Below are 72089 nucleotides of genomic sequence, written 5' to 3'. Positions count from 1 at the left end.
CTTTGGGATTCTTTGACAACATCTAATTAGGCTATAATTTGTCTTAACATGTCCATAATCATATTATCTATATTTCCTCTACCTCAAACCATCTTGACAACAAGTTCCTGCAAGATCATAACCCTTTGCAATTTATAGGTCAAAACTCAAATATTCCACTCATTAGGGTTCTCCATGACTATAAACTATACAAAAACTAAACCTTTTCTCTAATACCACCTAATGCAAGGTATAATGATAAATAGGGCTAAAGGCTTACCCAATTACCATGCAACCTCACTAAGTTAACATAACATAAGAAAAGTAACCAAGAGACAACACTAGAAGGAGAGAAATAATCATATCTTTATTGGCTCAGTAATTCTCTTCATACATGTTAGGATGTATGACCTTCTTGGTTGTGGCCAATACAATCAATTATAGAATGATTTCCTCATACATAATGTTTGATATGTGTCTTTCAAACTACCTAATTCTAACCTCTATATTGACACCTAAACCTAAGACTTGACTCATTATTTATACTTGCTAAAATGACTTACATAAGATTCTAGATATGCATTGGACAAATAAATGACCCAAATAGGTTTACACACTTCCCAATGATCAATCTCATACATTAAATCCATCTCATAAATTAATGCATAGGCTAGCACTCAAAGAAGAACCAAACAAATAATTCAATGATCAAAGGAACCAAGCATCATTGAAAAGACTCAAACAAGCCATCAAACACACTTGATAAAAGAAGAAAATAAATAACTTTTTGAATGAAGAAAAGATTAATCGGTGAACATGTGTACCAATCCAAGTGAAGCCAATTCAGTGGAAGAAGATAGAATAAATCCAATGAGCCAATTGTAACAACCACTGAGCAAGTTCAAGGAAGTAATCGAGCACCCTCACATAATCAAGAGGGATAACCAAAACAACCTAGGATTCTCCTACATTACTCTCTATTTGATTAATTTTCATTTTACACTTCCTTTCTTTTTACCTTTATTGCAATTGTTGGATCACTCTTTTATAACTTTCAAGTCTCAATCACCTTTTTTCTTCTTTCTTATTGTGTTCATCAATATTCTCTTATTCACTAACCTTTATCTTCTTTCATTCTTGTCTCTATCTCTCATCATTGTTCTCTTATCTAATCATGGATTTAATAACCTTCCTCTTTTGCCTCTTATATTGACATTTAGTGCAAGAGAACCTTGGATCTTTGAGAAAACTTGCATCCACAAAAAATATTTCCATATTTCTATATTAATTTTTTGTTCATGAATTATTCGTTGATACTTTTGTTTTCATGTTATGCATAGTTGTCATCATATCAAGGACCATTCCTAGATCCTTTTCATAAGTGCACAAATTATTATGTTCTATATTTCTTGAGTTATATTCCATTCTTTGTGCTCTTGTTTTCTTGTTGTTTCCACCTTGTGTAGCATATTGTTCTAATTAGCACAATTTTCATTAATTATGTGGCATCTTGTGCAATTAGGAGCCAACTCCTAATACATGTGTGGACCTACCATTGAGTGCACATCACTTCATATGACTGTTTGTGCAAGTTTTTATTTAGTCTTCCAAAAATGGACCTAAATTATAAATAAATGCTTGACTTGCTCACTTGTGGCTTAGCTGGCTATAAAATCAACTTGGTTAGATGAAGGAAAGTAGCATTTTTAGAGAGTAGAAGATATAAGATACGAGATAAGGCTCTGAGATTGAAGAATTGTTATTTTTTATAAGGTCACAACCAAGAAGGCCTCACAATTGGGCATGTCATGGTTCCTCTTTATGTGAAGTTAAATAATTACACCTACATACATGTTGCATCTGGCCTTGTGTTCTTTGTGGTTATTTAATCAAAATGTAGCTTCCCTATGTAACTCTGAGCAAGGAGCTCTGAATGTATAAACTTGAGTCTATTCCACATGTTGCTATAGAATTTTCCCTATATCTCCCTAGATTAGGTGGTATCAGATCAATTTCTTTATTGAGGCTTGGGTCATGAAGAATCTGGTTGAATTTGGTTGTAGGGTGGTAGATCTAAAATATGATCTATAACTTGTAGAAGGTGATGATCTTGAGAGAACTATTCTCAATATGGTCCATGTTAGAGGAAATACTGATAATTCTAGTAAGGTTATATTGAGCTAGATTACATTGAGACTTAAAGTTATCGAGATACTGTAGAGAAGAGGTGTACATCATTAAGATTTTAGAGATGATGAAAAGGTAACACTAAATCCTAACCCTGAACCTGAGGTTGAACAAGATGAGGAAAGGCTTCTAAGAGTTTTTTCTAGGATGAATGCTAGACCTATTCTTGAAGTTTCTTACTATGATGGAAGACTTGAAACTAATGTTGTGTTAGATTGGATTGTTGAGATGGATGAAAACTTTAAGTATGAAGGTACTCCTGATAATAAGAAAGCTAAGATAGTAGTCACAAAGTTGAAGGATCATGCTTCACTTTGGTGGGATGATTTGCAAATTGAGAGATAGAAAAGGGGAAAAGACAAGATCAAGACATGGGTAAAGATGATTAGAAAGATGAAGAACAAGTTTCTTCCTTCTGATTATCAAGTTAACATGTTGAGAAAGATCCAAAATTTGAGACAAAAGGACATGAGTCTAAAGGAATATATTGAGGAATTCTACAAATTGGATATCAGATCTAGGCATGTAGATGATGAAATTGAGAAGGTTGAAGAAGCATATTAGTATGCTTTGAAGGATGAAAAAGGATTGGAAAAGAAACATGATCAAAGACAGAGATGAAGAGGTACTAGAATATTTCAAAGAAGTAGAGGTAGAACATATGGATAAGGTAGTAGATCTAATAGCACAATTCAAGATAAGAGAAAATCAAAATGGAAGGAAGAACATGCTAGCAGAAGAGGTAGCTACACTAGAGGTAGCTATGTTGGTTACGCTAAGAATATTAATGGTATAAAACGAGAAAGAATATCTTGGTTTAAAGGTACTTGTTATAAATGCAAAGAAGGAGGACATAGGGCTTTTGAATGTACCAACTCTAGGAAGAGGATTGGAGGTAATAGTATGAGCATTTTTTCTTGTGGAGAATTTACTGAAATGCCTAATGAACATAAGAATGGTGAGAACCTAATATTAAGAAGGATCTTGTGGAATGAAGAAATTTATGGAGAGCCTAGTTTAACAAGAAGTTTGTTCAAAACCATATGTAAAATAGCTATAAAATGTTGCAAGCCAATAATTGATAGTGGAAGTTCTAAGAATTTTACATTTGAGGATATGGTTAACAAGTTATAGTTGTAGAGACTGAGACATCCCAAGTCTTATTATGTTTCTTGGATCTAGGAACATAAATTACTTGTAAGTGAACAATGACTTGTTAAATTCAAAATAGGAAATTATCATGATGAAGTCTTGTGTGATATTATGCCTATAGATTGTTGTCATATTCTTTTGGGTAGACCTTGGTAGTATGATAGACAAGCTTTGCATGATGGTAGATTTAATGAGTATACTATTTGGGTAGATGGAAAGAAACAAATATTGTTACCCTTGGTAGAGAAACCTAAGGAGAATCATTATACCACAGTCAGAGTATGTTTAGTTGAAGGTAATAAATTTGCTAGAGATATGAAGGAACACCATGTTTGTTTGTTTTTTATTCCTAGAAATGCTGAGAAATCAAATGAGTTAGAGAATGCACCTAGGATTGAATCATTGTTAGCAAAATTACAAGAAATAATTTATGATAATGTACTTGATGGTTTACCACCTATGAGAAGTATAAGTCATTGTTTGGATTTGATACCTGGAGCTAGTTTTCTAAAAAAGCACCGCAGAGATTGACACCTGATAAAAAGGATGAAATGAATAGGCAAGTGCAAGAATTCCTTGAGAAGGGTTTGATTAGAGAAATTTTGAGTCCTTGTGATGTACCTATTGTGTTAGTACCTAAGAAGAATGGGGAATGGAGAATGTACATTGATTCTAGCGCCATAAATAAGATAATGTTGGAAACTACAATTGAGATAATTGTTATGTTATCATTGATGTCAAACATTATTGGTAAGATAGTTTTCTATCTAATTTGAGTGCCATATCAAGATGATTGATGAAGAGGGTTTGAGAAGATGGAAGTAACACAAGTAAAGATAATAGTTTTACTAAATCCTAGAAGAAGTGATCAAATATTGACTAAAATCATTGGCTTGACTGAGCAAAAGAGCAGAAGATTAAGGAACTTGAAGTTTATGCCAAGTGATGCTAGTGTTGATTGAGTGCTAGTATAATCCAAGAAAATATAGTGTCAAACAAGCATTAGTATCGACTGAGTGATATTATATATGCCAAATGAGAAAATTTAGTAGCGACCAAGTAATTATGTGATTACCGAATTTCAGAACATAGTGTTTCCTGAGGGACAACATTTGGTAGGACATGAGGAAATTATGATGTTGGGGAGCTTCTAACTCTTAGAGATTTTTTTCTCTACCAAGGCTATTTACTAGCATTCCTAGGGTATCTTCTCTAACCCTAACCTATAGGATTCTCTCCTAATTTCCTTTACACCAAGAAACTCTCTGATCAATTCAAATTGCACTCCTCTAACTCCAAAACCCCAACTATGCACCTTTTGGCCTATCAAGCCAAAACCTCACCAAATGATTCCAATAAGGAAAAACAAAGTTTAGACATTCCTCGTGATATTCCTAATACATTTAAAATCATTCTACACCATATTGTTAGGTTTGACACTCCCAAAACCCATTCTTTCTTTGTTTGTCCTTGTAGCTCTATGACCCCCTATTAGCCCTCCTAGAAACAAGGATTCTTCAAAATATTGAAAAACCTCTTAACAAGAAATGTGGATTTTTATTAGAAATTGTTCCATATTGACCTAATATCAAGGATTTTTAAGGTCTTAATCCTTCAATGTATTCGTAAAGTGCTCTTCGAGAGAACCCTACTTTTTGAGGGTTTCTAGGGCAATGACAGCAACTTCACTTATAAGGTAATTAAATCTATACTCCAGAATTCCTCATCTAGTTTAAGGACACTAGATACTCCCCTCCATAATTTACCAACCTTGATTTGAACACACCAATCCAATTCACCATTCATATCTCCCTTGCAAGCATATATGTGTCTTGCCAAGCTTCTACTAGCTTACCTAGGGCTTGCTTGCAAAAATAGAAAATAGTCTCTCCCAATCTCCAACCTTCATATTTACATAATGTACATATGATTTTACTTGAATCCAAAAGGCCATAGAATTTCAACTGTGGGAACTCAAGTTCCAACCATTTTTGTGCAACCTTGCCAAATCTGATCAACAGGGACAACAGAACTAAAGAATTTTGAAAACTTGCTCAAATGAATGCAAATGACCACAAAAAGATTGTGCATAGTAACTAAATGTCCAAAAGCATCTAATCTAGTACAAAAAGTGAGCAAAACATTCAATATCTTCAATCACCACTCCAAAAACCACGTTTTCCTGTCAGCAACAACTCTTCATTCTATCAACTGCCCGTACAATAGCATAACCAACCCCTTCCAAGGAGTTGTCTTGTGTTTAAATAACCTTCCCTAACTAATATTATCTTTATATTTAATGCTAGGTTCACCTTATGCCTCCTACACAAAAGTTCCAAAAAGTTGTCATTTCAACTTTGCAAAAATGCAAAGTTGTTAATGAGCAACTTTGACAATTTTTGGCAAGTTGGCATTTGAGCCCTCCAAACTTGTCCATTTTGGTTTCAATCCATCTAGTATCATCCTAGAACACCTAAGGACACTTCCTAAACACTCCTTTCTCCCTTCAAGGAATTTTTCCACATTTTTCCCTTTTGGAGCAACTTTTGCAAGTCTAGGCTTTATTAGGACTTAACTACCAAAATCATGACTTAAACCTAGTTTCTAACTATTCACACCTCCTAAAGACACCATGGGACTTCATCATTAGTCCTTATTCATAAAATATTTGGATAGAACAATTTACAATCCAAAATTAATTTATGGTTTTTGCCCTTCCCCAAGGTGCTCCTCCACCACATGATTTCTAGTCGATACAATTGGTTTCTTGGAATATGTAAAGTGTGTGGAAGATAAGGATGGATGACTTGGAGCATTTAATTCAAGGTAAACTATGTTTGAGAATTTATATGAAATAATTCAAGGCTAAGTTTGGAGAAGTTTCTAGAAGAGAAAATAGGAGACAAAATATTGGAAGGATTTGATGAATTTAACCAAACCCTAATATATAAGGTTAATAGAGCTAGTGAAGACCCAAAAAGTTTGGAGTTATTGTTGATGTTATTGATTGGAAAACTTGAGAAGAAGTATGAGAAGAGTTGTGAAGATCTGAAGTGTGATTTCTTGAAGGAGTGCCAAGCATATCAAAGACTGAGATGACAAAGGAGGTCAGTTAGTGGATCAACATGTGAACTAAATTGTGAAGAGTTGAAGTGTGATTTCTTGAAGGAGTGCCAAGTATATCAGAGACTAAGATGACAATGGAGGTCAGTTAGTGGATCAACATGTGAACTAAATTGTGATATGTATTTGCAAAGTGAGTTGTATTTTTTAGATCAAACCTATTGTTACTTTCTAACCCTTGTATCAGTATTGAAATCCTTTAATCAAGATTGACCTAACAGTCATATGTAAATCCTTTAATCAAGGTGGCATTCTAATGGAATGTTCTAAATTCTTCTAACAAGGCCACACCTAACAAGGTGATTAAATCCTTTAATAGGGTCACACCAAAGGGTTTTTGTGGTTGGAAGTTTATTGGAAAATAGAGATACTAAGAGGGGGTGGTGGGTGAATCAAGATCTATAAATCTTTTATCCTTCAAAAAAACTTTACTGCATTCACCATATTAACCATCTCATATCTATTTTATGCATAACATAACTTGAAATATCAAATGCTAAAATAAATCTAACTACACATCACATCCATGAAATGTAAACATGTAAAAAAGATTTTGGTAACCCAAAAACCCTCCAAGGTGAAGGTAAAACTAGGGTGGGGATGACACCCACAAATGTTCACTACTGTAGTAACAAAGTTAGCCTATTAGGACTACAAATTTGATCACTTATGATGATCTCCCCTGCGAGGGGTCCTCTATTAAAAGCTATATAAGACTATTAGGTCTACCTTGATTAAAGGATTTAACACTTATAATGAAGTAAGGACTCTGTTAGGAGATTTAAAAAGGTCTATTAAAACCGCTCCATTAAGAGATTTTCCTTGATTCAATATGTCAAAATTGATTCAATACTTGATCCTTTGGTCTACACTTACAATTTTTGATTGTCGACCTCCTCATTCTAATCTCTAATCTGATCTACAATTTGATATGTCTTTACTTTGTCCTTCACTACTTCAATAGGTCGCTAACTCTATTCTTCACAATTTTCACATGCAGCCTCAAAAACTCCTTGACATAATACTTTTCTTCCTTCGCACACTTTGCATTATCATCCACTATATTGAAATAGGGTTTGGGTCTTCCCTTTTAAAAACATTTGTAGAGTCTTCTAGAAACTTCTCTTTTTTCCTCTTCATTTGATCGATTTCCCTCTCTGCATAGATATCGGTCATCTACCTCAAAATGCATAATAAAAATCATAACAAACTCTATGATCATTAAATATTATTTGTACATGTTAGTTCAAAATTGGTTTACTTCAAAGTTTGTACCATTTCAAACATTTATGTTCTCTCTGTGTTACTTGACACATATTGTCTTTGCTACTTGGTCATAATTTGTCTTCTTATTGTTACTTACACTTAAATGACTCGGCTCCTATATAACTTGGCATCTATGTGCATCGTCTTCTCAAAATTCACTGAACTCGACTTGTATGGAACTACATGGTGACCAAAGATTTTCTCAGCTCCTAAAGAGCTCGGCTTGTACATGATTATTTACAAGTCTTTATGTGACTTGGCCTATATAGAGTAACTCGGTCACAATGATGACCGACTGACTCTACCTTATATATGACTAAGTGTTTGACACTAATAGACAACAAAATTTAGAGATACCAAAAATTCCCTCCTTTGACATTAGTGTAAAAAACACTTTGTCATGATTACATCTTTACACTACAAAAATAATAGTACTCCCCTAATGCCTATGACCTGGTTCTTATCATTTTTTATGTTTCGACTTTCTCGTTTAAATTTTTTGCACATTGCAATTTTTTGAGTTGATTGTAGGAGCACTTTGTAGTAGATATTTTTGAATGATTTGAGCAATACAAATCCACAAAGCCTGAAGAATACCTGCATGTAAAAACCTGTCACAAAGAAGAAAAAGACAAGAGGAGGCAAGGGTTTTTCTCTAATAATATGCAAATTGTATTCTCAGAAATGAAAAAGATGTAAGATAATTACAAAAAATCTATCCTTATAGAAGGAGATAGAAACACAAAAGGGGTAACCTAAAAGGTAAATGTTATTCAATAATTACTAATTAATTATTAAATGAGAATGCAAAAGGTGCATAAAGTGAAATCTTAAGAAGGGATTAAAGTGCATTTAATAAATGAAATTAAATTAACACTTTACTCTAACACTCCCCCCCCTTTAAGATGAGAAACAATGTGGATAAAGAAAGGAAACTACAATATAGTGCTAAAAGAAAACTTGGGTCCCAGCAGCAAGGCCTAATGAGGTACCCAATCACAACCAAATCTCTATGAAATAGAGAAATAGAGAAAACCCAGTAGGAAAAACTCTACTCCAAAAAGAGATAGCATGAAAAACAAGGAAGAAAGGACTCATCATTGAGATGCCCCAAGGACAACTTCCTTCACCTCAAGCATAGAACGCAGTTCAAGATACTGCGAGGAGGCAAAAAATTTAGTGAAGGTGTCAGCAACCTACTAAGCAGTAGGAATGTACTCCAAGCTCAAAGCGCCATCTTGAATCAGGTGTCTGATGAAGTGCATGTGAAGTTTGATGTGCTTGGTCGGTTGATGCTCAACTGGGTTGCATGAAATGTGTATAGCACTCTGATTGTCACACAAAAGAAAGGTGGGACTATCAACAGAAAATCCAAACTTTGTCATCAACTATCAAAGCCACAAAGTCTTTTGACTAGCCAATACAACCACCCTGTATTCTACCTCTATAGATGATAATGTGTGAGCATGCTTCTTGCAATACCATATGATAGGACCAGAACCAAGACATAATACAAAACCAGAAGTAGACTTGTGATCATCAATATCACTAGCCCAATCTGAGTCTGTGAAACCAACAATGTGAGGATTATTTGATGTGTCGTGAGTGTCATAACATGTTGTACCTCTAATAAACCTCAAGATACATTTGGAATCTTTCCAAGGAATCTTATGAGGATCATGCAAGAATCGAGAGACCAGTCCAACCGCAAAAGAAATATCAAGATGTGTGTGTTAGGTACAACAAACTACCCACAAGCTATCTGTATAAAGTGGAATCCACTATAGGAGTAGAGTAAGTAGTAGATAAAACAATTCCTGACTAAAAAGGTGTGGGAGTAGGCTTACAATCAAGCATGTCGAATCTCTGAAGCATATCAAGAGCATACTTCTACTGAAGTATAGTTATCCCATCCAAAGACTAAACAACCTATAGGCCCAAAAAATAGTGTAGAAGTCCAAGATCTGTCATCTCAAAATGCTCTATCAATGCTTTTTGAACACCCTATATCATGGAGACTAAGCTTCTTGTGATGATGAGGTCATTAACATAAAGCACAAGTACCAATAAGTCATCCTCATGAGGTTAAATGTAAATTGTAGGATCGAAATGACACTGAGTGAACTCTGAAGCAAGCAAGAAGGAATCCATCTTCTCATACCAAGCCTTAGGGGCCTATTTGAGACCATATAAAGACCTCTAAAGTTGACATACCAATGAAGAGTCCTACACAAAACCATGAGGTTGCTCCATATAGATCTCCTCATGAAGGTCTCCATGCAAAAAAGTACTCTTTATGCCCATCTGAAAAATTGTCCATCCCTATGAAGCTGCAAGAAAGAGTACAAGGCAAACAGAATTCATCTTGGCAACAGGGGCAAAGGTCTTGGAGTAATCAATAACCTCAACCTATGAAAAAACCTTGCAACAAGACGTGCCTTGTACCTATCAATAGAACCATCTATAACATACTTGGTACAGTACACCCACCGACACCGAACCAACTTTCTTCCTTTTGGAAGAGGAAAAAGATCCCATGTGTGGTTCTTCATCAAAGAAGAGTACTCCTCATCCATATCCCTGTCCCACTCTGAGTGTCTTGTTACCTATGAAAAAATCTGTGGATCATCTGAAATGGCATGACTCAAGAGGCCACTACGTGCAATTTGAGCACAAGTGCAAAAAGCATCAGTAGGATCACCTGCCAAAGGTCTTCCTACATCAACAATATCACAAGCCCACTTGGGAACTTGTGGAACATCTAGTGGAGGTGGTGAAGGGGGATCAATATCTAGATCTTCCTCAAAGGATGTGTAATCCTATAGAGGAGTAGAGGAAGTATTGGGTAATGAAGAAGAATTTGGAGATGGAGGACCCATCAGAGGATAGCGCTCATCAAACTGAACATCTTACTGAAATAAGAAATCTCTAGAATCAAGATCAAACAACTTTTATGCCTTCACATCCTCACAATAGCCAACAAAAATGAGTGGTTGACTCTTCTTCTCCATAGCTTTCTACTGAGCATCTGGAATAAATGCCCAAGCCTCACTACCAAAAATATGAAAAGTACAAACATTGGGCTTGACATGAGTCCAAGCCTCCTTAAGAGTCATGTGTCACTATACCTTGTGAGGCATCTAATTTAGAATATAGTTGACACAATTGACAACTTCAGCCCAAAATGAAGAACACATAGATCTAGACTGAATCATACGATTGGCCATCTCTTGTAATGTCTTGTTCTTTCTATTTGCAACCCCATTCTGCTGAGGTGTATAGAGAATGGAGAACTAATGTTGTAAACCAGCTCAAATGCAAAAATATCTAAAAGATTGATTCACATACTCCCCCCACTGTCAGTGTGTATACACCTGATAGAAAGACCAGACTGCTTCTCCACAAATGTCTTAAAGATTTGAAAGGAATCAAAGACATCAGACTTGTACTTCAAAAAGTGCATCTAGAGAATTCATCAATGAAGGTGAGCACATATCGAGCACCTAAAAAAGATGGAGTGGGAAACGACATAAGATCATTGTGTATCAACTCAAATGGTGCCTTAGCACATGTGGATCTACCTATCAGAAAAGGATCTTTGTGATGTTTTCCAAGTGCACAACCTTGACACACACCATCAGTACAAGAGATCTAAGGAAAACCAATCACTAGCTCATGTGTACCCATCTATTATAGATATCTCTAGTTGACATGGCCAAAATGCTCATTCCAAAGCTTGCTCATTGTATCTGCATGAGAAATGAGAGAAACACTTCTAGAATCAGAGCTCTCAAAGCCATCAAATTGATAGATCAATACTCCCTGTGGTAATAACCAAGTCAAGATCATGGAGGTCTCGAATAACCACATCATGTGGTGAGAACTCAACTATCTTTCTAGAGCCTGAATGAGAAATCTGAAAGACAGACAAGAGGTTCGTACAAATGATTAGAAACAAGAGAACATCTTGTAGTGAACCACCTTCTAAAGAGATATTTCCTAAACTTGTGATTGAAAGCTGAGAAGAATCACCAACTACAATCTATGTAGTAACACTCTGAGCAAGTGAGGTAACCAAATTTGGTAAGTGTGTCATATGATGGGAAGCTCTGGAATCAAGAATCCAAGAAGTTGTAGAAGACAATGCTCATGCAAAAAGAGCATATCCTTTCCCTGTAGGAGGAGGTGGAGGCTTCGGAGAGGCAATACTAGAATGTTGCATGGCCTCCTCTAATGCCTTAAGACATTTCCAACAATTGGGAACTGGATGTCCTTCCTTACCACAAAAACTGCAAGGATCACCTATGTACTTCTTAGTCTTGGAGGAAGACTCACAAGACTTAGAAGAATTACCCTTGTAAGAGGGCTTCCGAGCATCTGATTTGGGAGTAGGCTTGGAGGGACTCTCATTGTCAACTGAATTTGACTTATTCTTTGGTTTTTGCTTTGACTTTTGTATGGATGTCTGAGCTACCAATGCCTTTGTCTTAGAACTAGTCATAGTATCCAACTATGTAAGCTTTGACTTCTCTCTAGTCAAGCGATCACAAAAGACCTCAAAATTAGGCATAGAAAATCTATTCCCCAAAGTATCTTTGGTAGAATAGAAGGTGGAAGAAGAAATCTAAAAATTCTCGCAAATCTTAGAGAAAATCAGATAGATGCACTCAACATCAATCTTTGTCTTTCCACAACCCTGCAACATGGATCTCTATTGATTAAACTTCATCAAGAAGTCATCAATAGTCAGAAAGGAATCCAGTACAAGAGAGGTAAGCTCTTCCTCTTTCTAAAGTGTCCTAAACTCATTCACAGTACCAAACAAGCCATGAAGCTTGGTCCACATAGCTAAAGGAGTATTGTACCAGTCCAAATGAAACTATAGACTATCTAATACATGTAATGCAATCAATCATATTACCTCATCCATCTTGTTTCAGTGTTGCATGATCTCATATGGCCTATGAAAAATAGGTTGCATAGCATCTAAACATGACCACAACCCTTTTAACCAAAGAAGCCAAGTCATTGAGGTCTTCCAAGTGTGGTAGTTGTGAGGGATCAGAATTCCTAAACAAGAAGAGGTCTCGACCATTGTTTTAGAAGGGATTTTTGATGTTTTCTAATATGCTAATATAATAACATAAATTAATATAAAAACACCCCCCACAATGCAAATAACCAAACCCCAGCTTAGAAAAAGAATGTGTAAATAAGTAAAGAGCAAAAAAAGCTTTAGAAATGAATCAAAAATACTTGGTACAAAATACTAGGGAAATGACATAGAATATGGAAAGTGCTTAAGAAGAGCTTTCCAGCACTTTTTTCAGATCAGAAAAAGGAGCTATAACAAAGAAGTTATGCCATCCTAGAAGATAGAAATCATCAACAGATTTCAAGTGTAATAACAGGTACCAAACTGGAAAAAAAATCCCAAAAATACATGTTCCATTGTCTTTGTCTTGGAACCAACTTTCTAACACTTCTTTCAAAATGAAAAAAAACCCCTATATGCTCAAGATATCGCCAAAAAACTACAAGGCCCCTACAAATGCAATAAAAATGAATTTATTTATTTTATTTTTTAAAATTTAAAAAAAAAACCACTGCTTAGCTGAGTGGTGGTGGGGGCAGAGTGGTGGAAGACGGCAATGCCTCTAGTGACGGGGCTGCAGTGGTTGAGCGAAGCCTGGCGACGATAGGACAATGAGTCCAACAGTGGAGGCGGCGTTCGGTAGCGGCAGGCTGGAGAAGGAGAAGTGGAGATGAAGTTTTGAATGTCAGCAATCAGATTTCCCTACAGTGCTGAAGTTTTGAATGTTGGCAATTGGATTTCGCTGTGGTGCTGGATTTTCCTTTTGCAATGTCAGAAACAAGTTCGGAGGTCAGAAAATGGCCTGCAACTCATATTTTCGAACTTTATATGAAAATGGGAGTTTCGACACCTCTTGAATCCAACCGTGAGGTCTGTTTGGCTTCAAAGTGCTCCAAAAATCAAAGACCCCCCTGTTTTCACAAGAAATACTCGAAAAACTCTAGATTTGTTCTATCAAACCCTCGTTCTCCTTTATCTCCAAATACCGAACAAGCTACAGCAGATCTAGCTCTTATATCATGAAGGATTTGAGCAATACAAATCCACAAAGCCCAAAGAATACCTGCATGTAAAAGCCTGTCACAAAGAAGAAAAAGATAAAAGGATGCAAGGGTTTTGCTATGAAAATATGCAAATTGTATTCTTAGAAATGAAAAAGATGTAAGATAATTACAAACGATCTATCCTTATAGAAGGAGATCGAAACCCGAAAAGGGTAACCTTAAAGGTAAATGTTGTTGAATAATTACTAATTAATTATTAAAAAAGTATGCAAAAGGTGCATAAAGTGAAATCTTAAGAAGGGAGTAAAGTGCATTTAATAAATAAAATAAAATTAACGCTTTAACAATTTTTGCAGCATTGATTATATAGATTCAGCGGTTGCTTCTCATTGATTCTTGTTTGCAATATTGTGGGTTCTTTGCTTTTATGTTGTGTTCATCCTTCATTCAAACTATATTCCTTATTGCATGTTAGAATCTCGATACTTGTAATTACAAGTCTTTGTTTGTGTCATTCTTTTTTGTAGAAAATTGGTAAAGCCTTGGTTTTCCTTTCAAAGAAAAAGTTTATGGGTCCTTGCATAGAAATATTTTTGTAATTGCACGTTTGTCTAGGTATTGTGAATCATTCATATTGTGGGTAATTTGTGTTGATTTAATTAAAGTTGCATACAAATCATTGGTGTATCACCTCACTTAGGTTTAGTATTCATTATTTTCATTCACTTCTCATCCCTTTTCCCGTATACAATTAAGTTTTTTAGGTGATCACCATATAGGAAACGACCTAGCTCCCAGCGATTCATCTCTCATTTTAGGACAACCCACCACTTGAGAGAGTTTCCATGTTTCAACAATCCAACTAAACATTTAATCTTGCTAAAGGTACAATCCTGATTGACAACATTTTTTTGGCATGCTTGGTGGGACACGAACGAATTCTTAGTTCATTTGAATTACATAATTTTACTAGTTTTTGGTGTGAAGATCAGTATTACATCCTTTGGAGGTAGAATTTACACACCTGGCGACTCGAAAAAGGAAGAATTCACTAGTTTCAAGAGATCAATTCCTGGTATTTTCAAACTATTTTTTATTCATATTTCTAGCTTGCTATATGAGCAGATATGTCCAATTATTGTGGTCAGTCAACATACTTATCTCCATATTATGACAAAAATGTATATCAATATCCTTATCAATCATATACACATAGTCAAAATGATGGTTTTACTCCTACAACAACAATTTATCAGAATAATCAAGATTTTTATCAAGCTCAAGATTCTGAGATTCAATGTGAAATCCAAGAGTTTAAAGAGATTAGAAAACAACATGAAAAATTAAGAGATATGTTACAGGATTTTAACGGCCAGATAAATGAGCTTAAGAGGCGGCAAGACTTTCAAGTACAACTGGATGAGTGTTCTTATCAAGTATATCTTCATGAGCAAGATGAGTTAGCTCATCAAGAACATTTCCATGAACAAGAAATGAAAGAAACTTGTTATAAAAAGAATGAAATTTATGGTAATCAAATGGCTGAAGAAAGGAGACAATATGAAGAGATTCTTACTGAAAAAGAATGTCAGTATGAGGTGCAAAAGTGGAAGTATAAGGAAAATTTTCAAAGAAATTTGAGAGCACATGAAGAATTCCATGAGAAGGAGCTACAAGATCAAAAGATTATAATCAGAAGGTTGGTTGCCTCATATATAAAAATAAAAGAATCTCAAACAAGTAATGGTGTTTCAAATCAGCATAAAGAAAGACAAAGCACATCCCCAAATGATCAACCAATCTAAAATAATACATCTACTCAAGAGGAGGCTCAATCACCTTTAATTCCAATTCATATTTTTTATCAGCAATATGAAGTACAAAAAATAGAATTTGAAAAGAATCTTGATGATCAAATTGCATAACATAAGGCAAAAATACTAGTAAAACTTGCTGAGCAGCAGTCTTCCAAGATTATAATTCCAAGTTTTGTGCAAGATCCCTTAAAGCAAGAGACTCATACTCAGGATTCAATTTACCCATGCTTCATCAAGCCTAATCAAGAAGAAGAACCAATACTTCAGCAAATACTGCCATATGAAATAATCATTCTAGAAGCTAAATTAGTTCTAGATGTTCAAAATCAACATATGAAGGAAGTTTGTAATTTTGAATTTTTAAGTTTTAATGATGTCCTTCCTAAACAACATGTTGAAATTGAAAAATTTGATCCACCACAAGAAGTTTCTCAAATAGAAAAAGTTGATAGTTTTCAAGGTCCACTTGATTTGTTTGATGAGCTTCTTGGTTTTGTGAGTGAGGAAGAAGATGAGATTCATGTTGAACAAGAGGAAAATAAGAAAATGCTCACATTGAATTCAAGACAACAAGAAGAGGATGATGATTTAACTATTTTGGTGATTCAAGATAGTCCTCGTAAGGTATGTAATAGTCCTGTTTCTGCTTAGATTGAAAATGATGATGATAAGGTTTCATTTTGGGATGATTTAGAAATTTTTATATCAGAACAAGATGGGACAAACCAAGAACACAAAGCTATTAAAAAATTGGACATGAAGTCTAAAGAACAAGTTATTTTGTCTATCGAAACCTCTCTATGTGATAGCAATAGTAAGAAAAACATGCATGAGATAACATATTTTCTTAGTTGTGATCATCGTGTCAAGAAAAAATAAGATTAATAAGTTGTTGATCCATAAACAAAGATTTTTCATCTATTTGACGTAAAAGATGAGGTTGAGCAAAATAATTCAAAATATGCAAGCTTTCATGAGTTGATTGTGGGTGGTCAGATTAGTGGGTCAATGGAAAAGACAGTCAAAGAGGTTAAAACTAGCCATCATATTCCAAAGTTTGTCATTTCAAGGGGTTGCCCAATCAAACATTTTTCTAGAATGGATCTAAAACATGGAGTTTCAGACATTAAAGAGAAGATCCCACTTGTATACACATCTCAGACATGTGTTGATTTTGATCAAATTCAAGATGTAGGTGAACTAGCTTATTACTTTCAAAATATGCTTCAGTTACAACTGATAGTTTCAGTCACATGCTATATCATTTCAGCTATATGGATGCATGAAACCTACCTTTTGTTGATTAGAAAAGGAAGTTATTTCAATCAGTTAGTAAATGGATGTATTTGAGGATCTTGTTGATTGATTAGCTTAGGGCAGGTTAGGGGTGTGAATTAGTTTCAAATTTCAATAAGTCTAGATTTGCACATTCTGTTTCAATTTTTAGTTATTACTGGAAGTTGCATTACATTGTTGACAGACTGCAAATAAATCAAAATTACATATAATAGAGAGCATGGAACACATTGCAATGTTCAAGACTATATATAACTCTATAATTTCATGGAATTTCAGCAATGACATAACTTTTAGTTTTTAATTGTTTTTGATAAGGAAAACAGGTTTTGAAGGGAACCTGAAACCCTTTACAAATCATAAAATTTTCAATGAAGCCCAAACCAAACAAAACTACAGACCAAAGGTGAAATAAGTCACCTAGCAAGACACGGTGACTAATGTGGCATCGCAAATAATACAATACTCATCAGCCACACAAACAGGTTTTGAACGGGCACCTGAAGCCCCATGGTAAAAAAAGAGGAATAGACAAATAAGTCCCTTCTGCTCCCCCTTTAGATATGACCCTTCGGTCGCGTAAGGGTAACCTCATTTTAAAAGGATAATCTTTTGTTTCCTTATGCTGACTGGTTCTTCTGGGTTGGTGTTTTGGTCTTGTCTCTGGTTTTCTGGTATCTGGTTTGGATAGCCTTCCTGGCTGCTTTGCTCCAGTCTGTTTGTCCTTTCATATTCCAGAGTTTTTGGTTAATTTTACTGGTCATATCTGCTGGTTTCAGGTCCCTACAAAACCTGGTTTAGTTGTTTGGTTGGTTTCAGGTCCTTTTAAAACCTGGTTGTGCTTAATGGTTTATCTTTCTCTTTGATGTAATGAGTTTTGGGGCCCCTTCAAAACCTTCTTTTACCTTAATCTAAAACAAATAAACAACAGGCCAAAAGAGCTAGGGAAAACTAACGAAAGGGACAACCACAACTCAAGCTTTCCCTTTCGGTCCCAACTTTTGAGAACGTAAAGCCATATCAAAAGGAGTGGAGGGCTTGACCTTTTTTCATTTAACTATGGTCCATCCATCCTCCACCAAACCAGCTACCTTCTGCTAAGCAAAGTCAGCAACACCACAACCATCCCCTAAAACCCCCGCAGCTAGGGAACGGACCACAGCAAAAGAACGATCAATAACATCCAGAGATGGGGCAACAATACCCAGAGATGAAGTCGTAAGTGGGACAACAGTCGAATCGCCAAAGACAGAATCCAAACGAGGGTGATCAAGTGAGGTCTCCACCATAGGGACAGTCGTGCCATCAGAAACAACAGTCGAGTCCGCCACCAAAGTGTCCTGAGAAGAGTCGCCATTCCCATCAGAGGAATCTTTCTTAACCGTGTAGTGATCATCTGAAACCCCCTTCCACCAAGGAGATTCCTTCGGTCTAGTTTTTTCAGAAGAGCAGCAAGCAGCAAGGTGGTTGGTCTTGTGGTCAGTTTAGTTTTTAGTTGTTAGAGAACATTTTTTTTAGAATAATATTGTTGGTACAAGACACCATTGGTTAGAATCAGTCCATCAACATAAGACATGGAACCTATTCCACTACCTTACATCAATAAAATGGTTCTTATCAATCAAAACGTCATAAATAGAAAGATTGATTCAAGTTTTGTTTCCAAAGTAGTTATTTTTTCATAAGTTTTCAATAAGTGTTTACAAACACAAGCTCTACAAGCAGTGATAGGAAACAACACATGGCAATCACTATCATCATAAGGTGGCTAATGTAAACCCATAAAACAAAAGATGATGACAAGGAGGTAACACTCACTTCATCATATCGAGTACACCACCTACATCATGCCAATAATGACAAGCAGATGTAGTTCCCTACCACAATTGCATGTTTCAGTTTGTTTGAATTTTTAGTTTCAATTTCAAGTTGGTGTGGTGTGGTGTGTTTATTTCAACAAGAGTTTCAGTTTTCAAAAGTTCAATAGTTTTCGACAAATTGAGAAGGTTCAGTTTTCTAATGTTGACGAAGACTATGTGCCCAGTGGATATGCATAAGACAGCTAGTCTATTACTATTTAGCAGGCAAACACCCTTGAGAGGTCACCAAAAATGTTAACTGTTTTCACTACATATGCAAATTATTCTAAAGTTTTCTTAAATTTATTGCCTATGTGGAAATAGCTTCAGATTGAATTCATACATCATTGCTCATTAAGCACAATTAGTTATGGAATTGAATTGTTTCATGCTAATTTGAATTGTTAAAATAGTTTTGAACATTGTTGATTTCAAAATATTGTTAAAATAGTTTTGAACATTGTTGATTTCAAAATACCTAGAAGGTCTAAAGTTTGCAAAAAAATCAGAAAAGAATACATGAACAGAAGAAATTTTAATTTCATTAAAGGAAAGTTCATATTGTGTGTTCCACACAAGTCGTAGTAGTTATTTTAAATCTATGATATACGTTGGCTTCCCTTTTTCTTTCTTATGTTGCACTTTTGTGTTCTTTATAAATTTGGGATGAAGCAAAACCATAGTATGTTGAAAAAATATTCATTACGTTTACAAGTAAAAGAACATGGTAGCTTTTGACTTTTTTCTTTTACACCTTCGCCTTTACTCCATGACTATTGTTGTCTCTTCCTTTTACCACGTTTCTCTGTTTTCCTTGGATTGTTATATTTAACATATTATTATTCGTGTCATGCTTATTGTACTTCTTTAATTCTCTTTCTTGACGCATTCTTAAACCTTTTAATTACACGTTACCGTGCTTCATATGTCAAACTTCCCTTTAACAGTTTTCTCCACATTTGTGGCACTTAAATTTGATTTGTGTTTCCCCACCTAAGGACATCCCTCGTGATATTTTCAATCTACTTCTTGTAATACAAAACATCGATATACATGGTAACATTCTTTACACATTCATATCTCATTTTCCCTTTATAAATTATATCTCTCACAACAATAGGGTACTTCCATATGTCACGAATTCATTTCTACATCATTCATGCCATGCTTATATTCTTATATGCTACATGTATAATTTTTAAATTTGATACTTATTTGCACACATTCACAAATCTACATCAGCATATGGATTTGTTTTAAAATTAATACTCTTCAAAGAATCCATCATGATATACACATTTCTAATTTGAGGGGCACACATAAGCTCACTATGCTATCAAAAGCTCATCTATACACATATTGAATAAGATAGACCAAACTAACTCCTCAATGACCTTAAGCATTGAGATTTACACTTTGAACTCTTTGCCATCTATGGTATTAAAGGAGGATATCAGATTAATTCCAACTCCTCAACCACCCTACACTTTCCCCGTCTTCCCTCGTTTCTTTTCATTAAAAATGAAAACTCATACAATTGCATGCAATACTCTCCCTATATATAAGCATTCATATACACCCCCGTACACGTGCGTGCGTGAATATAATATTTATACATGTGTGTATTAAAAATGCTACCAGCCTAAAAATAATCTATTTCATATCCTTTTTAAACTACAAATCCAATCATTTGATATTCAAAACCTCAAGGATGAAGCAAGAGATATAAATTCTTGAATCACTCACAAATATAAGAAAAAGCCTTCTGTTCAATTTTTCTTTACTTTTCCGAGGCCTTCCATGTCATTTTCCTAAATCCATTTTCCCTTGCTTTTCCTTAGCCTTGGGTGGCAGTTTCATAAACCTACTCAGTATCCTACTCATACTTAGCTCCTCGTTTTAGTCTTGTGATTGGTAAGTTTAACCTTGCCCCAACAAATCTTCATTACCTCACCTTCCCCACATTCATGGTTCGTTTGCTTGCTTCTTAGCTCACAAACTGTCTTCATGCTCGTTGTGTCTCACTTCATTTCTAGTTCCCCAAGTTTAAATCACTGTGACAGTCGAAAACACTTTTCAACCTATATTGATTGTCTCATCATCTTTTTTTAAATCTGGCCAAAAAATAAAGCAGTCGTCATATGTTAACCAGATGCTTCTAATTCCGCACCATAATCATATGATCTTCTCTAATGTGAGCAAAAGAGGGATAGAAATTTATTGAAGAGTTTAATTTGATGTAGATGAATCAAATATGAAATTAAACCGTTCTAATCCAACCTAATTTTTAATCTTAAATTTTTATATATATAAAAACAATATTCAGTTTAGACAAATTTAATAAGGAACCAGCCAACAGCCCGTGTTAAGTTTTGATTAAAGGAGATTGTCCAACTGCCTCTAACAAATGGCACTTCAGCTACTGCAAGAAATGTTGGAATTGCATCAGACGCCTCTCCTCTTCTCCTTTTCAGATTTTTGCTGTGAGATTAACCTTAGCAACCTCATTAAAAAAACCAAATTTTTAATTTTTCTTTGTATTTTTTTTATTAAGGGCATATTATTTCTTTGGGATTGACCTATAGTTTTAGACATAACAACAGATTTTAGCTTGTTTACACGATTCAGGCTAAATAAGATCACTTTTTAGCAAAACTCGGTATTCTTTGAGAACAAAATTTTCGACTCTACCTTCAAACTAAGCAAACACTTTAGCGTATTGATACTATCCTAATAAAACAGCAACTAAAAATCTTCGGAAGTCGTGAATTTCATGTAGAACGCATAAACCCATGAAATTCATGTAGTTCACATAAACATGGTTCATGGACTTTTTTCTTAACAGATGACTCTTATTTATTCTGTGTCCTGTTCAATTTTTAAATGTTATTGACCATTTCCACTCTCTCTGAAAGGTATTCAGGGGATCAATTCCTACAAAAACGACATCACAATTATCTCACTTAACCAAACATTTCCGAGTCTTTATTACTCAAATGACACTGTGGATGTGAAACCTTGATCCAAAAAAAAATATTCAAATGACAGTGCTGATGATAATACCAGGTTAAGTGAAACCATCTGTGTACAATACCAAGAGCTGCAATAACAAGATGTGGAATAAATACAGTTCTTGATCTGTGAGTTGTGAGATATATCATTATATGTGTGTACATTCAGTTACATGTGAGCATATGCTTACATACCACCCACATGAAAAAAGTATCGTGTAAAAGAATCTTAGACTGCTAAAATATAACAGATAAATAATCATTGATCAAAGAGGCCAAAAATATACATCAAACATTCTGTCAACTACATTATGAAGAAGATTATAATGATGCAGCGAGAATCTGAAATATCACTTGTCAATCCTTTAATGAATACTTTTTTCCAGTGAATGCCTGGAACTTTGGTTCTTCCTTCGGTGCATCCTGTTTGATCTCCTTTGCAGAAGACTACAGGAGGGCAAAAACAACAAATTAGAATTATATTGAATAAGTATTAACCCCTCTCATCTGTGAGGTAATGAACTAATACCTTAGGTTCGTTTACATGATTACTTCCAGTTCCTGCACTTGAACCAAATACAAGTTTCCCTGAGGGGCGACGCTGTGGAGCACTTGAGGAAGGGCCAGAACCTGATGGCTTACTTTTCACAGCATCAGAACTTCCAGAAGAAGTTATTGGTGCTACTGAATACTTCAGGGGTTTTCCATCCAGACGCCTTGCAACTCCAGTAAAGGGACTAAATTTAGCTTCTTCTGCCTCCTTTGTTTCCTCTGGATTTACAAAACCACCATGTTACAAGCAAGGCTCAATTACATATATAAGCACAAATTCGCCAAAAGCAAGGGAGCTGAAACAAAATGATTCTTTGAACCAACCAACCAATCAGGCAGACCTAAAAATGAATATCGTAGTGATAAGTGGTAACAATTTACTAATATGCATACTTAAAATTATCCGGCTATGTAATGACTCCTAATAGAGTGCTCTGTGTAAGAAAGCTTTTTTTTAAAAGTAGCTCAATTCAACTGAATCTGATGATGCAAGTACCGCTATATAACTATGTTTTCATAAACTAGAATTTACACATTGAAAGGAAGCACTCCAGGCACTCATAACAAAGACTAAAGCTAATCTGATCTTTAGTCCTTGCTTTTCTGAAAATCACATGCAACATAAAGAAGACCTATTTATTGTACAAAACAACACAACCAACCCTGGGCCAATTTCAGAGTAGCAGTGTCAGATGCGCGCACACACTGCTCAAACATGCAAGCAACCTCTAGAGAAGGCCAATTCCTACCTAATAAAGAAATGCAGGGAAAAGGGTTTACAGGTAACAGGTAAGAAAGCCAAAAACAGGAGGCAATGCACCAAAATAATAAATCAATTGGATCTCCTCTAAAATATCCAAGCATCTATTCATCCCAAGTGTAACGACTGGCCAAAGCTGGTTCAACTCACTTTCCACTTGAGGAACAGAAGAGGCAGCCATTATGCACAAAACAGCAAGATAGGGAGCACCCAAGGAGAGTGTTTAACAACAAAAGCAAAGAGAATATATTGAATAACAAACCCAAATATCCTTTGCAAAGAGGGAAACCCAATTTTTATAGATTGCAAAAGGGGAAGGTAATTTTAAAACCTCCCAACTACTACCATTTATCTTGCCTTAATAGTTGAAAACGTCACAACTTACTGTTTTCTCATCCAACTAAATTGCACGACTAGACAAAGTAAAAACATACCCACAAGTAGACCTACCAATATCTACATCACTAGCACAATCAAAATTCATGAATCCCCAAATATCGATCATCCTTCTCAAAGTTTACCTCTTTGGTAGCAAACTGGACAGTTTGATGTCTCTAAGGTACATGATGACCCTCTTTAGGTAGTCCAATGCTCTTTAGTTGGATCAGACTTCCATTGCTAGCCAAAACCTAGTCTGGTGTTGACCATAGCACACAAAAGTCTACCAAGAGCAATTGCATAGAAGACTTGGCTCATGTGCTCTATCCTAGTGTCGAAGGGCACTGATCTGCAATGTTCTACTTTGGGATTGCCCTAAATCTTTCCCTTAAATCACAAATTCCATTCAAATAAGAAATGTCATTTCTATTAGGGTTAGTAATCATACATACAAGTACAAATGCATATAATTGTCATGATTCATTCAAATGGTCTATCACAATAGAGTTTGAATGGAGAAGCATGATAGGATACCCTAAAGTAATCTGCAGACAAAGCCAAATAGCGGATGCTCATTGCCTTGACCCAAGTGGTGGGCACCTTGGACATCCATGTTCCCTAATTTAGCTTGTTTGAGATCATAAGGGGTTCCAATTGAAGGCTTACCCTACCACCCAATCTGTAATATGGGATACCTCAACAAACTAGATAAGATGACAGAAGCCTGTCCTTTCTAATCAAGCCCAAGAGCACAAAATGAGCACATCAACCTTTTGTCTTGTGTGTTAGTGTACTCGATAGGATTGTCAATTTTGTTGCCTCATCATGTATTTCTTCCTACACACCATAATGATATGTTGAATGGATCAAAGTAGTAGAAAATCAATATTAATATGATTATTTTTGTATTTATTAAGAATAATTGCAAGAATGAACCAATATATTAATTACTTATCAACTCCCAAGTATTATTATATTGGGGACATTATAAACAAATCAACAGATATTTCTATGTATTACACATCATACCAAACACCTTGTAAATATCAAAGTCTGCTAACTTATAAACTGATCCCCTTTTTATGAGTATGATTTTTTTTATTGTTTGATTCTTTGATTGATTGATTGAAGTTTGAATGATTCAATAGAAGAATTGATTTTCGGTCTACTTGCTTCATCCCTAATAGATGTTCAATAGATGATTAAATGATTTCATTTGATATGATGATTTGATATATTAGTGAACAGTGATTAAATGAATGTGGAGTTCGCAAAGTGATGAGTCATGATTAAGTTAGTGTTGATTCAATGTATTGGAATGATTTCACCTTCATACTTATTGGTAAGTCGCCACCTTTCATTGGAAATAAGTCGCCACTTTTCATTGTTCCCTTGGAGAATAACATATTATTCCCCGAATTGATCTCCTTTGATCTCCTCCTCAAATAAAACTTTCTCCCATTTACATCCTTCAATGAAAGGGAGAGTCGCACCTCTTCATCATATCTACCCTTTGCAATGGTCACAACCTTTCACAATTACCACCCTCCAAAGAAGTAACAACCATTCGTTATTTCTCCCTTTTGCAACAGCCACAACCTTTCATAATTATCACTCTCTCGAAGAATCACTGCCCTTCATTATTGTTGCCTTATAAGATAGGTACAACCTTCCGTAATTACCACCACTTGGAAGGGTCAACACTAAAACCCTTCGCCATTTCTTCTTTTTAAAGAAGTCAATTTCTTACTTTCTTCTCATTCTTCTTTACTCTTCCATTAATTTCTTCTTGATTCACACCTTCCCTCACTTCTTTCTTAGCCCCTCCCTTTTAAATGAAATTCTCTTCTCCCTTTTACATCTCATGTTTAAAGGAGTTGTGACTTTCCATTTCATGCCTTTTGACAATTCATTAAACTTAACTAAATTTAAATCATGTTGTATTTTAATTTAATCTTTTATAATTTTTATTTTGTTTTTATTTATTTTTATTCTATTTCAAAAAAGGGACATTACAAAATAAATCAAAGGTTTGGTTCTCACAATAGACATACTTCATCCAAATGACTCAATAGTTTTTTATTTCATACCTCTCTCTCAATATCCACCTTTAAGATAGCTTAGTTGCATTCGATTCCTTCATATCAAATTGAGGTGGGAGTTAAGTTCTCAAGCCCTAAGCATATGTTACCATTACTTTTCAATAACTTATCATTAACAAAGACAAATAAAAATAAAATGATACCATCCTATTTAAAGTAAACATAGTGATCTCACTTAGCTCTAAAATTATCTTGTTGCCCATTTGTTCAACATCAAGGTCAAACACAACAACAATAACCAGATTCTGATAGCTGTCACGTTCCCAACAAGTGATCTCACTAAAATCAATTCATATGAAAATAACCCTTGCCCACTTACCTTTCTTTGTACTTCTCAACTTTGCCTTCTAAACTATACTTATTCTTGAAAACCAATTTGCAACCAATGAGTTTCTTATCATCAAGATGATTCACTAAGTTACATGTCTTGTTCTTCTCTAGAGTGGTCATCTTCTCATCCACACCCTTCTTCCACAACTTATTCTTCACAAATTACATTAAACGTTTTAGTATTCGAGTCTCATTTTTATTAGTAGACAGAGCAAAAGAGCATTTGAAATCAAGTAGGTTGCATCCATCAAGTTGCATTCTCTGTCAACTATACCTCCTCAAAAGTGGGGTTTGAGAGTGTTCTTCCTTTCAACTCTCCAAATCATCCTCTATAGCCAACCCATTCTTAACCTTCTAATTCAATGTCAAGTACAACATCCTCATTGTCCGACATTATTTGCACCAATTTGTACTACTCATTTGTAGACTGCATAAGAATAAAGGATGATTTGATCTTCCTGAAAATCACTTTCTAACTATACATTGTCCTTCCAAGCTCAATATTTGAAAGCTTGTACCATCACTACACCTTGAGACACTTCTTCTCTCAAATCCAACTGATATCTCTTCTATTTAGGCAGGTGTACAAATGCGTCACAACTGAAAACCTCATTTTGCTAAAATGAGGGCTTCTATCATGACCAAACCAGCTCCCACTAAGCATGCTCCCAACTCTTTCCATCAAGATCATGTTCAAATTCTCTACAACTCCATTCTATTGAGGGGTCTCTATATTTGCCTTATGCCTTACAATTCCATGTTTCTTAAGCGTGTTGTCAAACTTTATGGAACAAAATTCTCAGCCATATCCATCCTCAACACCTCAATCTTTTTATTTATCAAGTTGTCAATAGAAGGTTTGAACTATTTGAACTTTGAGAAGACCTTGAATTTATGCCTAACAAAAAATATCTATGATTTTTAGAGAAGCCATCAGTAAAGTAACATAGTAAGAAATCTACCTAACGATGATACATCTATAGGACCGAAGACATGTCCATAAATTAAATTTAAAATCCCTGTCTATTAAGCAAAGCTCAAGAAATCCTTAACATAATTCTTGTTTTTATATATACAATGTCCCACCTCTATTAATTTTAATTTTTTTCAAGGCATAAAGGCCTTTTTCACCAATGCAGCCCATATACTAGGGACACACATGGTCTGCACAAATCAAAACTTATGATTCCTTGAATCAAGAATCTTGATGATGCTAGCATCCAAACAAAAAAGGTTCCAAAGTAAACTCCTTTAGCCAAGATCATGATCCCACACAACATTTTGCATTCATCATTGTCAAAAAGCACCTATACACCAACATAATGCCATTTATTAGGTTTCTTGCCAAACCTAGAACATGCAAAACATTGGAGAGCATTTTGGTCTTTCTATGTCCAAATACAAACATGACTGCACCTCAATCAAAGAATTTCAGAGAAAAGGTTATCTCCCAAGTATGTCATTCACCAATCAAGCTCTCATTATTTAAAAACAAGTTCTTGTTTCTTGCTAAGAATCATGTGAAAAGCGACTCCAAAATCAATTAGCCATGCACCCTTAAGTGAATGTGTAGAAAGGGTTGTCACTAAAGCATCACTGCCATCATTTTATAAGCTCTCGAGTTTCAATCACTGGCAGACTTTGCATTCTTTTTCTTGTAATCCTTTTTAATGCATCCAACCTTACCACAATTCCAATAGTTCACCTTGGATTTGTCAAAGAATTAGAAAAACATACCATGCTTGTCCTTCTTTACATTACCCTTGTCCTTTCCCTTACCCTTCTCCTTTGCACAACCTTGACAGTTGAAGAAATTTTTTTAAAAAAATGTTTGTTTCCACCTTATCACCTCAAAGGGTACTGAACCCACCACCTCACCAAGTTATCCCACTAACCAAGTGAAGAGCACAAAAAAGTTATCCACTAATCCTCTTCGACCATCTTTATATACACAAATATTGACTAGCTCACCAAACTGTTGAATGTATTTAGTTGCTCTATCACATCATCTACATCACCCATCCTTGAGAAATGAATCTTCTTTTGCAAGTAAAATTTGTGTAGTACAAGTTCCATTACTTTTAGAGGCTCGTACTAGTGATTTTGCCAATAGTATCCAGGAGCACTAAATCTGCAAGGCAAAGGAAAACCCGGATCCTTACCTTTCTTGTAACAATTATATAGGCTGCATCTTGCATTCACAATGGTTTCTTTCCAAAAACTACAAACCACAAAACTTTATGTAGAAAGAGATGTTCCATATTGTGCTTCTAAAGCTATCAGTTTGCTCTAATAAGCTTCTACACCTCCATTCTAAAAATGCTTGTTATATATAGTTTCTAAAACGTGAGATCTACCACAAGAGTCTTTACTCGAGAGCATAATACCAAAAAGACCTACTCCTCCCTTTAATATAATAAGTCATTAGACTTGAAAACAAAATGAAAGGATATACACCCTAAATCCTATTTAATCCAAGAGAAGAGTATTACAAGTTACTTTAATCCATGTAAATTTTAAAATAGGCACAACGATTAAAAACAAGCATAAAATATATCAGAATATAATACAACACAAAATATATCTTGGGAAACTCCTAGAAAGGGAAAAACCTGGCCCCAAAAGGGTAGCTCAAACTAAAGATCATGTGATTGCTTTCAGGGATCCAAATATTGCTACAATAGGCTGTGAAGTCTTCCTCACCACTCCAATTTGTAATGCTTAAAAGAAGACTGACAGGGGCTGTATCATATACCAAGAAGGAATCTTCCAAAGTTGCACCTACACAGAATGTCACATTAATTTAATGCGTGGAAAATGAAACTCATTTGATGCTTGGATGAGCATCATACACACCCCACACACACATTCACCTTGGCTAAGTCAGCCACTAAAGGAAAACTGACACCAGTCATAGGTCAGCCTCTAAGGCACTTCTATTAGAATTAATAATTATCAGCATTTATTTGAAATTTCAATCTATTTATTATTTATTTAATCATTTGGTTGGCCAACACAAACAAATATTGAGAGTATTACATATTAGAATATTTTTAGTATGCTAGGATCTTGTTATATATAGCTCATTATCCTAGAACCTTAGTTAATGGTCATGTAGGGTTTCTTTTTTAGTTGTCTTAATTTGTTCTAATTTTAGACGTGGTTTGTATTTAGACAACTCTGCTTTTTAGTTAACACTTTTTATAGAATTTGTAAACTCTAATTATTTGTGTGATTTGATACAAACATCCATTTTTTAAAGTTTTCTGGTATTAGACAGCCATGGTGATATGACTGGGATAGTGGTCCATAGCACAGTATTAGAACTTATTTCTCTGTTTTTGAGTCATTCATGCAACTCTTTATGTTTAAACTTTTCAAACTATCTTAATAGAAAAAAGGTTTCATGGAATTAGAGCAGGAGTTAGCCTGGATACGACTGACTCCCTTGCGAGAAGGCCCCGGCTGCTCCACAATCTGATGAGGAGTTTGCCTCCTATGCATTTTGATCAGATCATATTATGGGAGGGTTTTAAGAATTTTTGTCCTCAAAAATTATCTAGTGGGCTTTCATAATTTTTTCTCTTAATAAAATTATGTTGGGCTTTACTGGTTTTCCTCATAAACGTAGTTTAGTTTCATATTATTTGATTCTGTTTCTGATTTTGATCGATTTTTCACCTCAAAAATCGTGTTTGCATTCAATAGATTTTTCACCTTAAAAATCATTTCGAGTGTCTGTAATTCGCGAAGTTTACGTGGAATTTATGACAAGGATTCCTGTTTTTTGAGTTTTTACCTTTGTTTTCCAGAAAACAAAACTTCAAATTATGGTATCTTGCAGTCTGTTTTGGGGCATGCTACTCATCTGCAATAGTTTGGAGGATTTTCTGATTTTTTTCTCAAAATCATGGCCAATTGTTCTCAGTTTTTGTCTGTCTATAGAGAAGGACAGTTTAGTTATCCAACATCAGGTTTGACATTTGTAATGACTTTCTGGTCAGTAGTTTTTCAAGTCAGAAGTTTTGCAAATTCTGGGAGGGTTAGTGGCAGACTCATCTCAGTGACAGCCTCTTGTCTCTTGTTGCAGACAATTCTGACAAAGGGTACAACCTTCTCTATATTTTTTGGCTACCCTTGGTCATTGACACTGCATATCCAAGGAGGGTCTCAACAGCAGCACAATGTAACTACAAGACATGTAATCTCTTCTGCAAGGAAGTTAATAAAATGACCATTAAGTGAGGGTATTAGATTATTTTTAGTATCCCAGGTCCTTGTGGTATTTGGCTAATTATTCTAGAACCTTAGTTAATGGTCATTTAGGTTTCCTTTTTTAGTTGTCTTAATTTAATTTATTTATTTTTAAATGTCTTTATTTAGACAACTCTGCTTTTTAGTTAACGCTTTTTATAGCATTTGTAAACTCTATTTTTTTGTGTGATTTGTTACTACAATCATTTTGTTTTTTAAAGTCTCATTACACTCACATACTAGTCAATGAAATATCTATAATTTATAAGTTATTTAAATTCATAGAATCAAAGACTCTTTGAGGTAAAGTAAAAGGTCAAATTTTGTCTTGCCACAAACCAAAACACCAATTCGGTGTATAAGACTCTTTATAGAAGCCCAGAAGGAAAATAGTTTCCAGTTTGTCAAGTCGTATGTTGACTGATGAGGCACATATTACCTACCCTCTTCCTGGTTCCAACTTGTGCCTCCTGTATGGATTACAGAGAGCCTTCACCATCAGTGTCACTCAGATTGTACTGTTGCTAATATTAGACTCTCCTTTATTTGTTATCTTGAAAAAAAATCTTATTGAATTTTATTTCAATCTCTGAATTCAACAGCTACTAAATGCTCAAAATGAAGATTTTAATAATAAAAAGCATCAAATTAGAGGGAGCCAACATAGACCAATTATTGTGCACCTTGAGAAGTACTTGCAGCAGCAGGTACAGCCGGTACTTTTTCTGGTTCTTTGTAATCAAGAGGAGGAGCAAAATCCACTTCACAGTCTGTCTCAATAATAGTTATTGCAGAGGCAGGTTTTGTTTCAATTATATCTATGTAATATTTCTTGTTGTTATAAGCTACCATAATACTATCACCTATGGTCAAACAGGAGAAGTTCCTTAAGGTAGTCTCCAACCTGCAAGATTTGAACAAATAACTAATCAAATTTTCTTAAAAAACAATGCACATCCATGCATGTGGCATCACATTTATGATTTTAATAATTGCTACAAATCATTATCATCAAAGCAGAGATGAATCTTTAGATTTTGTGCTTAGAATGTGAAATACTAAAGAAATAGAATATGCATGTGAAATACTAAAGAAATAGAATATGCACGCACACAGCTTTTGGATTGGATATGTCCAGAAAATCCGTTGTGTGAGGCTGCAATTTGACATATGTCCCTTTTGGAAGAGTAGCATTTTTTACTTTTACCGTATCTCCCTCTTCTAATAGCATATTTTGCATCATCTGATAGCAATAAGAGCTCAAACACAGTGTCAGTTTTGTGACTGCAAGAAAAGTACAAGAATACGAGTGAAACAAACCTGAACAAATTCTCACAAAACATTATTGATATAGTTCATAACACATACCCAATAGGGCATATAAATCATGCCCTCCTCTGCGATGAATTCAAGCACCCCACAGTGTGACATGCGCTGTGTGCTTGGATTCTGAAGCTCAAAAAGCATGGGATAGTCTATGTGCAAAGATGCTGCAAATAAGTAAAACAATCTGTAAGGCGTATGATCTATGACACAAAAGAGAAAAACCTACTATAACTATTGGATGCACACACAGAAAATAATTACTAAAATAGAGTAGATGGACTTCAACATGATTTTTCTTACAAACAAGAAATACTATTTAATGCATATTCTCACCCAGACGATCAAGAGCTGAAGGAGGCATTATAACTGGAAATTGACACAGAAATTTATGAGTGACCAATCTGAATGAGATGAGACCAAAAAAGCATTGGTCTATGACTGACTAATTAGAATGATGCGAAATGATTCCAGAAAGCGCATTCAAATGATTTCAATTAACATACCTTTGTCACCACTTTCCAACTGTGGCTGCAAAACAAAACCAAAACACTATCATCAGAGCCATAAATTAAAATATTGCAGTCTTATCTGTGATAAGTAAACCAATCACGAGTAATTTTGGGCAGCGATAAACTATGTAATTTTAATGCAGATTTATATTTTTGCAAACTTATCAGAAAAAAATGAACTTATGGCCAAAATATCAGCAATATTAGCCAAAATATTGACTTCAGTCCGCTAATAGGGACTGACGGCCCAAAAAGCACTCATCTCACATTTTCTTGTTTGCAAATTGGGGTTTGGGAGAGGAAAAGAAGGGTTTGAAGGAGAAAAAAGGTGATTTGAAGCATTTTAGAGCAATTTGTTTGAATTTGAAGAATTTTTTCAAGCAAATTCGGATTCACAAGCTCCTGGTATTTTCCCGCTAAGTTGCTGATAACAATATTTTGAACTATGATCAGAACTATACAACAAGAAGAAAAGAAATGACTATCATCAGAATTGTACAGGACTACTCACTTCATAATATGATAATAATTAAAACTTGTATAAATCATATGATAATATTTTAATTGAATAAGATAAGGAATGCCAGGTTTTTCTTTTTATAATTATTAGGTATTTTCTAACTGGATTACACAATAAAGCTAATTTTAGGTGTTCCTTTAAGATCTACATTAATTGTCCCGCCCAAAAGATACTAAAACAGGCACTGTTGGCATCAAAAAAGTACATAATCAACAAAAGCAAGAATATATAAAACAATTAAATCACCTATACAATATAGCATTACAAAGGCAATTACTCAGTTATCCAATAGTACCAAACTGAAATAAAAGTATTGCCAGTGTGTAATTAAAAGCTTGTTGATGAAAATTAATATACACAGTTACTAATTGCACACACCAAGTCAAGATGCTAACTCTCACATTAGGACTAAAATAATAATTAAAAGATTAAATGTCATACCAAAAACAAACAATATACAGAAACTCCCACCATAGAATTATAAAATTGATCTTTTTGCTTGCATCTTCATGGTATACATTGCAACATGCAGTATTAAAGGGTAAAGTAGCTTGCACAATACAAAAGCTGAGTGAAGCACACAGTCAGGACATTGGTTTGTTTAATTTCGAAATTACAGTGATTGGAAATTTTTGCAACACCATGGAATAAATAAATTGCAAAGATAATATTGATGTAAATAAAAGATTTATTTCAAGGAATATCCATGTGTCAGGATAAACAAAAACTGTGCAGTTAATTAACATCATTTTGCAAATTTATGCAGCGCACATAAGTTCAACCTTGCACAGCAATACTTGTTAACTTTTACTTACTAAGCATTGAGTTTCATAATTCATTCATCAATGACATACAAAGATGCACTCAGATACATAAAAAAAGGACCAGCTGAAAGAAAGATATCCAACAGAAGGAGAAAAGAATCTGTGCATGACAACATTCTTTGAGCTCTGCAGCTTTCTCCAGACTAAGGAAGACATGATATTTAACCCAGGATAAGAAATCTGACACCCTGTGTAGGCTCAAAGAGTCCTTACTTATAGACTCTTTACACACAAAGCAACATATAGCAAGTTGATGCTTAAGACCATTGATGCACCATACATTGCACACCTATGGTCTCAATGAGGCTTAATAGGATTGGCTTACTGCGTTAAGGAACCCTGTTGACAATAACTTACCTTCTATGATATCCTCTATAAACTGTGTATGCATAAATGAATTTCCACTAGATCTAGCATGATTTTCCAAAATAAAGTTACAGTGCAAAATAAAAAATTAGCACTTAGAGCCTCAAATACCTTGTCAATAAACGAAGCTGGATAGCATCGATAAGTCTGCTCAAATGAAGTAGGATATCCATAGCCTCCGAAAAACTGCAAACATAACCAATTATTGACAATAATTATTCAAAAACTCCCTCTCACCTAAAGGTGCCCTCATAAAACAAATCTGGACATGGTCAAACCAAATTTGCAAATATCATCAAGCCTTGATAGCACCAAAAACAATGTTTCCACTAAATTTCCCTCTGATGCTGGCTTACACAACCGATGCAGAAAATATTATCTTTGAAGTCCTTTGTGGATATGACAAGCATAATTTCATTAAAGAACAAAATACTTCCAAAACTTCGTATCAGATTAAAATAAAAAAGCATACCATTGTGAAAACAGTCTGAACAAGCAGGCACCTTGAATTTGCAAAATGGACACTGCAAAGAACATAACACCACGTCACCTGACCAAGCAATTCAAAGCAATCCCACAAAGACTGCTATACTCTCTTAACATGTGCAAAAATTCAACAAAGGTTTTTCCAAAAGCAATCCATTAAATCATAATCTTGTGAACATCTTATGTTTATTGTATGTAAAAGTAATATGCTGTGGTCTTATTAAACACTTAAATCTTTATCAGCATAATAAACCATGTAATATATATAATATTATGAAACAATTCAAATCAAATCAAAAAGGTAACTGAAAATTATTCATCGGATGTGAATGTAGAACTGGAATTATTGCTGGGAGATTGTTTGGAATTAGTGCTCACATGTTACTGTACTGTGTTGATGCTCCACATTATTCTCTGTTCATGAGGGTAGATAGTATGTAGAGAGAATAATGTTAGTGACTAATTATCACATTAAATTAGTTAGGTTGTTGTGTAAGTAATGTAGCTTAAGTGTTTACATATATAGCTCATGTTAATGAATAAATGTGCAGAGACAAACTGATTAAGTTTTTGGAGCATTTGGATCTCTTGTTTGTAAAACGGTGTCGGGGAAAATTTTCTAAACGACCTCTCTGTTTGCCCTCCATTTGACCTTCCTTGCTTTAAAATGTGGTTGACACAATGGATATGCAGTGCAGGCCGCATGCAACAACCATTGTTTTCCCCTTCCACCATTCTTGCATTTTGCCAACAGTTTTGTAGTGCATACCAAATGCAACCTTACCGTCATTCATCAATCACCTGCATTCTCTTCTATTTCAGTCTTGTTTGCTCTCTCATTTTCATTTTGTTCATTGTTTTTTCTTACAAAAAAGTAACAGAAATCAACAAAAAATATATAGAATCAGATATATTTCAGTTGCAGTTGTTCCCAGCACTGCAACACTCCTATTCAAAGTCCTGAAGAATGCCTTCGTGGAAATGAAATGTGAACGAAGATACAATCATCATTTTGTCTTGGTAAAAAAGATCATTTCATTTTCCTGAAGTTATAGTCGGCATAAATGAGAACCAAAAGATTATTTGGTAGTTGGCAATTGCAGTTGTGTACAAAAAGCAATCTGTTCTCATTCATTTGGATTAAAAACTGCACCAGTCTCACTGGGTGCTTTCCAAATGTAACACTCTATTTCAAGTTTATGTATTTTTTGTGTTGATTGCTGACAAACACAAAGTTGTGAATTTTTCCTATATGACACTTATTTTGTGCTCTCAGCATCTCAATCCTTTTGTAACTACTAGTTGTCAGTGAGCCTGTGCATGTGATGGCATCACTGCTGTGTTGATTATGCCACTGCACCTATTTGCACAAACAGACAAGTCATTCAAACCAGTTTTTGGCTAAATTCAGCACTGAGAGAAAAATATTAGATATCCAAGCATCTGTTAGGTTTTTTCACAGGTATAAAGTGCCAAACTACACAAGTTTATCCAGTAAGGAAGCAATTTTACCATTTGTGGTATTGTAAATTTTATTTCACAGCATTCAATCTCGAGACACAATTCGCTAGACAATCAAAATCTTTAAGATGTCAGTCAAAAAATGGAACATTTTTGACAAAGGAAATGGAAGATTCTGTTACAACCATACTTAATCAGCAGGTTTGACGACTGTCAACATTTCATAGCATCTTGAATGCCACGGTAACAGTATCCCATCTTATTTTCCAACTGATGATTTGTTCCTCCCCTGACGACTATTGTTGACAATTTGTCTCATCAACCCATATTCATAAATAACACAAATTTCCTTGATTCTTGTAAATAGTGATATAAGAGGGTTAATTGTATCAAATTTATGTTTCATGATCTAATATTTGTGAGGGGAGGTACACTTCTCAAAGTGTAATTTTATTTTGTACAAAGTGTAATTGCATATTGCAAGTACAACTTTTCAAAAACACAAGGAAATTTATCATTTTTAAAATATTTGTTTGATAGTTGACATGCTTAATTTATTGAATGTGTTAATGTTATTGTAGTTTCAGTCGGATACAGATAAATCCTATGAGACAATACTATTGTGTGTGTGTGTGTATATACATGACGACTATTGTTGACAATTTGTCTCATCAACCAATATTCATAAATAACACAAATTTCCTTGATTCTTGTAAATAGTGATACAAGGGGGTAATTGTATCAAATTTATGTATCATGATCTAATATTTGTGAGGGAAGCTACACTTCTCATAGTGTAGATTTATTTTGTACAAAGTGTAACTGCATATTGCAAGGACAACTTTTCAAAAAAAGGAGGAAATTAATCATTTTTTAAATATTTGTTTAATAGTCAACATGCTTAATTTATTGAATGTGTTAATGTTAGAGTAGTTTCAGTCGGATAAATCCAATGAGAGAATACTATTGTGTGTGTGTGTGTGTGTGTGTATTTTAGATAGAAAGACATTAATATAATAAGACTAAAGAGATAGTATATATATATTGACAAATTTCACTATATTAATGAAAAAGTATACGTTAATGAATAGACATGCCCCATGAAGGGAAATGTCTCTTCTTGTCTCATTCCCAATATAAATACAAGAGAAATCGCTGCTTTAAGAACGCATAAAAAAACACAGGCAGTGCTATTACATTTGCAGCAATCTCAGAATTAACATGGTATCAGAGCCAGGCTGCAAATGTAAGAAAGTGATTATAGACACGGTAGAAAGAAGTAGAGCTCTAGAAGACACCAAAAGATTATCAAATCCAGTACTTACAATTCTTGGCAGAGGCATTCTGAATTTGAAAATCATGAAGAAGAGACAGCAATTTTTTTTCGCTCTCTTCTCACGAAGGCAACAGCAGTCTCAACAGTGCAGCCAAACAAATGCGGAGGACAAGCTCACCCGAGTGTTCAAATCCCTTCAGCAATATCAACAGCAGCAGCCATTGCATATGCACAAAACCCCAAGCAAGATCCCCACAATCTCAACAGAGCCGTAATACTACATAAACGCACATGACTAACATACAGATTATTACAAAAAGTATAAAGAGGATCAAGGCAGACAACATATTATTATTCAGCGTTGATTATATTCATGCATACATGATCGTACGCAGGTGATTAAGGACTCAAGATATGTCCACTTTCAGGGAGAAGATTTTGATGTAGAAGTCCATCACACATAGGAAAAGTTGAGGATTACCACAGCAACATAGAGGGTCGGAGATAGGAAATGATAGATTAGGAAGGACTAAATTGTTCTACCGATTTGGAGTTATTAAATAAAAGGAACAAGATAGAATAATTCAGATACATTGATTATAAGGAGGACGTCACATATGGGAAGAATACATGGGAACAAATTAGTGAATAAGGAAGAAGGTTTGTTTTGAAAAGTCTAATGAATAATAAGGAAAAGACCCGAATAAAGTATTCAAGGAAATTATTATTGATTTCAGATCTGTGCAGATGCAAATCAAATTCATTAGGGAGACGACTTCAGTGCCGTTAAGAAAAACTATAGTAGCGGTTCTTTCAGCATAATACGTATTGATTCAGAGAAAATCACTGATCAGTTGTAGTGTCTTAAACCTCTTAGCAAATGATATCTTATTTATTCAACATCATCGGCAGATAATTTCAAAATTAAAGGATGAAAAGATGGGCTAGGATAGAGAAATAAATTACAATATTGTGAAATCATCAAGCAACCATATTTGGTAAAGAAAATCCAAAAGTTTAGTACATTTATTAATGCTACTACGAATCAGGGTATGTTACTATGTTACCGATGTTTTGAATAAAAGAAGTGAGAGCTTCATGCTTGAAAGATTCTAAGTAGGAGCCTTAGCTGAAGAGTGTGTGTATACAAGAACTTGAGCTTCAAAGGGAGCATTGATATTAGCATCAACAGGACGAATCAAGAGTATATAGGCCCTCATTGGAGCAATTTGCATCAAAGATGTTGATATACAAATAAGTAATTATTATCCTTAAGTATTACATTTATCTACTCATTGTAGTCTCCCTACTATAAGAGCTATTTGCCTTGATCTTTTCCTTTCTCTCCAAGGATGCTCTAGCAAGAAAAGGAAGATTGATATCAGATCAGAGGGAGTCTAACACTTCATTAGAGGCAACATTGGATAAGGAGCTCAAAAGATTGATGATATTCAAAGGGAGTCTGAAAATCCATGTGTTTGACTGCATGATTTTAATGGGCCTGCCCCCTATGTACATCATGAAGAAGTGATGACTTCCAAATAATTATCACGTGTATTTGTAGAAGTTGTTGAAAGGTGACGATCTCACAATAACTTAATCTTCTATTATGATGGATATCTTATGATGTCTAAGCAAATCGTGATAGATTATATCTTGCATGGTGGATTAATTTCCTTAAACATACCATGAATATAAAGTTCATATGGTAAGTATCATTGAGGATATGTGTGCACATACCACCTTATGGACATTTTGAGTATTTGGTGAATGTCGTGCAACTTGATGTTCAGAACGCCATTACTCAGAGTACTTAGTGAATATCATGCAACTTGATGTTCAGGAGGCTATTACTCGGAATACTTGGTGAATATGTTGCATCTTAAGGTTCAGGAGGCCATTAGTTGGAGTATTTGGTGAATATCATGTGACTTGATATTCTGAGGCCATTACTCCTAATATCATGAGATGATATCTAAATTGTGAGTATCTTCTGATCACAGATATTCTTAATCATGCCAATCTTGATACTACTTTGAGGTAATATTTAATCTTGTGTTTATCCTCCTTAACTAAGAGGGAGTGTTAAGGTTATTGTAGTTTCAGTCAGATAAATCCTATGAGACAATACTATTGTAGATATATATTTATTATATATGAGATATAATTTATATATATAATTATTATATATGAGATATAAAGAAATTAATATAATATGACTGAAAAGATACTATATGTATGTATGTATGTATGAAAGAGTATATGTTAATGAATAGACATGTCCTATGAAGGGAAAAGTCTCTTCTTGTCTCATTCACAATATAAATACAAGAGAAAAAGCTGCCTTTCGAACACATAAAAAAACATAGACAGTGCTATTACATTTGCAGCAATCTCAGAAATAACAGAATGCATTATCATTGGAAACTGATATCAAACAAGATTTAAAGATTTTCCATTGTGAAGTGTAAATATGTAACAAGTGAACCACGCCAAAAGAAGACAAGCAATGACCAACCAAGCAAATCATTGATTAGCACTAGAAATTCCTCACCATGCATTCACACTTATGGTGGGTGGGGGGCAAATGTTGAGAATCAGTACTTGCATGGATGAATGCTAATCAGTCAGTACTCCACATTATTATTTGTGTGTGTAGGTATTATTTAGAGTGAATAATGTGAATGACTAATAATCACTCTTTTTTGTTATCAGTCAGGAAAGGTGGTTATCGAAGTCCTTATAGGTGATGTTCTTTTGAATAAATGTAACTCATGTTAAGAATAAATGTTGTAGATGATCAGTTGATTAAGTTGTTCGGGCCTTTGAATCCGCCCTTTTCAATAAATAAATCTAGCTTGATTTCATTATCACAATTAAATTAAATTAACAACATAGGAATACCAAGGAAATATAGGGCTACTTTCAGTCAAGTGGATTCTTCATTCAAGCTGCAGCTCAAAACCCAAAAACATGGACCATGTATCTTAGATTTTGAAGTTTAATTTTTAACTATAGCTTTGAAAGACCCCTTACAATACTGACCTGATATTAGCATTTGAAGCTATATTACTGTAAAAAGAGAAAAGTGCATGCTTCACTCTTTCACCTCTATAATTGATGCCATTTTAAGTGTATGTCATTAATGCAAATTTCTAGCACCTAATTGTGAATTATTAGGATCGCTGCAAATGTACTAGCATTGCCATTGTTATAGATGTGTCCCAAATACAGATTTGAATCTCATATAAATATGAGAGGAGGAGACATGTCTCTATGGTTTAATCATCATTAATCAATAATATATTAACAAAAATAATAATATGTATAAAAATATATATATATATATCAATGTTACCCCAGTATTGGGGTACGTCAAGACGGTGGGACGTCGGAACAAGTTTCCCCAAGGGGGGAAAATGGGCCTCATTTTCGGGACGGCCAAGGGACGATGGCAAGGTAAGGACGAGACAAGGAGGAGAATTGTTGGAACTTGAAATGCTTGTTATGAAATGATGTTTTAGTAGAATATACCAAATTAAAATACTTGAACATAGCCAAATTGCAACATGAACTAGAACCAATGAACATTCGACATAGTAACATATTACATACCCAATAGTAACATTCAAAAAACAAAAGTGAAATAGAAATCCAAGTCCCCATACTAGCGGCAGCATGGTTGTGGGATGACAAAGGTGGGGGTACTTAGGTGCATGAGTACCCGGTGCGAAGACGTCTCAGGGACGGGTACTCCGAGGTTTGGGAGGGGGGTGCAAGCCCCCGTGTAACATTGATTTATATAGTTCCAAATGTAGATTTGAATCTCATATAAATATGAGAGGAGACATGTCTCTATGGTTTAATCATCATTAATTAATAATATATTAACAAAAATAATGATATATATATACAATAATATATATATATTACATACAATAATATAAGTATATAGGAAATGATGATTTACCAATAACAAAAATGTATCTTAGATCGAATCAATCCGACTGGAACTACAACCTTAATACTAATCTGGCTCTTTTCATGCACTCATTAACCCCGATCCCAAATCTAAGAATTCTGATATACAAAATACTCAACTTCGAATTGACTCTAACTCATTTCCCAAAGCTTTTCACTTTGTGGATTGGATTGCGCCCACAAGCTTCTTCCGTGACTAGATCACAAGTGTGATTTAATAGCCCAATAATTAAAAAAATGTTCACAAATTAACACTGATAAGTGAGAAACAACCATCCCATAAATGTGGGTGTCAAATTTGATAATATGCCTAGGATTGTGTATTTATGGGCATCATCCAATAAAACTTTCATTGTCATTTAGTAGCACTTTCTATTAACAATTTTGATCACAAAAATGCAATCAATTGGCACCAAACACAAGTACTAAAAAATGTCTTCACCCTCAGTTTCACATTCTTTTTATGATAGGGAGAATCAGCAAACCAATGACAAAATCCCCAAAAACTTTCAAAGATTCCTAGCAGTAAGAGGGCTACTGTTAACTTAACAACTACAACCCAAGTTGCCCCACACTTACTAAGCTTGTAAGTCGGGTTTCTAACCTATAAACATTGCCTATGTCAATTAAACCCTCCCCTTTAGAGTTATTGTTGATCATTTAATAAATTAATAGACTTGTCGTATCTGACTTAAATCTTTATACCTACTAACCTGAAAGATCATTTCTTGGAACTAACACCTCTTTGGCAGCATTGTTGCATTTGCAGGAATTTGAAATGGTAAATCTGCTACAAGTTTGGTTGGTATAATTATTAATCAAATTATTAACTATTATATGATATATTAATGATGCTGACTTAAGTGTGGTTACTGTTTCAAGTGTAGAAACATCTACATTAAACATTAATGCATTAAACGCTAAGCAAGGATTGTTTGTGTATAAACTTGATCAACAAATTCAACAAATAAAATCTAAAATAAACTCTCAAATATAGATCCCTTGTACGAAAATTCACAGAGGTAAACCATAAAGTAGATGTGGAGGAAATGTAAAACTAAGCTTACATTCATAATATTTCCATTTGATTTATCATATTGATTGAACTATTAAGTAGGTGAATTAATACGTATGATTTGCTACACTTGCACAATACATCCTAGATTGTTTTAGCCCCTAAGCTTAGAACAAGTTGTTCAATTATATATATTCAACTGATCTAGCATAATTTACATAGCAGCTAATATTTGTAATCACAAAAAGAAACTATGTTAACTAAAATATTCAGAACAGTATCTTACAAATAAAGGATGAAAGGTAATAAGTCCTAAGCTGAATGATTAGATTTAGAGAATTGAATAAATTAGATATGCTTAAATGCCATTTACATAGATACATACAAGCACTCAATAGAAAGACTTTAGTTAGTTGGATGGATCAACAGGGACCAAAGAGAAGTAAAACGGTAATAAAGAGGGGAGTCCAGATACAGCTATTCAATAATTGCCTTGGGAGACAGGGACTGATCAAGACTCGTTGATCTGTCCACATGTTCCTCGAACCAGAAATGGTGTCATTTGCTCCAATTTGCTCCTGTTTTAAATGCAAGTGCGTTGATTGCAATGCTTATTTATTCAATCCATAGTAGCTAGGCAGTGCAGGTTTGAATTAAGGTCAATGATATAGCTAGGGTACTTGAGAGATGGAATAAACTAAGCAATCAAACAAATGTTTGTAAGAAATTTGGTAGAATGCAAAGAGCTAAGGACATTCAATGTAAGTCTTGAGATCATAGGTCTCATATGCTAAACGTAGAAAAGTTTAAAGGTAAACTGGGATATACCGTACCCCACAAATGTTGTAAATTACAGTAAAAATCAATCTAATGATAGCATTTCATCAATCAATTTTAATAGTCTTGCAAACGAACACAAAATAAAGGTGGATCTAAATCTAAAATATTAAAGTAAAATACCAAAAACTAATTGTATTTTAAACGTATATTAGGGTGTCTGCTCGATCTTATGGCAGAAGGTTCTGATAAGAATCATAACTAATAGTGCACACAATTGGCATACTATAGGCATGGCACTAAGTGGTCCTTCACATACACTTCTTAACAGTAGATACAGGTGTCATGAAGGCTTCAAGCAACTTAAGGCAGTAGTCAATCTTATGCAATTGGATTAATATATGAGTTCAACATTTTAGAGTAATAATGTAGTGTGCCAGATACATAAATACATTCTTCATTAGGTGTGAACCTTATAATTACTTTAATGCATAACAAATCAAAAAATTTAGCCCCTGTTTTGGGCACATGACAAGCATCCACAATTTTGTTTCTCTGTTTTGATATTGTTAAATAAATCCTAGGGGCCTCCTGGCATCAAGGAAGACAATCACTCCTCTTTGTGCAGAACAAGCTCCCAATGGTGCTCCCCAGCACTGTACTATTTTCAAACATGCGCACACAAGCAAGCAAACATATTCTATAGTAAGAGAGGACAAACTCGGCAGTGAACAAAAGTTACTCCAATAGAGTATAATTGTGCCAGCTGGACAAAATTGTGTGTGGGATACATTTCCAGGCCTCAGCAAGTTCAGGCTACCTTCATGTTGGGTCTCCGACTATTAATCCAGTCCCATATTAAGTTTTTCAGCTCTGTCACAGTCACATTTCACATTGTGATGATTTCCAGGTAAGCCCTAATCTGTAACTTTAGTTGACCATTTCCTTGTACTTTTCTTGGCATCTCAGGTCTCATCAGCTGATATTGATTTAGGGCCAAATTGCATGGTGTTTGATTTATTATTCCCTATTTAGACAATAAATTAATAATGGATTCATTTTATTTACCTACAATTAGAAACCCCAGTTTGTTGTTTACAAGATCAAGAATCAAAAGAAAGTAAACATTCTAGATGTGCCTTTTAATTGGTGAGCCTGACTCAGTTCTCATTCAATGTTCAAGAATCAAAACACAGAACTTTTGTAATTTATTATTACTGATCTTACTTAGCTTAAACACGTGAGCAAATATTAGAAATCGCCTACCATTCATTATGTAATCAATGTCAAAAGACCACAACCATAGGCCAGAGGGTTCTTTTGTTAGGGATTCTGACACTTTGACAAGCAAATAAGCAGCAGGAAGCGTATAAAAAACTGATAAAATCCATCAAAAAGGATTCCACTGGTCAAGAGCATGCCATCAACTGTTAATTACAAGCATTCTGTTGAATTGAGTTTCATGGTAAGTTGCTAGTAAGCAACTGATGAAGTTCATTAATTGATACCAAAGATCAAGACCATGCCATCAAGCATCAAAAATAACCAACCATTTCCAATTGGAAGGCCTGGTCTACCACAGGGTGAACACTTGCAGCCATAATCATCGACACTGTTACACATAGCTGGCCAGTAAAAGAATTAATGGGGGTGGTGAAGACTCTTGCAGACTCCCCATAGAAGGTTGCAAAGCTTCACTCAGCGAGACATGGTGATAAAAGCTGACTAGTAGACACATTTGGTCTAGCTTGTAGAGCATCAGATCTCAGAAATCATAAACCAGCAAAGGCACATAATGCACCAACTACACTTGTCAGTTAGTACAAAGATGCAATGATGGGTTAGAAGTCCGGATACAAAGACTAAATTCCTTTTCAATTATTGTAGTTGAAAAGCATCGTGCCAAATAGCTTTGGAAACCTGCGATCTAGAATTGTGAGTGATTTCCTTCATAACTAGTGATAGGAAGTTTTTATCGGTAAAAAACCACTTAATATGGCAATACTCATGTTTTGCAATCAGAATAAGCCAGTACTTGTGCACTGTGTTAATGGATTCACTGCACTCATGTAAAGCAATGCCATCAGTCAATTTTTAAATCGTAGAACTAAAAGTATGTGCTGAAGCTAAACTTTCATTTCAGGCATCAAAATTATGTGGTAGACCATTTTATAGAGCATTAACAAGAGGGTGTTTCCAATTTAAAAGAAATACGATAACTTTTTTACATTACCTGTTATAGTGACAACATTTTACTCGGACACAAGTTTTAAATGTGACAACAAATCACTTTTATTTAAATAAGAAATGGCCCTTTAATTCCCAGCTAAAATCACAAATATTGGAGCCCCATAAAGTACTGGCTAGCTGAACTGTATTGATTGATGAGCTGTAAATAGAATGAAGTTCTTGCTAAAGCATTATTTGAACATTAATTGCTTCCAACAGAAAAATTAAACTTCTTAGGTATTGTACTTGAGACTGTTTCAACATCAAGAGACACACTCTAGCCACTTGCATTCCTAGACATAGTTAATGCATCTTGTTGGACCTTGCTCTGATCCTCTGTGACTAAAACTCCAGATGCACCAAATTGACCAGATCTCAACTGAGCACTTAGTTATTTGATTTCTTGTATAAAAAGAGTAAAATTCCATCTATCTATAAACCCACCTCTCTAAAATTTATATCTTAAGTAATTTTATGTTTACATGATAGTTTTACTTGACATTAATAAATAATAACCTATACACGCTATATTTCATAGACTGGATTTTTAAAGTTTGCCCAAAATCCAAGGTTTTGGGCTTTTTCCTCAGATGGTATGGATTCAAATTTTCAAACTTAGTAACAATGTTTTTACACATCACAATCTTGGGTTAACTTATCGCTGGGAGGACTCCTCCAATGCAAACACTAAAATTGACTATGCTTTGATGTATCTGAGAAATACCCATCATGTGATGGGTAAGATCTTTGCATTGAATATGCTATAACATACCTTTACAAAGAGAAAACCTCAATTACAATGGTTAAGGCATCTGAAGAAGTTGTGGCAGCAGCGAGAATGAAAAGAAATAAAAAGGTGTAACAAACGGTTTGCTATTATCCATCGTTTTCAAAACGCATCATTTTGGATGAGGAAATGGGTGCGGAGAAAAATAGCAAGCAAAGACCTAATGACACCCACGAATGAAAAAGTTGCGTACCTTGTGACGGTAATTCAATTTCCTTTTATTTCTACAGCGCCTCAAAAAGGGCGTGAAACCAAAGCTACTACCTGACCAAGCTTAATGCACTTCAGGCTTAATGCCTTCCGCTCGTGCCTATTCCTTACTTGTTGCCATAAGGCCTTTTGTTTGCTTCCATCCCTCTTACAAAAAAGAAAAATGATCAATTAAAAATCCAATCTTAATTCCCATTAATAAACCCAAGCTGCAGGATGCTCGAGGATACGTACTCTGCACTCCAAAAAATCAAATTAACTCCTTGATTGTCTGTAATCCACGGGTTATAACAGTATAACTTTTCCGATACTAGAATTATCAAATACAATTCATTGAAATCAATACGAAAATAAAGTTAATTTTCTTCGAACGAAACTTCGAAGCTTTGTCCTTAAAAGGGAGATGTTGCCACGCTATTATGAAAAGACTTCTAAATTCCTCTGATAAAATCAAGCAAAAGAGCCCCAAACCCTCAAATTAAACAGCACAATATTCGACAAAATAAACTCAAGAACAAGGAAGACATTTATTTAGCACCACAAAATCAACGTAAAATGCAACTCACAGCTCAAAATATCTCTACGTGAAGAAGCAAGCAAGGATCTAACACTAAGTATGATACTATTATATGAAAACAGCCATATAGATAAAATTATGAATCCAATTCCTTCATTTAACAGATGAAGACAGATTTGCTCTTAGAAAGAAACAGAACTCTTCGAAAAGGGATCCGGCCGCATATAGAATCCCAATATAAAAACCGCCGAAACAATGGCGATTGACTTACCTCAGAATTTTGCACAAATTGTATAGTGTTGTCAACTATGCCGACGAGAAAAGATGGGCAGAATTTGCAGGGAAAATACTAAGAACGTTGCCAAAGCACAAGCTTTTAAATGGGACGAACCAAAACGATCTCACTGCTTGGACTTCAAGCTATTCCGAATAAACGAAAATACGATCCCAAATATGGGGGTTTTAAAGCTCCTACTGATTCGTGAGCTCGGAAAGACATTTGACATCCTTTTAAGAAGAGTTTTGATTGCCGATGACGTGAAATTGTTCGACGGCGAGTAAAGCATTCGTTTTCAGGCAGAAGAGATTGATTAACTATGGAATTTAGAAAGCCAATCGTCCAATGAATAGTAAGAGATATTAAATTTTAATAAAAGATATTATTAAAGGCAGATCTTTATGTCGGTGTACACTTCATATTAGTTAAGAGTTGCCGTTTCAAAATTGTAGAACTTGTGATCTATTTTTAGTTTAGTTATTTATTTTTCAGTTTCTAATTCAATTTTAGAATCCACTTCATATTAGTTAAGAGTTGCCGTTTCAAAATTGTAGAACTTGTGATCTATTTTTAGTTTAGTTATTTATTTTTCAGTTCCTAATTAAATTTTAGAATACACTTCATATTAGTTAAGAGTTGCCGTTTCAAAATTGTAGAACTTGTGATCTATTTTTAGTTTAGTTATTTATTTTTCAGTTTCTATTTTAAATGAAATATATTTCTTAATAAAATTATAAATGATAATTAGTGTAATTAAATTTTAGAATACACTTCATATTAGTTAAGAGTTGCCGTTTCAAAATTGTAGAACTTGTGATCTATTTTTAGTGTAGTTATTTATTTTTCAGTTTCTATTTTAAATGAAATATATTTCTTAATAAAATTATAAATGATAATTAGTGTAATTAAATTTTAGAATACACTTCATATTAGTTAAGAGTTGCCGTTTCAAAATTGTAGAACTTGTGATCTATTTTTAGTTTAGTTATTTATTTTTCAGTTTCTATTTTAAATGAAATATATTTCTTAATAAAATTATAAATGATAATTAGTGTAATTAAATTTTAGAATACACTTCATATTAGTTAAGAGTTGCCGTTTCAAAATTGTAGAACTTGTGATCTATTTTTAGTTTAGTTATTCATTTTTTAGTTTCTATTTTAAATGAAATATATTTCTTAATAAAATTATAAATGATAATTAGTGTAATTAAATTTTAGAATACACTTCATATTAGTTAAGAGTTGCCGTTTCAAAATTGTAGAACTTGTGATCTATTTTTAGTTTAGTTATTTATTTTTCAGTTTCTATTTTAAATGAAATATATTTCTTAATAAAATTATAAATGATAATTAGTGTAATTAAATTTTAGAAGAAGAAATTTAAAAATTAAAAATAGAGAAATATATATATCTGTGTGTGTGTGTTAGTGTTCTCAATATGCATGTAGGGTTGTTCAATGTGACTATTAGATACTTATATGGGGTTATTTCAAACCATTTTTTTCAATGTTCAAATCTACTTGCTTTGCTTAAACAAGTGTGGGATTATTCCAACTCTTTTTTTTCAATGTTCAAATCTTTACTTATAGTTGAATAGGCTCCCTAACACTGCCTCCGCAAAGAAGGTGGGGCCCTTCATTTGCATGCACCATCGTTATCAATTCTAGCTGGAGTTGTGCCTGTAATTGGAGGCCTATAGGGCCCCCAACAATGCTTCGGCTATAGTTGTGTGTGTCTGAAAAGGCCCCTATTGGCCATATCATATTCTCTTATAGTTGCTCCACTTAAATAAGTGTGGGTCTACTTCGGCCTTTTTCTTCAATGCTTGAAAGTTTACTAGTAGTTGCTCGACCCATGTAAAGGCGCTTACTATAAAATAGAGGCGAAGGTGTTATTTTTTGGGGAATATTTTGGAGCTAGTTGTCTCGTGACTTATGTAGTCTAGTTTAATCCTCCAAAATTTAAGGCATTAAAAAATGTCATCAAAAATATTGAATTGATAAATAAAATAATAAATATAAACATTCTATTAAATAAAAATACAATAGTTATATTTTTATTATTTAGTTTGACTTTTATTAGAATTGTTATTATAAAAAATCGTTATTAATAAATTAAATAATAAATATATATAAGTATAGGATTTAGAATGGAAATGGATGTAGTGGTTTTTCATGCCTTAGAAGCTAGGACGATGGCTTTCAAGGGCAATGTCATACCTGAAAGATGGAATAGAATTCTGAATTCCATGGATGATCTTTCAAGGGTAATTGTCAATAGAGTTTTAGGTGAGCATATCTTCAATTATGACTATACTTGGAGGACAAACAACTCTGTCATTAGGTCATTCATAGTGTGTCTAGCTAGGGCAAATATAGAGCATGGTTTGATCATCAATCTATGATGTGGCATCTTCAACTTAACCTAGTTAGAAGGGTTGGAACATGCAGTGTTAAGTATTGTCAATTAGAGGATTCTACTCTCGAAAATATACATGAGTCGTCCTCTTGGTAGCTTAGGTCAAGCTAAGGTCTTCAGGCGCCCCATTCTAATTATTAGGGATATTGTCAAATTCTACCAAGCATGGTAGAAAATGGAGGCAAACATCTCCTTCCTCCTGCATTGGAGAGGTTTAGTGGTCGAACCCAATTCGGATTGGCTTCAAAATTACTTGAATCTCTATAATGCGTACATTGAACCTAATGTTAATCTAGAAAATCTGGAGAATGTGGAAATCATTCTCCCCAATCTACACAAATCAAGCAAAGAACAAACTGCCTTCATTTTTCCTCCTAGATGCCCAATTACAAACAACAAAGAAGTAGCAGAGATCATCACGATTTGCATAAAAAAGGATGGCATATAGAAGGCTAGTTTTTGTAATATGTAGTGGCTCCTATGTGCAGGATCTTGGTTTCTAGGTTTATGTTGCCGATTGTGTAGTCTCGTGGTGGTCATAGGCCATTTTTGTCTTTTTGGTCCTCTTATAGGTCTTGGGCCTTTAGGTTTTTTCTCTTAGGGATTTCTTCTTTCTAATCTTCCCTATTTGTAATCTTTTTATAGTTTTGTTCCTAGTATAGAGCATATTGTTAATATATAAATATATTAGAAACTTTGTTAACACAGTCTCTCTTTGTTCTCTTGTTCTCGATATCCTTTGGTAGATCACTGATAAATTTTACAAATGTTCTTTTATTTCCTCTCTACTGGAAGTATTTTGAATTAGAGTAAGGATGGGAAACAATGTTATTTTTTGCATTCTAATAAGTCTATCTTGTATGCAAAAGTTAATCCTAAGCTAATAAATTAAGCTTTGAATAATAAGAATATCCTAAACACTAGAAAATTAAGATTGTAAACTGGTTTTTAATACGAGGTAAGGTAAAATATTATATCATTAATCAAAAACAACAATCGAGAAATATCTAAATTGATTATAGAGTCAGTGAACAAAAGGGTTAGAAATTAGAATGGTTAATTTCTACATCAAGAGGTGTTAGTAATTGTGGGCAATGATTTCTCTTATTAAGGAAGTAGGGAACTTATGTTTCATCCTTCTCAACCTAATTTTGATCAATTCCTATCATCATGTTCTAATATGCACCTTCTCAAAATGGGCTGACACATCTAAATTAAAGGAGTAATTTCTTAGGTCTACAATTGATAGGAAACATGTAATATTATAATTGAGAATGTTACCTCAATGGACAAGTTAGATCAAGTAACATTTAGATTACCTTTAATCATCAAAGAGTATGGAATTTCAAACTCTGTTATTTATATGATCTTATAAGCTGGCATCTAACCCTATATGGAAGTGAGTAGTGTTTTTGATGCAGTTTCCAGCTAAATATTGTAATCTGAAAAGGAAATTCATAGTTGCAGGCTAGATTCACCTTGTTTCTCATCTTCTCTAGAAAATATTTTGATTAAAATACATTTATGTAAAATAAAATGAGATATTGTAAACTGAGGTATGCCCCTTTTAATTTATATGATATAGGGCTTTGGTCCTGGGCAAGACTAGAGGTTTTCTTACTCTATTCTTTCCTACCAGTGCCTATTTGAATGGAGAACCTATCTATAAAAAAATTCATTTATTAAATTATAATACAAGGCTTCGGTCGTTTACTGATAAAATATATATATATATATATATATATATATATATATATATATATATATATATATATATTCTATTAAATAAAAATATAATACTTATGCTTTAACTATTTAGTTTAATTTTCTTTAGAACCATTATTGTCATTAATAAATTATTGAATTAATAAACTAATACATGAATAGATAAATATTATATTAAACAAGTATCAATATATTCAAAAATGATATTGAAACTCTAATGTTAAGAATAGCCATAATTGTAATTGTTACCCTAATTCTCTTAGGAATATTATCATAACCTTAATTTATAATCTTAATAATTATTTATGGCATCTGTGGAAAGCACATTTCTATTAAATATAATTCTTTAAATTTTATTTGTAATTCAAATCACTAAGTTTTATATTATGTATAATATAATATAATTTTTTATTTGTATTTAATATTATTATTTAACTATTTAATTAGATTAAAAAGAAGGTAAAAAGGTGAGATAAATTAGGATATGAATAAGATAAAATTATTTTTACAAAAATCTAGCAAATCTGGGGGCATTGTACCCTAAAAAATTGTGAGACTATTTATGTTGTTCCAAAAAAAGGGGTCCTCAATTCAACCAATCATATTTCTAATAATCAATTTATATAACATGTGAACTAATCAATAAATTTGTTAACTTTAGATAAATTCATATTATCAAAAAAACAAGGGGGTTGGTCCTTAAGAGCAAAACAATGGTCAACCCATTCACAAAATATTGCCAACAAGTAAAGAACTAACACATTCACAACCTTGTCCCTTAATATCAAAAACTCATCCCACAAAACTTGCATAGCTAAATCAAGTTCCTATCTAACATCACAATCATATTACTAGTCACTAAAGCATTGTCCATCCTAATAAAAATAATATAAATATACAATCTAAAACTGCTTTAAAAAAAATTAAAGTCTAATAAGGTCATAGATGGCCAGCCCAAAAATTTACCAGCCAGGACATCCCAATAGAACCAGAGTATAGTGAAGAAAACACAAAACAAAAAAGGCTTAAATTTAGCTTTTTCCTTTCCCTTCCTTGCTAGCAAGACCTTCACCCAGTCATCAGCCAAGAAACTATAAATTTTCTTGAAGTCCTCTATGCCAATATCGTCATCCACCTTATCCTATTGGAGCAATTGCATCGTCATAGTTGTTGCGTGTGTTACCTTCATCATGAATCTTAACAATGTCTTGAAGCACTCATCCATAGTCATAAATTGGACCTTAAGTGCTTAAATATCCCTATTGGCATTCTCCAAGGTACCTTTCAGTTTCTAGCAACCTGCACATTTACCCTTGGGCATCACCACATCCTAAACCTACAACACATTGGGGTTGGGTAAAACCTTATCTTTATCTCTTTTCTTAGTCCTCACCAAGAAGGTGGCAGTTATCGAGATGTCATTGGTGGTTTAAACAGTTAAGTTGGCAGGAAAGGTGAAATCAAAGGTATTCATTATAAAACTAGTAGATACATGAGTAGAGTTACGACTGGCCTCCATCTTCTTTTTATCCTCTCCTGCCAATGAGTTCAAGGTATCCTTCTCCATAACATAATCTTCTTCCTCCTCCTCAACAATGTAATGCCCCGCCCAGAGATCCTTCGAACAAGGATTTAATACAAGCCAAGATAATTTTATGTTAAACAAGTATGGATGTACATGACATTCAACATATGAGGATCACAAAGATTGCAACAAAAGACTTTAACCACAATCCTGGCAACCAACGGATCTCCAAACACCACTACCAAACTAACACACACAAACAGAGAAACGAAGACCAAAGACGACAACAGAACAAAGAATCTCAGATATGTCAAAGCATGGAAAATTAAGCAAACCCAAAGGGTGCTTAAAACACCAAATTGTGTTCTCCAAAAACCAATGGAGATACCCCCTATTTTTTGTGCAAGAAAACACAACTGATAGAATTTTGCGCAAGGAAGTACTCCTTCACATGAGGAAGTACAATACGCCACACGAGGATCTATCTTTCATGCGAGGATATGCACTAAACGACGCGAGGAAATGCTTAGCCCAATAGCCAAAACACCCAAAATGGGTGTGGGGTTTTGCACTCTCATGCAAGAAAGTACAATTTTGCGCAAGGATCCAAAACAACAAGCCATAAAACATTAAGGTAAAAAGCTAAGAAATGAAGTTCCTCCACACTAGGGAGTATTGGATCCACAAATTCAGGCATAAACACTCAAACTCTATAACTGCAAGACAGAAACTACATCTAACCATTTGAAACATAGCAGTAAAGAACGTATTAAAAACAACATTGCAATGTATAGAAACAACATCACAATGTGCAAGAATAACAAAATTCATGCGCAGATCCTCTCAACCATAATAACATCATGAGACCTTGAAGGTCCTGGCCATCTCTCGTGCGTAACATCCCAAACTACCGACCAAATCGTCGGAGCTATCTTATGAGGATGTCACTACTAAAACGTACTACAACATAAGAATAAGGAAATCTAACATGCTAAAAGTAAAAGCATTAGATATTTCAACTAATCAAACTCATCATCTAATCATATGCTAAACATCGGAATATAGGAATGTGTCAATTAAACTAACATCATCTAAACATGATATCCAGGCATTCCAATGAAAGCATAAATCATAAGAAAGCGTACTCTGGAACCTGAAGTATCAAGTGAAAGCATCAAGCAACAATTGCACTAGAATAATAGACCATCTCTATACACTAGTCCCCAGTAGTGGTGAAGGTAGCTACGCCTCTCAACCACGTGGAACCCATAGGTCCACTCCCATTGTACTAATGGAGACAATGATGCAACCACAAACACACACAAAGCACAATGTCCATGGCTAACACTGATGCCAGATAGTAATTATGACTAAAACCAAGAACATGAGACAATGCATGTACTACAGGTCTTAGTCAGACACTCAATGGGTTACTATGTAGGGACTAACATCATGGAGAGTCACTTGGCATTGACTAGCCCAAGCTAGTATTGGCAGCTCTCACTTCTCAATGGAAGGAACAAAATCCAAAATCTTTTTTATTATCTTAAGTTTATTACCGCCTAGTATTTTATTTAGTTATCTCCATTATTTTTCAAAGAACACAATTTGGAATTTTGAGTACCCTTTAAGAATACTAGTGGTTTCATACTTTGACAGATTAAAGATTTTGTGTTCTGATAGCATCTATGGTTTTCATTCTTCAGTTTGGTTGTGTCAATTAGGTAGTGGCATTTGGAGATTTGTTGGTTGCTAGGATTGTTGGTGAAGTCTTCTATTGTGATCTTTGTGATCCCTGTATGGTGATGTCATGTGCATTCATATTTGTTTTAAAAACAAATTATCTTGGCTTGTGTTGAATCCTTGTTCCAAGGATCTTCGGGCAGGGCATTACAAACAACATATTTTTCCCTAAACACCATCTCATTCCTTCTTGGCTTCTTTTTCTCAATGACCCCTAACACTAACTCCTCCTCACTAATCACCATCTATCTATTTGTCATATGCTTCCTCCTTGATTGACTCGTGGCCAGTCTACTTGACTTCCTCCGACCCCCATCATTATCTTCTTCAGAATCAACCAGATCAACCTAAAATGGTGTTCAATTTTAGGTTTTTTGACATTAAAAAAACATAGTTTTAATTGGTGTAAAACAATGAATTACTTGTAAATAGGTAGATTCAATATTGCCTACTCAAGTAAATAAAAACATAATAGTTAGATTACTATAGTTTATAAATAAAATTTAATATTTACTAATTTAAATAATAAAGAGAGAATAAATAATAATCAAATATTAGAAGCTTATTTATATTTATACAATATACATGTGACCTATAGAATGGAAGCCAATTGGGGTAAAGTACAATAATATTATAATATTTTTAATTAGGGTAGTATTATTGTTCATAATATGAAAACTCACTCATTTCACCTTTCTTGCTAATTAGAGTCTTTTTTCGCTACTATAAATATAATGTCATGTGAGTGTGTTGTTTTGTTTTTCATTTTGAATTTGCATAATCAATTTATCCATACTTCACATTTAACAAATAAAAAATTATCGGTAAAAGGCTTAAGCCATCATAATTGTATAAAATAAAAAATTATAACATTTTTTTTACAAATGGTATTGGTAGGAGTAAAAATCTCCTAATTGTCCTAGGACCTATTGTCCTTAAGAAGATTACAAAGATTTAAATATAGGGGCATTCCCCTATTTTAAATGTGTTGAATAAAGACTCCCTTCATTATTTTACAAATCCATACAATGATATCTCCAATTTTTGTCTAGCCTCTACTTTTAATGTGGAATCCCTATCTATCCTACACAACTCAATTTCTTGGCCAAGATCAATGTTAGTTAGTTTTACATATAAATCACATGTAAACGTTATTCTTTATATAATTTAATTAATTGAAAGTAGTTATTATATTAGCTCTGGAAGCAATAAAAAATAAAAGATTCTATCTTGCTTTTAACATTTGTAATAGTCATTTATATAACTGCTATCTTTTTATAACAAGATAATGTGTGAAAAATATGTATTCCCAGTTAAATGTAGTCATGCAATTGTAAATAATTCCTGGTCCTCTTATCAAAATTAGCTTCCTTGTTTTACTTAGTGAATTCATAAGTTAATTACCAATCCTTGGACACCTTACCAGGATTTAGTTATCCTTAAAAATGTAATTTGTTAATGTATATTTTATTATTGAAAGCCTCCATTCTTGAATTATACTCAACTTTTCCCTTTAGTTCTGTAGCTTTTATTTTAATGTTGTTGATTGCTCAATTATTAATGTGAAGTTTGATTATATTGTCCTCATTCCAAGTGTTATCCATATTTTAAATTAACATCTCCTCTAAGTATCTAGATTTAACCCCTAATTCGAATGTTGTTATCCAAGTTTAAAGGGCAACAACCCTTGTTTGATATACCTCATGTGTTTATTTTATTAGATTTTGGATCTTACTAATTTTAATGTTTAATTTTTTATATTTCCTCTAGGAATGAATAATTATGAATAGTTGTGGGCTAATTCTGAGGCTTCTCAGAGACTAGATGTAAGGCTTTATAGTTTTTAGTAAATTCTTTCCATATAAGCAATCCTTCATAGAACACTCTCCTATCCTTTGTTCATGCTTATACAAATTGTGATACCAATTACATATCTAATTCAAAACCATCAAGTAAAGAGAGAAGTTACAATTATTCAGATCAAATAAATGCATGTAGATGTTGTTTGTTAACTTTAATTTTACATCTTTGTTCTTCTAATCAGGGTTCAAATAAACCGAAAGGGGGGATATTAAGAACTGTTCAAAGACTCAAAAAAATAAGATTCATCTGTAATGCCAAGAAATTAATAAATAATACCTTTTTCCATTAATATTAATATATTTACATCTTTGTTTCTAGATGTTGTAATAACAAATGACCATAATAGATCCCGACCCAAAACCAACTACAAACTAGTCATAGATAAAGATGTATAAAGTAAGGAAGGCTAGACCCAATACCAAGAAGGCTAAAACAAAGAATCATAAACTAGCCAAGGTAGTTGGGCAAAAAAATAAACTAAGAAAACTAGGCCCACCAACCAAGGCCCAGAAAGACCAAAAAGGAATCCCAAGAGCCACAATAACACTATCAGGGAGAAGGCTAGGACTGAGTATAATAAGACTACAAAGATTTCTAATAAGAAAGAGGGTTAAAATACATGATAAGGGCTTAGATAATAGAAAATATCCCAAAACACCAATCAAAATTTGCCCTAACCCAAACACTGCCAACTATTGTTGACCTTCTTGTTGTAACTACTAGTCCATTCCTCTCCATTTGACACAAATGTGAGTGTGGGTTGCCGCAAGAAAGAACATCCAATTCCTCGTAATTTCCTCCCTTCTCTCTACAAATTTCCTATGATTCTTGATATCCAAAATTGGAAACACTTGAACAGGGAAACTGTGGGACCATACTCACTACGTTTAGGGATGCATAAATTGTCATCAATATTTTCCAAGACTAAATCTAACTGCTTAATAATGGATTTCTTGAACAATGATCTACAAAAGTCACTAATGATAGCCTTCTCTTTGTCAACATGTAGAATGGAAGCTACAAACGTGGAAACTATGTCAATTTAATATTCTGTCATCCACAAGCTTAGAGAATTCTACCCCTACAACTGGATTAATTTCTCTAATAATAACATCATTCTTAGTTTTCACCATTTATCTAATCCTAAGCTCACTAGCAGACCCCTAGAAGGACATTTCCCTTTTACCAGACCTCATTCATATAGGCGTATCCATGAATAAAACTATGAAAGAAGACCTAGATTAAGAAAATGTTAGAAAATAATGAACTGATATCATCAAGTGATTCTACTTAAATAATAAATTTGGTAATAACATTTAAGTGCTTGAAATGATGTAAGGGATAATTCACATTTACCAATACTTTTAATAAATTCCTTTACCACCTTGATTGTATAATTTATTAAATATGACCTTTTTATCATTTTGTGGATCCATATTACAAGGAATATAAGCCATGTTTGATACTTAATTCATATCTATGAGGCTGCAGATTTGGCAAGAGATTATCTTCTCTCATGTATAAACAAATTTGCCTTTCTTTGAAGAAATTGTATTGAAATGATTAATTTATACCCATGTATGCAATTTTGATTTTAGTTTATCATGCCTCTAGTGTACTTAGGAAACATCATCCCTCTATTATAATTGCTCACCAATGCATGTAAAAGCCATATTCATTTATTATGAGATAAAGATTGAGAAGATGTGATTGATAAAAGTGACCCATTTTAGTCTTAATCTATCTTTATGAAACACTTAGTTACAATTTGAATAAATCATAATGCTTCTCACTCAATAGAGATACTATCATTAGAGATATCCTTAATTTTGTCGATTAGAATTGTGTCCAATTCCTATTCCCAAGCTTCAATACTATCTTCAAGTACAAACAAATCAATCCAATTAGGAGAAGAAGGGGGGCAGACATGTAAAAAGTGGAAAATAAAATCTAAATTCCTATGCAAGGTGGGAGTCCATTCAACAAATTTATTAATATCCTCTACTTTCAGGATAGGGAGAGACAAAACTTCTCTGCCTCCCACAATCTGCTAATGATAAAGTCTTGGCTTGGATATTGTTAAGTCTTCCCTTATATTGGAGATAACCAGCTATAGGTCTTGAATGTAAGCTTCTTTGAAAACTCTTATGCACATGAGTTTGATGGCAACTTTGTTTGGTTCCGCCTGGAGGGATGAGGCTATGAACATTTCCAAATTATTAGAATTAATTCTATATTTTTCTCCATTGTGTATGAACTCCTTCTCCAAATCCCTATAGACTACTTTGACAACAAGGAAGTGGGTAATTTAGATTTGAAAAAATGTGGACCCTTCATCCTAATTTGGAGATCCTCATTCAGGAGTGGTGGAATATTGATGTCGATGGTAAAACTATGTTTAGAGTGGTGACCAAACTGAAAAATGTCAAGAAACACATTAAAATCTAGAATAAAATTACTTTTGGTGATATTTTTGAGAACAAAACCAAGATATTGGAGGATCTTAAAGACATTTAAAATAAGATTCAAGCTTATGGTTATGAGATGGTCTCTAGGGAAGAAGAGAGCAATAAACTAGTTGAACTTCATGATCTCATTTCTGAGGAGGAGACCTTTTGGAGACAACGTTCCCGAAAATTTTTTCTTAAAGAAGGTGACAGAAACACCAAGTTCTTTCATATGACTACCTTGAAGCATAGGATGGCTAATAGAATATCCAAACTCATGATGATTGATGGTATGACTAATAATGAAGATGTCATTAAAAGGGAGGCCAGGGTGTTCTTTGGTAGCTTGCTGCAGTGTGACCCAAACTTGAATATGGAAAAGTAGCAAATGTTCTTGGACAATATTCCTTCCAATATTTCTGAAGCTCAGAACTCAGTCTTGACTTCCATTTCCTCTTCGGATGAGATTTCTAAGGTTGTTTTTTCTTTTGAGGGTGATAAGGTCCCTAGTCCTAATGGTTTTCCCCTCTTGTTCTTTCATAAATATTCTGGAATAAAACTACTTTTGGTAATATTTTTGAGAAAAAAACCAAGATATTGGAGGAGCTTAAAGACATTCAAAATAAGATTCAAGATGATGGTTATGAGATGGTCTCTAGGGAAGAAGAGAGCAATAAACTAGTTGAACTTCATGATTTCATTTCTAAGGAGGAGACTTTTTGGAGACAGTGTTCCCGAAATGTTTTTCTTAAAGAAGGTGACAGAAACACCAAGTTTTTTCATATGACTACCTTGAAGCATATGATGGTTAATAGAATATCCAAACTCATGACAGCTGATGGTATGACTGATAATGAAGATGTCATTAAAAGGGAGGCCAGGGTGTTCTTTGGTAGCTTGTTGCAGTGTGACCCAAACTTGAATATGGAAAAGTAGCAAATGTTCTTGGACAATATTCCTTCCAGTATTTCTGAAGCTCAGAACTCAGTCTTGACTTCCATTCCCTCTTCGAATGAGATTTCTAAGGCTATTTTTTCTTTTGAGGGTGATAAGGCCCCTAGTCTGATGGTTTTCCCCTCTTGTTCTTTTATAAATATTCTGGAATAAAACTACTTTTGGTAATATTTTTTAGAACAAAACCAAGATATTGGAGGAGCTTAAAGACATTCAAAATAAGATTCAAGCCGATGGTTATGAGATGGTCTCTAGGGAAGAAGAGAGCAACAACTGGTTGAACTTCATGATCTCATTTCTAAGGAGGAGACCTTTTGGAGACAGAATTCCCAAAAAGTTTTTCTTAAAGAAGGTGATAGAAACACCAAGTTCTTTCTTTTCTGCTGACCCTTTTAGTTTTAAAAAGAATTACCCTTTCAAATTTGAAAAAATGTGGACCCTTCATCCTAATTTGGAGATCCTCATTCAGGAGTGGTGGAATATTGATGTCGAGGGTACAACTATGTTTAGAGTAGTGGCCAAACTGAAAAATGTCAAGAAACACATTAAAATCTAGAGTAAAACTACTTTTGGTAATATTTTTGAGAACAAAACCAAGATATTGGAGGAGCTTAAAGACATTCAAAATAAGATTCAAGCTAATGGTTATGAGATGTTCTCTAGGGAAGAAGAGAGCAATAAACTAGTTGAACTTCATGATCTCATTTCTAAGGAGGAGACCTTTTGGAGACAACGTTCCCGAAATTTTTTTCTTAAAGAAGGTGACAAAAACACCAAGTTCTTTCATATGAATACCTTGAAGCATAGGATGGCTAATAGAATATCCAAACTCACGATGGCTGATGGTATGACTGATAATGAAGGTGTCATTAAAAGGGAGGCCAGGGTGTTCTTTGGTAGCTTGCTACAGTGTGACCCAAACTTGAATATGGAAAAGCAACAATTGTTCTTGGACAATATTCCTTCTAGTATTTTTGAAGCTCAGAACTCGGTCTTGACTTCCATTCCCTCTTCGAATGAGATTTCTAAGGCTGTTTTTTCTTTTGAGGGTGATAAGGCCCCTGGTCCTGATGGTTTTCCCCTCTTGTTCTTTCATAAATATTCAGGAATAAAACTACTTTTAGTAATATTTTTTAGAACAAAACCAAGATATTGGAGGAGCTTAAAGACATTAAAAATAAGATTCAAGCCGATGGTTATGAGATGGTCTCTAGGGAAGAAGAGAGCAATAAACTGGTTGAACTTCATGATCTCATTTCTAAGGAGGAGACCTTTTGGAGACAGCGTTCCTGAAAAGTTTTTCTTAAAGAAGGTGATAGAAACACCAAGTTCTTTCTTTTCTGCTGACCCTTTTAGTTTTAAAAAGAATTACCCTTTCAAATTTGAAAAAATGTGGACCCTTCATCCTAATTTGGAGATCCTCATTCAGGAGTGGTGGAATATTGATGTTGAGGGTAGAGCTATGTTTAGAGTGGCGACCAAACTGAAAAATGTCAAGAAACACATTAAAATCTGGAATAAAACTACTTTTGGTAATATTTTTGAGAACAAAATCAAGATATTGGAGGAACTTAAAGACATTCAAAATAAGATTCAAGCTGATGGTTATGAGATGGTCTCTAGGGAAGAAGAGAGCAATAAACTGGTTGAACTTCATGATCTCATTTCTAAGGAGGAGACCTTTTGGAGACAGCGTTCGCGAAAAGTTTTTCTTAAAGAAGGTGACAGAAACACCAAGTTCTTTCATATGACTACCTTGAAGCATAAGATGGCTAATAGAATATCCAAACTCATGATGGCTGATGGTATGACTGATAATGAAGATGTCATTAAAAGGGAGGCTAAGGTGTTCTTTGGTAGCTTGCTGCAGTGTGACCCAAACTTGAATATGGAAAAGCAACAAATGTTCTTGGACGATATTCCTTCCAGTATTTCTAAAGCTTAGAACTCAGTCTTGACTTTCATTCCCTCTTTGGATGAGATTTTTAAGGTTGTTTTTTCTTTTAAGGGTGATAAGGCCCCTGGTCCTAATGGTTTTCCCCTCTTGTTCTTTCATAAATATTGGCATATCATTGGTCCTGATGTTTGTAATGGTGTTAAGGATTTTTTTGGTTCAAGAAACATCCTTAGAGAATTAAATGGGAACTTCATTTCCCTTATTCCCAAGAAGCCGGGTGTTGATAGTTTGGATCAGTTTAGGCCTATCAGTTTATGCAATTCTTTTTATAAGATTATTTCCAAAGTTCTGACTCTCGAAATTCTCTCCATTCTTCCAGCTATTATTTATGTTCAGCAAAATGGCTTTGTTCCTGGCAGGCAAATCTTGGATTCCATAATCACGATTCATGTAAACATCCATTCTCTTGTGGCGTCTAAGAAAGAAGGGTTTCTACTTAAGCTTGATCTCTCTAAAGCATATGATAGAGTTGACTAGAACTTCCTCCTTAGGTGTTTTGAAGCATTTGGCTTTAATAAGAGATTCAGGGATATTATCTTTATGCTTATCTCTTCAGCTTCCTTTTCTGTTCTGGTTAATGGCTCCCCGTCCTCCTTTTTTAAGGCTTCTAGGGGCCTTAGACAGGGAGACCCAATCTCTCCTATTCTTTTTATTATCCTAGCTGAATGCTTGGGAAGATTTATTAATAATATGGTTGTTAAAGGAGACTTTGTTGGTCTTAGCCCTTCCTCCTCTGCTCTAGTGTGCTCACATCAACAATTTGTGGATGATTATATTATCATGGGGGAGGCGTTGGTGAGAAATGCTAGGAATATTAAGAAGGCTTTGACTGACTATGGGGATGCTTCTGGCCAAATCATTAACTGGAATAAAAGTTTGATTTATTTTATTAATGTTAGTGAGGCTAGACAATTAAAGGTTAAAAGGATTATTGGGTGTGAAAGTGGATCCATGCCTGGAACGTATTTGGGGCTACCTTTGGGTTTATCTCCCCTTGATAATTTTTGGAACTCTCTAATTGACAAGATTCACTTGAAACTTGCTGGCTGGAAGGGATCCCTCCTTAGTCAAGCTGGGAAGGTCATTGTTTTGAAATCTATCTTCCAAAGTGTACTCTATGCTTTGAGTGTCTTTAAAATCCTGAGAAAGTTTTCACTTGCTATTGAGAAAATATAGAAAACTTTCTTGTGGACAGGTATGGAGACTAAAAAGAGACTTCCTCTTATTGCCTGGGAGAATATTTGCATTCCCAAGGGGAAGGGAGGGCTTGGGCTTCGGAGGATTTCTTTTATGAATGAACTTTTATTGGCTAAACTTCTTTGGAGATGGCATAAGGAAGAGGGGGAATGGAGGAATATTTGGGATTATAAATATAAATGGAATAACTTTGACTTTCAGCATCTCCTTCTTTCTAATTTTGATCAAGGGGGATCTCAGATTTGGAAGAATGCTCAGCAATTTAAACACATTTTAAGGAAAGGAGTCAAATGGAAGGCTGGAAATGGGTTGAAGATACTTTTTTGGGAAGATATTTGGATTTTGGATTACCCCCTCTGCGAGGATCCAAGATGGAATGGGTTTATGGAGCAGTGCAAGACTCAGTTTGGTACTTTGGTTAGTGATTACTAGAAGAATGACTCATGGGTGAATCTTCTTAGCATGGATTTGAATCTTGCTGAGCTCACTAATTGCTTGAATGCTTATTGTTTGAACCATGAAGATGATGTTCTAATTTGGAAAAAGGATCCTAGTTATGTGTACTCTACTTCATCATCTTTTGCTAATTCTTTTGAAGATTATGAGGTTCCTTGTTGGGTAATGGCTTGGTTAAAAGGTATGACTCCTAAAATTAATATCTTTTTTTGGATCCTTTTGCAAAACAAAATTTTAACCCTTGATAATCTCAAGAAGAGAGGATTCTTCATTGTTAATCAATGTGTTCTTTGTAAGAATGATGAGGAATCGGTGGATCATTTAATGCTCCATTGCCCCTTTACTACTGAGGTTTGGGATAAAATTTGGGACTTAATGAATATGGACTGGGTCCCTCATGCTACTATCCATATGTTCTTTTTGTCTTGGAAAGCTCCTTCTAAGAACCCTCTGATTATTAAATCGTGGGATTTTATACTTCCTTATCTTTGTTGGGGGGTTTGGAAAGAACATAATGATAGGATCTTCAGAGGAGTGGAATCCAACTCTATTCAGGTTTCCATAAAATTAAGGTCCTTCTGCATGAAAATATCAAAAATTGCGGTAAGGGATAGCAACCTTCTAATGATTGGAATGTGGGGGTGATGAATAGTTGGAATATAAGGAGCCTGATTCTGGATGCAAAGGATCCTAAACCAAGGGAAAGTGCTAGATGGGATTGTCCTTCGACTAATTGGTTTATGTTGAACTTTGATGGGGCCTTGAAAGGGAATCTGGGCCTTGTTGGTTGTGGAGTGGTGATTAGGAATTCTAATGGTGATTTTGTTGGTGGTATGGCTATACCTTTGGGGTGTCAAACCAATCATGTTGCGAAAGCCTCAGCTGCTCTTTATGGTCTTATGTATGCCAAAGACCTGAATCTGGTAAATATTTGGATTGAACGTGATTCCCCCAACATTATAAATTGCTTAAAGAAGATATATCCACCATCATGGAACATTAGTAACATTATATTTAAGGCTGGGGATATTATTAATTCTTTTCAAAATTGCATTATTTCCCATAATTATAGGGAAGAAAATGGCTTAGTTGATTGGGCTTCCAATGTGGCATGTTATAATGATCAAAAAATCATATGGGATTCATATGCCACTTTACCTGCTGATGGCCATGAGTTTGTCAAGCATGACAAATGGAAATCCCAACAAACATCTTTTAATAATGACACTGTCAGGGAATTATGATTTTTACCTCTTTGTAGTGAAGTGGGCTATTATTTTTGGAAATGCGGGTAGCTTGCACGGATTATGGGTTACTTCTTTCTATCAATGTTTAGTTTGTGGTGATTGCAAGGTGATTGGGGTTCTTCAATGTAAGGAAACCATAGCCTCATCTTGCAGAGAGTTTGGGGTTTCTCAGTCAGAGCAATTTAGGGTGTTTGTTGTAGAGATTATGGGGGGAAAGCGAAATGGGTCGAACCACCTAATTGTGCGGAATGGAAGAATAAACCAAAGGTTTGGGATATCCTTAGGCATGATAATTTTACTAACTACATAGAGAGACTTAAAGGAAATAATCATGTTATCACACACCAATTAGTAAAATCTTTGAAGGATGGCTCGATTTTGGTCGGGAACCAGAGGATGGAGGTTACAGTTGAGACCATTACGGAGGCTACTGGGTTGGATTTGGACAGGATGAATTTCTACAGGGAAAGGAAGATATCGAACAAGGCAATTGATGGTTTTGTTGAGACCGAATAGGAAAGAAACCGTCTAGTTAAGATAGGTACTTCTTACTTTAACCCGGCTTCTGTGTCTCATCCATGGCAGTTTATTTTCTTTGTCATTATGGAATATTTAACTTTGGATGGTCGATATACCAAATTGTATGGTTATCACTTTGTGCTTGCAAACCATTTTCGACATAATATTAGGGTGAATTTTCCTTCCTACTTGTTGCAATCTCTTGCAATTTCTACTCAAGCCATTCAGCGTGACCCAACTGGGGAACATGTATGCCATGAAGGACTTATGGTTTTGATCATGAATATGCTCAAATCTAAAAAAATCCAAAAACCAAGGAATTTTAAAGTGGAAGATCAAGATACAAAAGGGAGTATTCAAGAAAAAGGCTATGACTCTAATACACAAGATGAGGCTGAAGGAGGTCTGGCTAGCCCTAAAATTGGTTTCGGTGGCAACAATAAGAAAAAGAAGAAGAATACTGAGAAGGAGGATTTTGACCGGGAGAGGGAAAGTGATTTTGTTGAAGAAATTGTTCGTGAGCACATCAAAAATAGGGGAGGCAGTAAAGGTAAAGGTAAGGGTTGTCTAGATGAGAGAGTGTCCATGCATTCTAATGATGAGCCTTTGGCTCATCGCTTGGAGAGGAAAACGAAGCTTGTGTGGTATCAGATAAAAAAAAATGCTAAGAAAGTTAAAGATGATTTTGATGCTGATATTGATGAGCAGGAATCTAAATCTGAAGGGGGTGATAGTGGGTTAGGGTTTTCTAAAGGTATGTTTGGCAACCCAGGCTCTATTCGAAAGGACATAGGCATCTTAAAGCATAAAATGTTTTTACTAAACAAGGAAATGGAACAATTTTCCAAAATGGCGAGAGGGGAAAGAACTCTAGGACAACATATTGACAAGCTCTCAGAGGTCATAGGAAATGTTGAAGTTAAAAATTTGATGCATAAGATTCCTATGTTGGAAGCTAAACAGAGGGTTATGGACAAGGATATTAGTAGTGTCCAGGGGAAGGTGTCAAAACTTGAATCCAGATTGGGCAACATGGACAAACAGCTTAAGCAGATGGTGGAAAATGTTTCTACCTTCCTGAAGAAGAATGAGGCAGGTAAAGACTAGGATTCTCCCTTGGGGGCTGATTTTCAAGGACCAAGTATGTGCACTTGGGCCCATTCGAAGAAGATTAAGCAAACTAGTAGGAAAGACGAGGTCAAAGCTACTACTGAAACCATGCATTCTCTGCTGGACCAGGTCGTGAATCTAATCAACACTCCTTAGTTGATTGGTTGCTATTCCTTTGTTGCACTTTTGCTATTTTTTCCAGCACTATCCTCTGTGACCTCTTTTTTGTTGTCTGAGGTCTATTTCATGCTTAGGCTTGGTTTCTTTTCTCTTGTTTGTTTCCAAAACTCTGTTGTTGTATAGGTTTCGGGTCCTTTAAAACCTACTTTTACTTAATCAAAACAAGGAAGTGGGTGGCTAGCATTATACTGTGGATTCTATGACCACTAATGGGGCTATCAAAGGCTATTTGAATAGAAGGGCCCCTTAGTTTGATAGGAGTTGACATTATTACACACTTAATTGTGTCACATTGAGTCCATTCATAGATCATGCCTATATATGGAGGAATAGATAACTAACTAGGAAGGTGAATCGACACATGTCATTACATTCCTAACTTCATTGGCTCAAAAGACACCAATTCAAAATCGATTAAGGAAGGAGATTAGGAGTTTGTAAATATTAGATTAAAAGATTAATAAATATTTTTCACAATATTTTTGTCACTTTTTATTTTATACTTGATTATTTCTTATGAGTAAATCTTCTCCATCAACACCTAAATTGGCTAGCATGTGTGCTTCTTTGTTCCCTTCTTGATAAATGTGTTGAACTTTGATTTCTTTAATTTTTTCAGCTAGTAATAAGACATATTCCAATTTCAAATTAAGAATCCAACTTGTCTTTCTTTTCCTTAAGGCATTTAAGATTATTTGAGAATCTCCTTCTACAACTAGATTCTTGATTCCTAACTCTAAACTAAGATTTAAACCTTTTATTAAATCTTCTAACTCTACCATGTTATTTGATGTAATCCCTAAATTTTTTGCTCTTTTAGCTATCCAATTGCTATCAGCCACATGAATGATGCAACCTAGTCCTCCATTCCTTGGGTTATCACTTGAAGCTCCATCAAAGTTCAATTTCATCCATCCTATTGGTTGGGGGACCCATTCACAATTTTCTCTTGCCTATTTTTCTGATTTCAAATACATCATTGATGGATTAATAAGACTTTGCCAATTAGTTCTCATTTATGCATCCCAGTCTGAAAAAGTCCCTTCTTCTTTAATCAAGTTCCTAAGCTCATTATTTGTTACTTCGATTATGCTAGCCTCTACTTTATTCAGAAAAGAAGGTAGTGGCATTTCTTCGTTGATGAAAATTTTATGATTTATTTCCTTCCATATCTCCCAAAGAAGAATTGACGGGGATATCTTCCCTAAGCTATTATGATCTTGGACTGTCCATATTTAGGCAAACTTTTAAGATGACCCCATAGGTTACTAGGGAAGGTCGTTGACTAATAATATTTTTTTACACAACCATTACCAACATGTTTTTACAAAGGGACAATTAAATAACAAATGTTCAACTATTTATGAATTATTTTTATATAAGGGACATCTCGAGGGACCTTCAAAGCATATATTTGTAACTTTATCTACTATGAGAATTATGTTTTGAAGAGTTTACCATAAGAAAATGTTTGCCTTTGGTAGGCAAACAGGGTCCCAACGAAGTGATAGAGGGATATCTATCCTATCCCATCTACGGGAGCTAATAATGAACTCATAGCCCTTTTTAAATTTGTAGACCCCCATCTTAGATGCACTCCATATTAGTTTATCCTTTTTATCTTTATGGTTATCTAGTCCTTGATTTATAAATTGGTTATATATGAGTTTTTCTTGTTCTAATATATTTGTTTCATATGCTGATTTCTATTTCTATTTTACTTGTTGATCTAACTTCATGCTTGTATATAGTTGTTGACATTCTTACCCAATAAGTTAATTAGAGTATTCATTATCTTCACGGGAAGATTGTGACTATTTGGGGACAAGAGACCATCCCAAGAGTCCTCCCAAAACACTACATCCTAACCTTCTCCTATATCCCATGTTAAATTATTGCAAATTAGGGAGTGGCAATGCATCATATAATTCTATGTTTTCGATCCTTTAGGAGGATTAGTCGTTCATAATAAGGATAAAGGGTTAGAACCCATAAGGTATTTGTGATACAATTTTTTTGCCCATTTATTATCTTTTTCATGATACATTCTCCAGACTAATTTCAATCCCAATGCTTGATTTTGTTAATTAAGATTTATAATTCCTAAACCTCCTAAATATCTAGGTTTACAAATATTATCCCATTTGTTCAAGGCTAATTTTTTCTTTTCTTCCAACCCATTCCAAAAGAAAGCTCTCATCTTACTATCTTATTTATTTTTAATACCTTTAGGAAGGGGGAGACAAGACATCTAGTAAGTTGGAATGGCCATCAAGACTCATTTTATTTTCGTCACCCTACTAGCTTTGGTTTGCCACTTCCCTTTCCAACTTTCCAACTTTTTATCTATCTTTCCCACAATGGGATTCCAAGATTTAGATTCTCTATTGCCTTTTTCCAATTGAATACCTATATACTTACATGGAAAGAAGCCTATTTTAAAACCCATAAGATGACAGATACTATGTTCTAAATCTGGATTGGTATTTAAGAAAAATATTTTTGATTTATTTGCTTTAACTTTTTGTTTTGACACTTCCATAGATGTATTTATAATTCGTTTGAAATTCTGAGCTTCTTCCAACGTGCTTTCTCCTAGAAGAGTGCTATCATCCACAAATTGTTGGTGTGTGATTTTGGGAATACCTTCTATAGTCCTTTGATTTTTTATTCCTCTTGAACCTTTTATATATCTCTACCAAAGGATTCCGCTATAATAATAAAGAGGAAAGGGAATATAGGGTATTCTTGTCTTATCCCTCTTGAAATACTGAAAAATCCTTCTGGTGTGCCATTAATAAGCAACAAGATTTTAGGAGTAGCTATAAAATTAAAAATAAATTAATCTATTGGTGAGAGAAGCCAAATGCTTTGAGGGTTTTACATAGAAACCTCCAGTCCACTTGTCATAAGCTTTCTAAATATCTAGTTTCGTTAGCATACATGACACTTTATTTATTTGAGTGAAGTGTATTAGTTCCCAAATGATTATTATTCCATCAAATATTGATCTATTTGGCATAAAGCTAATTTGTTCTTATGAAATCAATTTAGGTAGTACTATTTTGAGTTTTTTTACTAATGCTTTAGTTAAAATCTTATAAATTGTATTGCACAATGCTATTGGTCCATAGTCTATGGTTTCTTCATGATTAGCTTTTTAGGGACCAAAGCTAAGAATGTATTGTTTATTTTAGTTAAAAGAGAACCTGAGTTTCACGTAGCTTCTATTGATTTCCATATATCGTTTCCTAAAATGGGTATGTGCAGGATCATGGTGTGCCAAAAAGTGGCGATGTGAAAAAAATAGAGTTTGAACACGTCTAAAAGCGCTTCAAAATCTGCTCTGACTTTTTTTCACCTATCCAGGTACCAAGCCTGGAAGGAAAGGCCGAGCCTTATCGGATATCCGATAATTATATGACATTATTATTATAATATTCTAATAATATAAAAACATTATATTATAATAGTATAATACATTATAATATAATATTATTAAATATAATATTATTATAATATTATAATATAATATTGTTATTAAATATATAATATAATATTATAATAATATAATATAATATTTTATATTATAATATATATATAATATAATATTTCAAAGCTATATATAAAATATAAAATATGTTATATATCTTATATATAAAATATAAGATATGGGCGCGATCGGATATCCAATCCAATATCGGATATCCGATACCTTTAGTATACATTAAAAAAAAGAATAGACCCGTGGGCCCTTATTTCTCACATTTCGAGGGCCAGTATTAGCGCACAACCGAATATCAGATACAAGATCGGATATCGGATATTAAGGTAATTTTTTTTGTTTTTTAAAGTAATTTTTAATCTAAATTCAATAGATTTTAGCATGATTTTGTTTGTTTTAGTTGAATCTAGGGTTTTTTTTTTTGAAAAAAAAGGTTAAGATTAAGGTTTTTAAAAAATATATATTACGTTTTGAATTCAATAGGAATGGCTAATCAGAATGATGACACTGAGGCAGGGAATAATATTCCTCTTAACCCCCCACCAAACGATCCAGTACCCCCACAAAATCATCCACCAAACGATCCTCTACCCCCTCAAAACCCTCCTCAAATCGAGGATTTGATAAATGAAAATCTCACCGAGTTGAGAGGTTTGCATAGAACATATAATAATGTACCTGCATTGGCTCCTATGTTATCCACGTTAAACACCATAGTGGATAACATTGAAACCCTTACAAACCAACAAAATGCTGCTCTTCATTGGCATGATCAAATGCACGATATGTTTGATGATGGTTTGGATTATGATGAGGTTGCAGCCCTCAACATAAGCAAAGACAATTTGGCTAGCCTTTTTGCGAACCTGAAAACGGGTTTACCAGTTGACCCAAAAAAATCCAAACTATCAATTAAATGGTGCACAAATGACGCCATACGTGCAAACTTTTGGGATTGTTGGTGGATGGTCTTTGATATCCCTCCACATGGAAATTTAGACATACCATTTTATTTCCTTAGAAAATTATATGCTGAATTTGTGTTGAAACTTAAAGTGAACTATTGGAGCATGAAGCCCAACATGGGCTTAAGACTAGGAGCTCCTCAGGATAGACCCTCTTCCTAGTGGAAGAAAGCTGGCACTTTTGTCCCCCCCACTAATATCTCCCCTCCTCCTCGAGTGCAACATCCAGATATTATGATAGAGGCTAGCTCTTAGACTATGAGAGCCATTCATAGGCTGAGTAGCCTAATGATATCTCAGGCTAGGTCAATCCTACCTCCTTGTGTTGATGATGTTGGTGCTAGTTCATCATCGGCTAGCTCATCACATGTTTGTGTGCCTCACACTTGCATTACGTGCAAGAATATTTGCCTAGGTCCCATAAGTGATCTTCTCGAGTATCATTTTGTATTAGACGAGGATACACCAGACACACACGCAGAGGCTACAGACCCTGATGCGAGAGAGGAGGGGAATGCAAAGGCATGGACTCCTTCGATGTCGGTACGTGTATATATTTTTTTGTTATGACATATGTTATTTAAAGTTAATTTTTATAATAGAGTAATTTTAATTTTAAAGCCATATTGACTTTTATATGTATGTGATCTTCATTCATGTTTAGTTGATGACCGAGGAGGAGCTCAGACAGATTGATGATGCCATGCTCTTGGCCATTTCATTTGGCCTTGAGACATCTGCGGTACATTATGTTGTGTTCGCATTTTTTTTTCTATTTAATATTGTAGCATATATGGTTGCTAATCTTTCTTTTATCTTGCAGGTAGCACCTGTCTTAGAGGGACAAAGTGCAAAGGGTGAGCCAACACACATTGACAAAGGAAAGGTAATTACACACTTTCTATTTGATTAAATATTGATGCATTCTTGTAAAATGTTTGTGGTAATCCCATTTAATTAAACATTCTTTATTGTATATAGGGCATCGCTACTGGTGATGAGCCTATACAGATTCTGCGTCGTAGACCATCAGGGATTTCCATTCGCATTGAGAGCCCCATTGTATGTATAAGTATCATTTATTTTTATTATCCTTATCTTCATAAATAAATTCAAAACTAATTTTTGTGATATTAACAACTACTAATTTGTATCTCATAGGAGACTCCTAGTGCACATGAGGTCCGACAGGACAGTTATGTAGATTTGATGACGCGGCCACTCACTCCTGAGGAGGAGCCTACAATAGTAAGTTATAGTTTGAATTCATGATTAAATATGTTATAAATTTATCATGCTATGAATTATAATGTTATAGTTTAAATTGTAGATTCATCTAACAAAGGTATTTGAACATATACAGCCCACAATCAGAGAGATACCAACATTGCCGAGGGCATACGAGAGGACTCCTGACTGGCGCAGGAGGTCGACGAGAGAGGTATTTATTATGAAATTTTGATAGTATTAATCTCCATTACAAAAAATGTCATTATGCATTTGAGTAATTCAATGTTAGATACGTAGAATCATATAAATTTAGTAGTCTA

The 72089-nt window shown here is 34.4% G+C and overlaps 1 protein-coding gene across 2 annotated transcripts; it reads right to left on the bottom strand.

Moving 5' to 3' along the window:
- Nucleotides 1-21894: 21894 nt before the first annotated feature.
- Nucleotides 21895-46932, bottom strand: LOC149535198 (ubiquitin fusion degradation protein 1 B-like). Of its 2 annotated transcripts, XM_089805018.1 has the most exons (10): nt 46721-46932; nt 34183-34234; nt 33822-33896; nt 31995-32019; nt 31825-31857; nt 31534-31655; nt 31278-31408; nt 30849-31069; nt 22319-22560; nt 21895-22236 (listed from the first exon to the last, which is right to left on the bottom strand). In XM_089805018.1, exons 2-10 carry the CDS (start codon nt 34183-34185, stop codon nt 22147-22149), a joined length of 942 nt encoding a protein of 313 aa, XP_089661144.1. In that variant the 5' UTR covers nt 34186-34234; nt 46721-46932; the 3' UTR covers nt 21895-22146. The 2 variants fall into 2 exon arrangements, with proteins under 2 accessions (XP_089661144.1, XP_089661145.1); XM_089805019.1 differs by lacking the exon at nt 31825-31857.
- Nucleotides 46933-72089: the final 25157 nt, after the last annotated feature.

This window comes from Cupressus sempervirens, chromosome 10 (assembly GCF_028749045.1).
Source record: "Cupressus sempervirens isolate cs-2001-9-10 chromosome 10, ASM2874904v1, whole genome shotgun sequence".
NCBI lineage: Eukaryota > Viridiplantae > Streptophyta > Pinopsida > Cupressales > Cupressaceae > Cupressus > Cupressus sempervirens.
This window is presented reverse-complemented; position numbering and strand designations above follow the sequence as displayed.

Excerpts from the sequence above, each read along its gene's own strand:
- LOC149535198 (XM_089805018.1), bottom strand. Across the intron at positions 31,858-31,994 it reads GTTGGAAAGTGGTGACAAAG|TTATAATGCCTCCTTCAGCT; the intron begins GTATGTTAATTG and ends GTCAATTTCCAG. Across the intron at positions 31,656-31,824 it reads TTCAGCTCTTGATCGTCTGG|CATCTTTGCACATAGACTAT; the intron begins GTGAGAATATGC and ends ACTTATTTGCAG.